The sequence below is a fragment of the Glandiceps talaboti genome, chromosome 6 (assembly GCF_964340395.1).
Source record: "Glandiceps talaboti chromosome 6, keGlaTala1.1, whole genome shotgun sequence".
In the NCBI taxonomy this organism is placed as follows: Eukaryota; Metazoa; Hemichordata; class Enteropneusta; family Spengelidae; genus Glandiceps; species Glandiceps talaboti.
The window spans coordinates 20,136,190-20,208,278 of NC_135554.1; positions in this window are offsets into that span (position 1 = coordinate 20,136,190).

The window sequence follows — 72,089 nt, forward strand, 5'->3', positions numbered from 1 at the left end:
TTCAAATAAAAAAGGCTGGCTTCTTCCCTACATCGTACTCTTCGAGAAAACAGAGCAGGCAACTGATTAAAGGAAAATAAAAAATAAAGGAATAAGTTTGGTGACCTGATGATTACCTGTATACGAAGTGAACGCTCGTCAGAGGTTTTGGGACCTTTAATTTTGAGTGGAGTTTTGTTTAGACTAGATCCATTTTCCATATTTGCAATAAACAGTGCTATGCACAATTTGGTCATTATCACGAATCAGTCCGACAACAGTCATGTAAATCGTACTCAGCTCGAAGATTACTATATATTGCCAACGGGCTTCGTCAAAGGTAAGCACTGTAAAACCCTACGAGTCGTAACCTGTAAAGTGTCTGGGGTCAAATGAGGACAAAGGTCACAGAGGTCATCTCGTCAACTCATACCTCTCACTTATTTCTCGATTGAATTAGCAAGCATCGTCCAATTGCCTAGATTTGTTGCTTTCAAGAGATTATCAACGGAAACTTAATTTACACAGATGAAATGTTTAAGCCAGGCTACCAGTGTTCGGGGCAAGGATGGAGAGAGAAAGTCATTTTTATAGTAAAATTATGAAAACCTCTTAAAGACTCCATTAGTAGGACCATGTTACCACGGTAACTAACATCGTTAATGAAATCGAGCTCACACATTTGGTCACGGAGTCGACAAATTCAAAAGAACTGTGGAGTGGTAAATAATTGGTTTGACAGCTAGAGTGAAATTGTTGTAGCATTGAACACGTGTTATAGGTGCTCAATTGGAGAATAGTAGTCAAGGAACACAGTCTTCAGGAGCAAGTCAACTCTTAAATGAATGAATCTATGAGTGAATAAATGGATGTATGAAATCAAATGGAAACAATGATAAATGAATGAAATGAATGAATGAATGGATGGATGGATGGATGGATGAATGGATGAATGAATGAATGAATGAATGAATGAATGAATGAATAATGAATGAATGAATGAATGAATGAATGAATGAACGAACAAATGAATGAACGGACGAACGGACGGACGAACGAACTTCTGAATTAAAGTGAGAATCTATGGGTGAATGAATGAATGAATGAATGAATGAATGAATGAATGAATGAATGGATGAATGCTGAACTTGTCTCCCAAATCTTACGTCCAATATGTTATGTTGTGATGGTGTTTAAAGTGATAATATGAACTAAACAATAAAGCGAGCGGAAACAAACAAAAGAGTGCGAATTTATTCCGAAACGTATATTACAAGACTCTATTGTCTAACCTTTCTTTCAAAATATTCCTCATAATAATTTAGTAACAATGGCAAGAAATCTCCCCTGTTTATTTTCAAGTGAAATTTATACTGCGATGCACGTACAGCAAATCACGTTATTTCTCTCACTTTTCAACCGAACAATTGCAACAGCATTATGTTTGGAAAACTCAAGGCACTGTTTTATATTACACAATGAGAGCGATCATGAGGAATTTAGTAATTAAAGTCTCAACATGAAGCATATGTTATATGTTACGATGTCTTAATATGTTATATATATATATATATATATATATATATATATATATATATATATATATATATATATATATATATATATATATATATATATATATATATATATATATATACACACACGAAGATAAACACCCCTACCAGTATGGGATATAGCACTGGGTTAAAGGTAAATGCGACTACAGTTAATCGTGTCTTCACGTGTCAAATTTAAAGAAATACTACACAATAACAAAGATGTCAATGCTCCCACTGTTAACGAACTAAGGATTATTATTTTTACTGTCAGTTCTATTTTAGAGGTTCATGGGGATGCCAATTTTCGAGTGAAATATGAATAAATGGTAACAGAAGAATGATCCATTCAAGAGAGTTAATTAGTCGATGTAACTTGTACCGAACAGAAAAAAATGGACTATAATAGTGTTTACCCTACCGGCTAGATGCTATGTAACGATTCAGAAAACGAGCAGACATCAATTTTATTCAACTCTGAATGAAACTGTGGTAATTTTCCGTCAGGAAGGAAGGTCTATTGACATTCATCGCTCAGTATCTATTCAGTTGAAGTTTCTAACTAGTTCATGCAGATGGCACCTTGATCATTAAGTAATTTCACAAAGATGGTTAAAACTAGCCCGTTCTTCAGTGAGTATGAAAACGTTACCATGGTGATAGCAATGGACTGATAGTTGAATCACAAACGCACCGCCAAAGGAGAAACATCATTTTCATCAAACGATATGTTATAACCGGGTTGATACAAGGTTTGCTGTAGGCCAGCAATACAAGAGATTTCAACTGAATTGAACGACTTAGTTTTAAATTCTGTTAAAAAATATTATTAAAACAAGTGTAATTTTAATGCGTACATTTCTAAATACACCCATTACGAGCGACAAAAATGGAGTTGGCGTTGTTTCATTCGTCAATATTATAAAAGCGTTTCGTACTTAGTATCTGCTGGGAATACTAGTTAAGAATGAAAGGAAGCTGACAGTGCCAAATAACATTGCGTCTACCCGAGTCAATCCTAAAAGACACTTAAAAATAATTAATTGCGTTAATATTCAACATAGCCTGTTTGAAATACTGTGGGAATGCCGCCTTCAGTTGTCTTGAATTATTTATAACTTTGGCATCGTTGCATTGAATCATAGTCTCTGAGGAGATTGAAGTGAAGTTTCTTGTAATTCCATGTATAAACACATCGATAAAAAATCACCAAGAAAAAGTCTTAGAATTACTATGAAAGGTCATCTTGGCGTGAACAGGATGAATTAAAAATTGTTATTATAAAGAACGTGGAAAACAACAATGCGGGGGAAAACCAATGATACATCAAAACTGGCTTGCAGACATTTTTAGTCACGATGTTCATCCCCTACTCTTGAAAGGCTTCCTTTTAAATTAGTAAGCAATTGTTATAAGTTTACCTATCCGAGCGGAACTGCTTTAATAAAGAATACGCATTTGGTGCCTGTTTGTGGGCGTGTACGTCGCCAGACTTTGCCCTCGGCTGAAGCATTAACCTAAAAATTAAAGAAAAAACTAAAACAAAGAGGCAGAAAGATAAAACTATTATCAAACTACGCCCTAATGATTATCATGATGATAAACTCCGTTGAAAAGTGTCTAGTCACGTCACCAAGAATCGAACGCGTTGCCCAGCAATCACTGATGTAGACGATAACTCAATTGTTGTGATAAGCCAGGCCATCCGAAAGGTTGATATGACTAATATGTATGCATGGGGGTCACTGAATAGTCGCACCATTTTATTTCTACATGTTGTCAATATTTGAAGACTTTTTTTGAGCGACTTAACGAATACGGTGATTTCTTATTCAGCAGGTGCGTCTATATATTACCACTAGTATAATCGTTGAAACTGTGTCTGTTTTATTGAAGCGAATTTTACATTCGTTTTTGTCTCAGTCAAGATGACCTGAATTAATCCCTGTAAGCCGATGTTTATCTGAAATCACCCTACTCTAAACTGTCATTTTGGTTATCCATTAGCATAATCTTATCTCATCAAACGGGTAGTAAAAGTTAGATAAATGTAATGAATTTGTTTTCTGCACTGCAAATCATCAAGACGTCACAGCAATCAAATTCTTTCATTTCATAGTGGATTCCACAATAATTATGTCCCGCGCTACTTTCATTGAAGATGAAAGGAAGAGGGGGGGGGGGGATAATGCAATAGCAGGAATATTTCATAACTAACTTCCACTTTCAGGTCAATATTTATGCATGTTATGTCATAGTCACCGAGTTATCATATAAGTTTAAAACGAGCAACATCGACTGCAAGAACATATATTACATCCATCCGTTCTTTAACAACACAACACAACACAACACAACACAGCACAACACAACACAACACAACACAACACAGAACAGCATAGCACAACACGTACGTACGTACGTACGTACGTACGTACGTACACACACACACACATACATACATACATACATACATACATACATACATACATACATACATACATACATACATGCATGCATACATGCATACATACATATATACATACATACATACATACATACAGACAGGCAGACAGACAGACAGACAGACAGACAGACAGACAGACAGGCACGCACGCATACAAAGAATGCAGACATGGGAATAAGGCGAGAAAGCAAATGCAGTAAAATATACAAACATATAAAAATTATCAGTCTGTTTGTAGCGCTTGTGAAGACGCACGTAAACATGTCATAAATTATACCTCGGACGTTGTCATTAAGGGAGGCATTATCAGTAATATCCATCTGCTACATGTATACAATAATTAAGAAATAATCAACGATGGACACAATTCCTTTGAGACTCTCAACGTCACTCTTTGCACTTTGGAGTGTTTACTGGTGCTTTTAGGTTCCATGTAGTACGGATATTCTGTTTTCTATGTAAACAGTTGTGTGCCAGTGGCACCTGGGCACGCTAGGGTGTAATGTATTCTAAACACCTCAAAACATCCTTTTCTCTTTGCTATACCCCCTTCGCTAATTACCCACCTGCATACGTTACCTTACCGTTTTGTTATCTTAAGTATAAAATCTTATTCGTTTAGTTTTAACCCTGGTGATTTCTTTGTAAATATGATGTTGCCGTGGGAGGTGGACATTATGAGACCTAATACATTCTAAACACCTAAACACCCCTTCCTGTTTCCCTGACTTCCTTCGCTAATTACCCTTCTAAGTTCTAGATAACACACTTCTTTGTTATCATAGTCTGAAATCGTGTTCGTTAACATGAACTGTGTTGTTGTCGTAGTCATACTGTGTATCTTTAGATTGGCCGTAAGTAATGTACCAATGTCACTGTTCAATGAACAGTATGGTACTTACTTAGAATAGATTAGAAGCCACAACAGTGAGATTATAATACCTTATATGGAAATTGTACAACGTGTAAATGGGAGATCCTCAATCACTTCTACCAATTATCTAAACACCTTCTTAGAACTATAATAAACTATTTTGTTGGAAGTTGAGTTAAAATATCGACTATTGAAACCCATTTAAATATCTCCATGTTGAACAAGTCTTCATACCCCGCAAATAGTGTACTATACTGTGTGGCTAATAGATGAAATTGATTTTTTGGTTCAGTTGTGACTCAAACGGTTAAGGTCAGAGTCAAATATAAAGATAATAACAGCAAGGCCATACTTGATAATATATGAATAGATACTAGTGCATGTGTGCTTTTCTGTTCTTGAACTGCTTGAACTGCTGTAAAACATTTTGCTCCAAATATGGCCATCATTCAGAAGGACGTATTATAAGTAGATGCATGTCTGCATGTTCCTTGTTCTGCATCACCTTGAATTTGGACAAGATTTGAAACAAATTGATCGCACTTATTAAATACCATAAAGTAAGCTTGCCCTTGATAATTTACGAGTAGAGATTTGAATGTAGTGCTTGTAAGTTGTGGAATAAAAAAGTTATCGATTTTTACAGAAAATATGGCTACCATTCACAAAATGTCACTCGAGCACCAAAAGTAATGCATGCTTGTATTTCCCTTGTTTAATATTACCTATGCTCAAGATCTTATAAAATATTGGTCACACTGAGATACAACAAAGTATCAGCAATATGCAAAAATTAGCTATGGGCGTGGTCTTGTTACTAGGCATATTTACATACAATATGTGAACGTTTGTTTAATTGTCTAAGAATCCCTGTTGTTATCTTTGTGAAATACACCAGAGTTTGGCTGTTGCTATGGGTGTGGTCTTGGGATATTTGCATACAATTTTTGAATGTTTACTCACTTGCCTATCAGATGATGTTGTTATTTGACCAAAATATACTGCCATTTGGTTGTTGCCAAGGTCGTGGCCATGGTTGCCAGGGCCAATTGCGTCAAAATGTTAAGAAAATCTGGAGAATAACACTTCTAGAAACATCTCACCAAGTTTCATTCCCATTGACCAAGTACTTTTTGAGATATAAGTTTTTGACCAAAATTCACATGTTTACACCTAATTTGCATATCACTGATACTGATGAGATACTTATATGCTTGATATTTTTGCATTTATACACCCCAAGATGCATCCCCATTAAATTTCAGCCCAATCTGGTTTAGAACGTTTGGAATTAAAGAGTTTTGACCAAAAAGATACATTTTAACCCTAATTTGCATATTACTGATGGAATCATCATGTCACGAACAAATCTTAATTTACACACTCCTAAGGACGTTCCCGCCAAATTTTAAATGTAGCAACAATTTCCTATGGCTGAAAGCCGAGGCAAATAGATGCTACATAACAGCACGATGTTTTGTCAAAAAATATATGTAATAAAACGAAGTGATGTGTATGTACCATATAATGATATATCACCTTTGTTCAAGGTCTGAATGAAGTTGGATATTGCTTGTCAGAAAATGGTGTACTACAGACAGCGGACGCACACGTGCACGGATGCAACCCATTTGTAATAGTCCCCTACTAACAATGAAAAAAACTATCAGCTTCCGTTAGATGGAACTCAATATTTCACATGTTCGATTTTATCAAAAATCTCTATTAGTTCATAATTTTCTAGTACGTGTGTATGGGACCATGGTTGAACTGTTTCACTAAATAGAGCTATGCCCCCTTTCGATTCAAATTGAAGTTAAGAATTGTCACTAATGAGGGTTCTAATGTACTTCTAAATATTGTACTTCTAAATATTGAATATGCAGCTCTCGGAAATATATTATATATATTTGTGCATCAACTTTTTTGAGTTGTAAACCTTGTTTCCCGACTAAAACTGTCATAACAAAGGTAATAAAGGATGCTGTAGCCAATATGACCCGACAATAGTTTTATTATATGTTATAGCAAGACATTATTTCACAACGATTTTATGAGACTTCAGCAGCTAATGTTTAACAACCTTGTCAATACTACAATGACATCACAAATAACCAGATTTCTAACTCAATAAAACTATATATGTTCATATTGTTTGATGAAGCTAATAAAACTGTGATGCAGTTACATCAAAGCGTATATTCGGTTATGTTTAAGAAATGACAAATAAAAACCACTGCACGTACGGTGATGCATATTATATATATATATATATATATATATATATATATATATATATATATATATATATATATATATATATATATATATATATATATATATATATATATATTGTATACGTATACATATACGTATGTTGGTATGTATGTATGTATGTATGTATGTATGTATGTATCTATCTATCTATCTATCTATCTATCTATCTATCTATCTATCTATCAATCTATAGATAGGTAGATAGATAGATAGATAGATAGATAGATAGATAGATAGATACATACATACATACATACATACATACATACATACATACATACATACATACATACATACATACATACATACATACATACATACATACGTATATGCATACGTATACAATATAAATACATTGTATATAAATTATATATGTGTGTTGATGTGGTTGTACGACTATATGCACAATACAAGGTGCTAATTGACGATGTGAGAGTAGTCAAATTAACCTTTAATGTGTTAACGATATTAATACCCTTTCTCCCTCTTGACTGCTGCAGGTACAGTGAGTTTGAACATAACACTGATTCCACGAACGCACCGTCTCCCGGGGCGAGATTGGTAGCATTACGCGTAAAACGTTTTATCGATATAGAAACAATTACAGCCGATATCAACGCTGGTTCGTTAACAAAGATCCCGGGGGGTTAATCTGCACATGCAGCTATCAAATGGTGGTATTTGAATTGATGTCAAGATATAGGTGGATGGATACGTGTTCGTTGCCTAAGATGATTTCTTGTTCCATATCCGATGGTTTGTTAGATACCTACATTGAGAACAGATATATATTGCATCGGCAGACAATCCACGTTTGATATTCAGATGGTTTTCACGTTTATAGGATCTTTAGACATATCAAGCTTGTTTTGCAAATTGAAAAACGACGTGTGAATGATAAAGAAACGGCTACTTAAATTCTTCTTTTTTACGACGTATAGTAGATGAAACGTTCGATTAATGTTATTCACCATGTTCGTCTTTGGGATTTGCTTCTACTTGAGGTGGCCACATGTATGATTAGTAGTTGTTGGATTTATAATTAATTTGAATTAATTAATTAATTAAACAACTTTCTTTTATTTTTCTCCTTAAAGAAAAAATGTGAAAAATTTGTAAAAGTTTGTTATAATTGTACATACAGGAAGTGGTTTGTAAAGTAAAATACAATGGACAAACTCAAGTAATACCACATCGGTACAGTCTAAGCATGCATCTGTCGATTAATATATTGAAACGTCACCATGCATAAATAAGTTGATTTTTTTGTTTACTTCATTACAAGTGGGTACTTGTGTTTAATAAGTTTGTTGACAAATCACATCATGTACGTACAATAACAAACGTTTTACATTACTTTTTTTTGCGATTACTGAATTACGAACAGTCATGTTGTTTCACACCATATTTTTAAACATAATAAAGTTGTTTTAACAATTAAAATCCCATTTCCCATCCATATGGCTATCCTAAAGCTAATGCGATGTAATTCGATAAAAAAAGATTATTTGGTATTAGTTTTATATTTACGAATCCCAATCTATAACATTTCTTCGAGAATAGTACTGCCTGATATCAATCGAAATTGTGACAAACAACATCACTCTCCATGTGAAGATAGTTTTAAAAAGTAACGTTGATAATTTAAGATATTCATTAGCGCTGTTTATATAAGCAATTCTAATTTCAATAATGATGTTTCGATATGGTTTGTAGTCTTTACATATAATAGGTAAAGCGTCATGGTCCAATCTCAGTGTTCTTGCATTAGTACAGTCTTATCAGTAAAGCCAAAGGGATTGGATATGTCCATTCTGATGTTCAATCTTTGCTATGCATGGCTTTGCCAGGCAATGTTCCCTTTCAAAACTGACACATTTTTCACGATTTTTTTTGTATGTTTTCAATTTCAAAAACATATCAACGTTGTGATATAAATTACAAATCCAATATTGACAACCATTTGCCACCCATATGGCCACTCTAATTATCTCAAATGATCATCCTATTCAAATTACTATGAATTTTAATAAACATGGCCAGATGGTCAAATCTAGAAAGAAAGAAGAGTCTTCTCTATGGCTTGTCAAATTGTGTTTCGTCGGCGGATGTTAACAGACGGTAGTATGTTTGGTACTATACTATTTACATATTCCTATCATACACTGCAACCCTTGTTGCCAGCAATGAGACGGTATAATTATATTAAAGTGACACAACGAACTCTTGTAATGATGGGCTGTGACCAATAGTCCTACTATAGATCAAGAGAGAACATAAAGCTGCACTTAGTCGAACATGTAACTTTGTTTGATTAGTCACTCCCACTTAAAAACCTTCTTCCACTTTCTCCTCACAAGTTGAAAAACCAACTGTACTGTGATTGAAATCCGAGTATAGTACTGAAAGACTAATGTTTCCTCGTCAACGTTAAATTGTTTTCGACAAACATAGACGAGTCGATCTGCGTTTCTCTGCGATGAAAAAGAAGAAATTGATCGGAGGCGGCGTCTCTTTGATACCTTATATATGTTCAGAACAGGACAAGTTTCTTTGAAGAGCGATATCTTCTTTGAGGTCGACAAGACATTGAAACGATATCGTGAAATAAAGATGTGGTAGAAGAACACCATCCCAGTTCGAATTACGAGTGATGGCTATTGTCATTAACACAGATGCTTACCTATGTCGAATACATCTATTAAGAGATGAAGGTCAAAGAACATGTTTTACATTACATGCGTTTTTGTGTGAAATTCCATACATGGATTTAGAAACTCCGTCATATAGAGGTTCTCTTATCTCCCTCGGAGCGAGATCCTTATATTCATTCACAGGGGAAATGTATAATTCCTCTCACGATGATAGATTTTACCGTAAACGAATGGATTTGACAAACTAAAGTCCCATTTTACCCTAAGCATCGACTCCGTTACAACATACACCAATACCTTTTGGTTTCCTAGTGGGGGATCTCTTCATTTGAAAAGTTAAGCTTTATGACAAATTTAGAAGGATGGATAAGCACATTATTCGTGGCTAGGATGATATGTGGTATTGTATCATCATAAACAATTATGTAACCCTTTGTGAAATGTTTTCCAAAAAAATCTATTCATGTTCATTCTTTTTCTCTTTTTAGCTTCCTTTTGTGTACTCTTAGCATAGTATTATCAATGACCCAATTCTCTTTTTTTTTAAAGATGGCATATTTCCACTTTATCAATAAAGACTCCAGATAAGATATCGAAATGATGTCAAAGGAAGAAATTGGGTGTCTTCAATTTCTTAGGACATTACAAACATGTCTGACGTAATTCCTACATGTTGACTGTTCAGATTAAACTCCCTTTTCAATGTAATCACACGGTCTGTGTATCACCTATCATTTACTTGTTTATGCTAGATAATGTTTCCAACGTAGTATCATGTACATGGCACATTGCAGAGCGGACCTCAGGGAGGAAGATCTTCGAAATTTAATTAAACCGTTCAAAATTTAATTAAACATTTTATGTCAAGTAATATGAAGAAATGTTACTTGTAAAGTAAACTTATCCTACTGTATTGTATTGCATTGTATTGTATTGTATTGTATTGTATTGTATTGTATTGTATTGTATTGTATTGTATTGTATTGTATTGTATTGTATTGTATTGTATTGTATTGTATTGTATTGCATTGTATTGTATTGCAGTGCATTGTATTGCAGTGCATTGTATTGTATTGCAGTGCATGAATATGTATTGCATTATATGGTATGGTATTGTAACATTTGTAAAGAACAGATGTAGGTACGTTGTAGCGGAAGTTAACTGCATACGAGACGATGTATGGAGTACAATTTGAAGGCAAACTGTATTTCGTGATAGCCTCGAGTTCGGTCTCACGGCCTCACTCAAACCGGAGCCAGGTGTGAGAGATGCGCACAGATCTGAGGTCAAAACCAAGTGTCTTAAATCTTCGACGCTTTGGTCGTCACAATAATTAAATTATAATAAGTTCCACATAGTAAATCATAGACAGTGGAAGGGCCCACTGTCTATGAGTAAATGAACGTCATTAGATAGCAATAGGTCATGCATAATAATGAGCGTCCTTGTATAGGAAACTAAGGGACATTACAACTTGAATGACGTCTCCAGACGGACGAGATAGTATCTATTGTCTTGAAACCGACGTCAGATAGAAGATATTCATTTCTCTAACCAGGTGTTTGGCGACATGTATAAACAGCGTCGCGTTAATTGAATCCAAACACAATAATTTTACATCCATGACAGTATTACACGGTAGGGCAGGTCAGGGCAGGACAGGGCGTGATGGTAGCGATGGCGGTGTGTCTGACAGTACATAGGTATCTTTCAATCAGAGTTGATAAATTGGATCACCGATAATTAGATATGCATGCAAACCTGCAAGTAACGTTCATCTATTCAAATAGCAGATATACAAAAATAGTTCATACCAAAATGCATACCACCTGAAATAAACTGAGTGCTGAAATAGCCAAGGTATACGCAAAGGGAAGGTATATATTGGCAGGGTTATCTACCAACTTGAGTAAAATGAATTACCAGTATCCGAGGAGTAATGATCCTTTTAATCTTTCATAAAAATTGATCCTATTCATCGGACACGTTAAATGCCTGGATCTCGACTCTGTTACCCGATATCACAAATCCGTTCCTAGGAATTAAAATATCTCTCACTGAACACCATCTATACATTTGCCAAATTGAAAATTTCCAAAAACAGCTGCTCTTAAAAATTGACATCTTTGGTTTTTAATGACACTTACAAGACCACACTGCATGGCAGGAAGTCAAACTATCCTGTAAACCGATATCAAGGCGATCCAAATGCGCACATACATTTTGTAGCGCCCCAGGCAAGTTACTACAACTCAGTGATGGCAATTCGTACAAATATTGTCATGTTCTAAGCTAAAGTGTGATATATACTGTGATTTTTGTATCTAATAATCTGTACTGGATGAAAAAAAACACACATTTTTTTTCTTTACACCGAAGTATTGCAACCAGTCAAGACATTATCATCTGTTATTGATGCGTAATGCTCGTACTTCTAAAGTGGTTACAGAGATGGAATCCGATGAAGTGATGAACACGACAATGTCAAATTTAATAGCATTGCGAAAATGAAGTCATGAGATATTAAAACTTTAATATGAATCTGGCAATCATAACCTGGAGTTAACGGCTGTGAAATCCTAACTCGCCAAATTTTACATCTTTATTGGCTTTCCGGGCCATAAATAAGAGTACAGAAAACCAGTCACTTAATATGGTCGCAGCGAACGCGTTGTCATGACTACGTGTTTTATGCCGATGACTTTAGCAACTGCACGCGGAAATGGAGCGTAACCATAAAAAGAGCGCGATGCTATCCCTCAGTTGGCTCGTATATATTTAAAAAGATGATACCAAATTGTATTTAGTCAAATATAACGCATTAAGTAAATTGAAAATTAATCTACTAATCTGAAGATGAAGTTTGTTTATGTTTTCCAACCTATGACCGATGCAATCATAAATATTCCAGTGTTATGGCGTCTTGAGTTTGTTGTCTGCCATACTAGACTACTTGCCCATCGGCATACCGTTTTCTTACTTGCACGCAACTGACAACTGGGGCAATGACTGCCATCTCCAATGCGTTCCTCGCTGAAATCAATATAGCTATATACCGCACGAGCGTCACGTCACTTAATTGCCGATGTTCTATCCGGGAACATATAGGCAATGTTCTACGTCTCCAAATCAACTGTTGAAGGGCTCTACATTGAAAGTGTTACACCGATAGCTCCGTATATTAATAAGTTTACACTTTCCTTGACCCAATTTGAATTATCACTGTATATGCGTACTGTACATCGTAAGCATTTTTATTGGGATGCACATATCATGTATACCTTTTTTGGGGGGTGACAGAGTACATGTAATTGCGCTTGCTTGATCGACCAACATGACGTGTTAACGGCAAAACGTTACCATGTCAACATTTTGATAGGTTGACAGTTGGTGAATCTGTGGACTATGAGATGACAAACAAATACTGAAGTAATACTGTGATATTTACGTATGATGTCATCAAATGCATCATTTAACTTATAGGCATTTTACCTGCGCTATTTCTCCTCACGTGTTCATTGCATGCACTGCGTCAATACCGTGACGAATAAACAACCATATTATGCGCTGAACTAGCCACCTGTTAACGTTTTAATGGGAAGTCAAACGGCCCAATACCCAATGTAAATGACTAACACATTGTGGATAACGCGTTCCTGTGATAAAAGCAAGTGTATACAATAACAAGCAATCAAGTGAAGGTCTTACTAATTTTTGCATCAGCAAACTCTTTACACATTTCGCGTATGTTGTGTAACGTCGTGGAAATTGTATCAATTTACTGTTAAAAACATTGCAACGCCGCTTGTGAGGATCGAATAACCGTGGCCTTATTGTCTGTTTTGCTATTTTGTTAGACTAGCTAGTTCCATTTATTATTTTTCGTTACCGTGGAGTTCGCTACGATACATAAGCTTACAGTCAAAGTCTGTTTGTGAAAAATGAATGGGAAAAACAACCTGTTGTATTGAAACACAATCCATTGAGAGTCGACGGATTCATACGACTTGGTTATCATGATAGCACTTTCGGTTTGTATTGACTTGTAAACCTATCCTATCTGATTCATCTTGTTGAGTAACTTGCAACACACTATAGTAGATCGTGAACATGGCACTCTATTGCCAGAATACTGAGAGTAAACCTGACGCACCCATTTGTGAAAGTAAAAAAAGTATAAACAAGTTTTATTAAATCACATGATTTAAGTCCCATGGTACCTATATGAAATGAGGTGTTATTTAGTATTATCATATATATGATTACATGTACTAGACACAACAACTCTAACTGTCACATGCTCTATAATCTTCAATTTCACGGTAAACATTTTATCCTGTGGCATCCATCTCCTTTATAGGCTGTAAACTGTATGAAGTAGTATATTAAAAATGCAATGTTTACATACATACATACATACATACATACATACATACACACACACACACACACACACATACATACATACATACACACACACACACATACATACATACATACATACATACATACGTACGTACGTACGTACATACATACATACATACATACATACATACATACATACATATATATTAGGACTCCTAAAGAATTATTCAGGTAGATGTTTAAATTTCTTGCTTTGTAAAAGTGATGGTCATTATTGTGCACGTCACTGTAATCTCGAATATATAATTATATATCGATGTTTATATTTGTATTAGACACGGTTATAAACGTCCCCAAGAGTTATTCGTCTGTATCTTGGGTAAACAAAATAAAACATTTGTACAAAAAAATAGATAAATAAAAGTCGATTCTTTTTTCTCTTCATTGTATTCTGGAAGGGTTGAGTGGGTGAACTAGACAGACGCGGGCTATTTACCAAAAGATTTAGTGCGGTGATAATGTTAAGTACATGAGAAGGGTACAAGAGGTGACATCGGGACAATACTTGGGGTGTAGCACATTGTAGCCGTGGGACAAAAGATTTATGTTTGATAGCGTTGTTGTTGTACCGAGCATACCTGTTGGCGTGATGTGTTCGTCATCATAAATGCACCTCCATTTTATGTTTGTGACTACAACTTTTTGACTAAAAGGTATAATTGTTTAATAAAAAAAGGTTAAGTCCGTCCTTAGACTAGCAGCTATAGACTAAGGTACTAGTATTCGATTCCGGGCATTGCATTAGTTTCGCCATGGGAATGGGAGCCGAGTGTCCGTTGTGTTAAACTATGCGTTGAACCACATAATCAGACAGACGTTAATTGTAAGTCATAATAAACGAGTATAAAGTAATACATTATATCACTGTGGTTCTATTGAAACACTCCACATGCCTGATGATACAGGTCGGTGTTGTTATGAAGCCAATCATTCAACGTGACCACTGGGTAGCTTCGATAGACAACCCACATCAATGAACATTGGCCTTCTGCTGCAGTCAATGGCTTCGCCTAGGGATATAGTTCAAGAATCATTATTGCAATGATTCCGAACTAGAGTGTTCAAGACCTGACAGTCAAGCACACGTCACAATTTCCACGTACAGTTCTCATATGATTGAATTTACTTTGCGTATTCCCAAAGGAAACACCTGACTGACAACAATACGGGCATCTTCACGTCAACAAACTGTCAGGGTTGGAGAAATACGAACAGAGGCCAATATCAAACACAGACGTTCTATACGTGTATACTATTGACAGTGCACCCGGATCCGGAGATATACAGAATAAATCACCTTTTATAGGAGTACAGAGTAGCGATGAGCATATAGCATCTATAATCCGACGAGATGATATTTGAACCATTTGGCGAAAACCTATCAAAATAGCGGTAAAATCATACTGTACTAATTCTATAAGATTATCAACTACTATTACTAACCTGTTCGTAGGGTATAAGCAAGGGTCCGATACTAATCCGACGAGATGTTATTTTGATTGTGTGGCGTAGAGGTTGTGGTTCACTTTTACGTCTTGCAAGTTGGTCTGTAGGAACTACATGGTAGCACGAGGGTGGTGACGACATGGTGGTTTATAACACTTACTCGGTGAAAGGTAGAAAATCTCACTCACACAGTCTACCGCTGTACGAAGCACGGGTCACAGCTGGTAAGGTTTGTCTCGCTGCACGACTGCTTGGAGGTCGTAAACCTTTGACTAGCTACGTACTGTTCCTGCAGTACGTACGTTCACCGTTGGTAAAAGTCCAAACTGCAACGACGACGTAGACCGTGTATATGCAAAGACCGTGACGGGAGTGTAGACAGTGATATCATTCAAAGGTAGAGAACTCTAGAGAGACAAGAGCATTCACTTTCTCACGTCATGGAATCAGACCCAATGTACATATAACGTTCCGTTCATTGAGTTGAACTTACACGTCGCTATAGGCTTCGGTTACACGACCATATCCATTGACACTTCGCAAGCTACCGATAGGTGAACACGTTCTCACGCTAGCTCACTGTGACTACTGCATTAACATCGGTGTTGTACCTGGGGTGACGTCATATTATTATTATTATTTAAATGATTGATTTAGGAGGCAACCGCTCGAACAACCTCCGACAAAGCAGACAGATAAACGCAAGTTGGACTTAAATTGTCATTTCTACATACTGCAAAAAAAATCATGTGGCGTGTAAGCTAAGAACTCTTTGTGAAAAACACCTGGTTACGTAAGCAACTATTCAGAAATGCACACCGGGGTTCATGACTGCGTGCCGACTCCACCTCAGACCACTATAATCTGAGACTCCACAAAATGCAACAGCTATTTTGAACTTTGTTGACGTCGCTGTGATGTTAAAATAACAGAAATCTTGTATCGCTGAAAAAACCCTGCTGTTTCCAATAGTCATGGAGCAGAGTGTTGCCAAGCAACGGAACGTATTTAGGAGCTAACATCCAAACCAGTTAATCCGAATAAGGAGATTAAAAATCATTTTCGCTTCATAATTTTGACTACGGACCTTTCCATCGGCCTCTTTCTCGGGGAATTCCATATATCACCCGCGGTGTGTATAAAAGTACAAATAATTCAAGTCATAAATCGTTGAAATTCACTCTTGTATTTTGCCTTGTGTATTTGTGGTAGCTATCGTCACGGTATATTTTTAAAACATGATGACGTATATTTGAGTGTCATTTAATCTTTCGTGAATTATACATTTAATACGTGTATGCATATAAGTGATGTACTCAAACGCAGCATTCTATCGCCATCCTATACCTCCTGGTGTTGTAAGCAGTGATCTTTCTTACCATTTCAGCATTTACACCCATCAAAGCCGCGTTTCCGATTCATCTTGGGCCACCATATGTCTCCCTGAGTAAAGATTGGGGGCGTATTGATAATTGATCCCCAACTATTCTGACATGACCTAATTCATCCAGTAACATTCAAGTACCGAGTAATTTGTCATTTTCCGCGACTTTTTTTTCAAAATTGAATAATTTGTTCTTGTGTAATAATGTGTTGTAAGTCAATTATGCATTTGGGACTGGAATTGCAGAGCTACTGACAGTATTGAGATCAATCGTAGAAAATTATGTCAAAGTGATATTATTTTTAGAACAAAAAATGAAAAATGACAATTTTTGTAACATCTGGCTAGCATCTAAGGGTTTACGGTAATACGAATGTCTGATTTTTTAATGAATCAAATCACTCGAACTTTACCTGATAAATGGAGGTCGCACATATTCGAATCGAATTTTAATTGGCAAGAACGGTTTGACAATTAAAATCGATTCATTCACTTTGTTGATCGACAGTCACGATAATCTAATTATAAGGTGAATATAAATAACAGTTACTCGTGGAATGGGGACGACTGGCATTGCACACCAATTCATTTTCAAGTTCACTAATAATGATGACAGTTTAAATTATGCCCGATGGACCATGACACTAGAAGCAATCGTTCGTATATTGCACGTCGATCGACAAGGGTAAATAGTACCGTAGCACTCAATTTCACTATTGCTATGGTAATGAACGTATAGCAAATTTGGGCTACTCTCGTAAATATCTGCTAACAGGCATACTGTCATTGGTGATGTGGTAACGTGTATAAATGTTCTTAACTGGGAAATACGGGTTTAAATTGTGTATAACTGTAGCGCTGACGTACAACATGTAGGTGGCCGCAGTTTTCATGTTGGATGTTAACCGCTGGAAGTGTACATCTTTTTACGTCAGTGGTAATACCACATCAACAAGCCATTGCCGTGTGTGGTAGTAGTATTTGTGAAGATGATTTAAACATAAGTGAACATTACGTATCAACATTACAGATATTCTAGTTATGGTGTTACATTAACGTGCATATATACATGTAAATCCATTCGGCTGTTGTAAAAATGTGATGTCTTTTATATGATAATTTACAACGTGTTGACTTTTCAAAAACCTTGCAATTGGTTGATGATGATGATGATGATGATGATGATGATGATGATGATGATGATGATGATGATGATGATGACAGTGGTGGTGGTGGTGATGGAGATTACGCCATGCCTTCGACATTGTTACCGTCGAACTGTACCGATCGACACCAGTCCTGTTGGAATACGGATGCTGTACATCCATATAAATTTAAATCTACGCCGTCAACACTTTTCATAGAAATGTCAATACAAGTTTAACATACCTCATTACAAATGTAAACGACTCAGAAAAAATAAACAGATGTTTGATACATGTATTAATACATGTAGAAGTGACTAAAATAAATTAGGACGTCTACTGAAAACTTGACAATATTTACAACGTAATGATCTTTAAGAGTTCCCAGAAATAGTTAACAATCCTCAAGTTGATAATGGTTGCTTGATCGTTTACAAGATTGATATGGCGTGTGGTAACACGGACGTCAATGACAACTTTAAGTGTCACTTGGACTGGAGTATTGCTTCTAATGATGCAAGGATGGTTGTTTCATGACACGAGATCGTCTTTACATAGCATTTTCTGTCACTGGCGTGGTGAATGACTCCGCAAAGTCGCCGTTCTATCGAAAATAGTCTCTTATCTGCCATGCCAATACACATGCTCCAGGGCCCCGTCTAGATCTGTACGAACGCTATATAGCCTGAACAATTGATGTGAAAGTCATTAAAGCCTCGTTGAAAGCTTAAGAGTGAGTAGTTAAAATGCTTAAATAGACGATCATGAAAGTGCTATACTCAAACGTTACTGCATAAGAGGTGACGAGTACGGAAACAAACAGCTTTCTAACAATAAAGCATGTATGTATACGCCAATGTATGGTTATCAACCCTAATGAAATATCGATAAAACCATACAAAGTACGAAGTTGACTTTGCTCTTCAGAGAAATTGAAATAATAGCCATAGTTGTTTTGAATAACAAATTGCTGTCTTTAAGTTTCGCCTCGGATTTACATACTTAACAATAGGTCTAGCCACTTCGCGAGAAGAGACAGACAATTATTGTAATTACGGTAATAAAGTTGACAAAGGCAGCATGAAACGTTGTCTTGCTCATCTCACACGGTCTCCACAATACCAGGGCGAACTTCAATCATGCGTATTTGAAGGCTTGAAGTAATCAATTGATGTATATCATGTCAGACATGACGCCGTATTGTGTATATATATTATGATAAAAGCTTATCTGTGCAAATATATATATATATATATATATATATATATATATATATATATATATATATATATATACAGATGTATGTATAGACAATTTGTTTACAAATAATTTACTTACTTACTTACACTGACTGACTGACTGACTGACTGACTGACTTACTTACTCACTCACTCACTCACTCACACACTTACTTACTCATTCACATACTTACCTACTTACTTACCTACTTACTCACTCACTCACTCACTCACTCACTCACTCACTCACTCACTCACTTACTTTTATTTACTTATACTTACTTACTTACTTACTTACTTACTTATTACTTACTCACTTACTCACTTACTTAATTACTTTACAGTGACTTGAAGTTTAGTGTTCGAACATGGATTTGGGAAATGGTGTTTTTTCAAATAGAAAAGAACGCAGTAAAGGTGTTTTATTATTTATAAATGGGAAGTAAATACCCATCTTTTCATCCATATTACTTTTACCGTTAATGCGCCGATATCCATGGATGTATCTACTTACCAAATGTGACTTTGGATTAGAGAGTGACGGCGTACGTGTAGCAAACAACCTTTTCTGTATTTCAGTGAGCGACGTTAACCGATTTATAAGGTTTTCTAAATACATGCCAATAATAGTACATTCAATCGATTCCATAAAGTGCTATTTCGTGATTTCTGTGTGTTTATTTAAATAAAACTGTTGAATTATTTTGTCAATTTTACAGAAAGCTGTCAGACGTTAGTAAAGTATGTCTGCACCTTTTGACTGCGAAATTACATAGTTCCAGGTGGTTTTATAGTGCAGTGCATATAGACTGTCGGCTGGGGAGTTTTACACAGTTACAATACCGACTGGGGAAATCTTCGTCGACTTATAGCTTAACGCCTTGGAATATTTTTGCTCGATTTTGAAAAAAGGTAAGCCAGGCAATACGACTAATGCCTCCAATCCTCTATCTATCACTGTCTATATCTCTAGCTACAGGGGTAATAGAACGAAAATAGAAGTCACCGTGCCATTTTTTTTTCTATGTATAGCTCAGAATGGAAAAGTACAACAGGTTTCTTCAACACGCATACTCAATCCATGAATAGAGATTAATACTTCACGCTCTTCAGCCACATAAATTGCCTTAAAAGGACTTTGGAGGTAGATAAGTCTAGATACAGGTAGAGACAGAAGTCTTGCGCTTAGTAAACTGAAACAACGAGGTTGTGAACTTTTTAGGTTTAAGAGACACAGACTACAAGCTGTCATCACTGCTGCACAAACACAATATGGTATATCTATTTAAAGAGGCCACATGGGTATTCATTTGGGATTTGTTGTGAATAAAACAACTTTGTCACGTTAAAAACAATGTGAAACACCATGGACCAAGTTTGCCTGAATACTTTGCACAAATCTAAAAATTTTAAAAATGTCAACAGTGTATAAATTGACATGCACTGGGAGGAATTTGTAAACAAAACTGGGTAAACACAAGTAATCACACAAGCACCCCTGTCTGTCTGTCTGTCTGTCTGTCTGTCTGTCTGTCTGTCTGTCTGTCTCTGTCTCTCTCTCTCTCTCTTTCACTCACTCACTCACTCACTCACTCACTCACTCACTCACTCACTCACTCACTCACTCACTCTCTCTCTCTCTCTCTCTCTCTCTCTCTCCTCTCATAATACTCTGTTTGCTCTATAACAGAACGAAAGCTAGTCAGGATTTGTGATTACCATTAGCGTTCAGTTTTGTGTAGACTATCTACTTTATATGTCTCATGTGTATATATCTTTGTGTGTATGCTTCAGTAAATGCAGGCTCTAGGATATATGCATACACCCAAATTACAAACTGTTTGTCGTAATAAATTAAAGAGAATTTCTGAACGATGAAGAAAGAAGTTAATTATTCTATTTCAATATAAAGTAATTGTGGTCAAATTTTAGAATTGTACATGCCCCGTTAATCCTTTGTGTTGTAACCAGATGAATGGGGCAATTATTTTAGTCTGTACGTTAGCAGTCTCAAGCGAACCTATTGAGTATTAGTATTTAATAAAATTTGACAGTCAATGTACATCTTAATACAGTTTGTAGCCCCCAAGCAAACCTAATTTGGGTATCTGAAATTGCCCTATTACGAAAGTGAAAGTAAAACTTACATCTGTTCGGTAATTTCAACGACGGAAATTTGCTTAATTGGTTCTTGACTTGTTCTTTTAGATAGTTTCTATCTTTAATCAGGAACCATCTTTTTCTTTAATCTGAGATTTCTATTTAAATTCAATCAATTTCATAAATGATGCTGGCAACCATTCCGTACAGTGGAACACAAAAGAAAAAAAATGAAATCATAGGAATTCATTATATTTCACTTGGTTTGACTTTTGCAGTGGAACGGTCGAATTCTGATTTAATATACAGAAAAAAACTGATTTCCACGGCCGACAGGGTCATTGAACAACAAATAACAGTTATTTTCATTATCTTACAATATGTACTACTTTCACTTTTTATAACGCAAAGTTTATTAGCTTTTCTGTCTTGGTGAACGATCCTCAAATCTTTGACCTTTGAACTGCATGATCTATTAAGCTGATGAATATTTTGCATCATAATACTTATTAATCACAGACACGTGCTTCAAATTAAGAAATAATGGATATGAATATTGTCACGTCATTACCGTCATATTTCCCAAAACATTAGAATACTGAGCTGGTTTCGGTGTATTTTACAAAAATCAACAATAAACTGTAAACATTCTTCTTTCACCTCCTAATATTCTAGCATTCGTCCACTGTTGCCTAATGGAACTTAGTAAGCGTAAGCACGCACATTTATTAGATGAACAATAAACATTCCTGACTATATTTGGAGGTAATAAGCAGTTAAGATTCATGAATATTCATTCTTCATATAACAAATATGCATGTCCACCAAAAGCACTATTGGACCACGGCTTAGACAATGATGGTGAACTGGAGTTTTAATTTGGTGTTTCTTGGCAATGACTCTCAAGAACCCAAAGTTTCTGACAAAAAATATCTTTATTTCCTGTAGTGCCGGCGCCATTGAGTAAAGCTAGAAATTGAAAACATGCCTGCTAATGTTTGTTTTGATTTCTATGCATTTGACGCCATTATATAGTTGTTTATAAACTAATGATATTGGAGTATTCACACTTTCTTTTAAAGATGTTGCAATCTTTCTAACTGAATGTGTAATCGAGTGTTATTCAATTCTATTCGACCTTTTCCAACATTATTTTGTCTTTTATTTCAGAAATATTGTTCACGTACCTGGCTTGATTACCATGTATGACGATCAAACATTCAAACTCCCATATCGATCGAAAAAGATAACACTGTTCAAACCGTATACAATCATTCGATTTAGTGCAGTAATTGAGAAATATATGAGATGTTTAGAATTTAGACTGATTTACAACTTATTTGTTTCCAGTGTACATGTAGTTTGTTGAAGTATCATAAATATATACCAACAAGTTTTAATTGGTTTCTTGAGCTGAAGAGTATCCGATAATGGCAACTGTTTGTTATTCCAAGGATATATAGTGTCTGAAAATATATGTGTTCGTGAATAGAAATGAGAGAGAGAGAGAGAGAGAGAGAGAGAGAGAGAGAGAGAGAGAGAGAGAGAGAGAGAGAGAGAGAGAGAGAGAGAGAGAGAGAGAGAGAGAGAGAGAGAGAGAGAGAGAGAGAGAGGGGGATGGAGAGAGAGAGGGGGGGGATGGAGAGAGAGTGACAGAGAGGGGGAGAGAGAGAGGGAGGGGGAGAGGGGAGATACGAGACGGGGTGAGTGGGAGCCAGGGAGGGAGAGAGAGATACAATCAGGCAGGCAGACATACATGCATACACACATGTATGTATACATTTTACATAGTTACATACATACATACATACATACATACATACATACATACATACGTACATACATACATTCATACATACATACATACATACATACATACATACATACATACATACGAACGCCACTGCTTTCTTGATTGTTCCTAGTACATATCAACTCACATTATTACTCTTTACCAAATGTTCTCATTATTTGATGCAAGCAGATCAATCAAGTCTCATTAAGACAACCTTAAAGGCTAACTGTTTTAATAATTCTATTTTGTAGCATCAATGACGTCACTAAATCATCTCGTATCAGTCGCACTGGTAGTAATGAAAATAATGATCAAAAATGCTCAGCTGAAGGAGAAACATTTACGTAGTTCTGCAAGGTAATCTATTGCAAGGGTATGAGTAACAGTCTGTTCTGTCGAATATTATTCTTTATATACAAACAGGTATTTGGAGCATTTACATAGTTTTAATGGCCACGTTAGGGAAATAGTAGACTGAATGCTTTATTATACATTATTTCTTGGACAAGAAATTCAAGTAATCGAACTCTTACAAAGGACTGTATGTGTACTATAAGTATCGTTTGGTATTCAAAGCTAACGACCGGTAAATGACAACAAATTATTTACAGTATGGATCGTAAGAAAATTTGTTGATGAACGGAACAAAATTACCAGCCTGAATCATAAAGAGGGGTGAATTCGATAGCTAGTGGAGTTTAACGTAAAGCAGTTTTATTATATAAAATTTTACCATTCTAGTGCATGTCGTACATTTCACATGTCATTTGGTCGATGTAGAGCGTGAAACATTGTCAGTCTTTTGAATAAAATTTATACATCAGAAAAAATTCAAATTACATATGGCGTATCGCAGTCATCGCCCCCTCTAATAGCCTGGCAAGGTTCAATGATCTGTTACAGGACGAACAATTCTGTTTTTAACTCGTCTTTAAGCGATCTTTAAATCGACGAGGGTTGACAAATTGCAACTTAAGAATATTTCAATTCTCTTTTCGATAGTTCACAAGTATAGAAATCGCACCGTCACTATGAAAATGTGATGGTCGACACCACTGAATATTTTGACTCTACCATGTTTTGCAATCCTGGAAAAATCCCTACGCGTACAATATGGAAAATCAGTAAGAATTCACATATGGCTGGCAGTTGAATTAACCCCGGTTGACCTCCTTGTTGCACTTTCCCAACATTATTCAGCATCTGTTTTGCGTAATATTTGCCACAATGTTTTAGTTCTAAGATGGCTAGAATAATACGACCACTAGCATTTTTAACCCTTAACTTATTTCATTCATTCATTCATTCATTCATTCATTCATTCATTCATTCATTCATTCATTCATTCATTCATTCATTCATTCATTCATTCATTCATTCATTCATTTATTTACAAGATCGTGTAAACCACAATTTTTCCCCACAAATATCACGAAGCGAATAATTAATAGAGAAATAAGTATATTTTATTGTGACCTCACATTGCAAATACTTTCTGGAAGTAGATCACCAAAATAGAGTAAACCCCATGAGATCGAAACTCGCGTTATCATTCAACTACGTTCTAATGTAATGCATTCTAGATATTGACGCTATTATGTGGTGTGAGATTTGTAGAAAATATGCTACCCATATATTACTCACTCTGTAGGGAAGCAGACAGTCGCACCAACAATGAAAAGACCATGTTGTACTATTCAAAATAAGATAAGTGGAGTTCTGAGTTGTGACGTGATTACATATATTTCTGTAAATCTCACAAATCTACCTTTACTTTAGCACTCTCGGCTTTCACTCTGCCAACAAATAAAGAGTCTCTGTTGTCACGTTGGATCAGCAAATTCAACACTAACAAGGTTTTAGTCAACACTCTGTCTACCTTTTACCCTTTTAAAACACAGTGACGGGCCAATAAATTAGATATAAAATATTGTAGAGTTAGAAAGAAAAGTATGCCTGTTGATTACTGAACTTATAGAAGTGATGTGAAGACAGGAGAAAGTGAAAGACATGACAAGTTGCTGTACAGTGTTAGCCAGGTCACCACGCCCATACTGTCCAATCTCCATATCTATGAAGCGTGAACAGCATGCTAATAGAAACATTCAATCTTGACATTTACACCTTCCCAAATTCATATATACGTTTTATATACGGAAATTAATATATACAAAATGTATATATATATATATATATATATATATATATATATATATATATATATATATATATATATATAGAGAGAGAGAGAGAGAGAGAGAGAGAGAGAGAGAGAGATGTAAGTCTATAATGCTCTGCTATTAATATTGCATCGAGAACTGTTCTTTCTATATATATATATATATATCTGTGTGTGTGTGTGTGTTCTGTGTGTGTCTATGTGTATGTATGTATGTATGTATGTATGTATGTATGTATGTATGTATGTATGTAATCTACACAGACCCATTTTTAACATCAAACTTCCGAACCATGTTTGCTGTTTTTCTGACCTTATCAAACATTAAGGTGACACAGGCTGAGTTCGTAAGCAATTAACTTGTTTGAAAATATATGCTTAAAAAGTTCAACCAACCCATTTTCTGACTGTTCTAGCACTATTGCAATCATGGAAGGGGTTGGCTTGACATGTTATTATACGCATGATAAATCATTCGTCACCACCCCCCCCCCCCTTAAAAAAAAGACGAAGAAAAATATGTATAACCGTAAATACCACTGCAACTTAATCCATGGACTGTATGTGTGCGTGACATGCATATTGTCGAGTTGACCTTCATTTTACTACAGGAAATATTAGAAAATATATTGCAAATGCGAAACACACTTTATTGTCGTGGTTGACTGTCGACATATGGTATTTTATCAAACGACATTGAAATAAAGGGTCAGCAGCCTCAGACATGATGAGTTACACATCACGTCCTATTTAATCAGCTGTGAGTGCCTGGACGTCTGAAACAGTGTTTGTAAACTAAAGCTTTACGTCCCTAGAGATGATTATTCATCGTTTTGGATAATCCACAGATCGGCAATGTGCAAACAATGATTGATATCGCGCAAGCACCAATATAGCGACAGGGGATCAGCATTTCTACCCTCTATCGCCTTCATAATCTGCTTTGGAGCAATTACCCGTTCTCAATATAAGCATACTGATGTGGCGATCAGAGGGCGTAAGCCAACTAATCGAGACAGCGTGATCATGCATCTGTTATGGTTACCATATGTGTCTTTAGAGGTGCACACAGCTTTGCCAATAGCTTTATATTGTTCCTACGATAAGACTTAATCTCATTTCGTACCACTTTTCCCAGTAATCACGTACGCCATCATTTGCAATTATGCGAGTTGGTAGACGTTTCTATGGTATTACACACGAGGGTGTACCTTTTACGGTAAGGTTATTCCCGTGAATTATTCACGTGAAAGTCCAATACCATTAATAATAAGGGCATCAGAGCGAGGATCTGCAGATTTACATTTCAAAACTGGTTTTACATGACTCAATTATGTAGTGCAGTTAATCCCGAACAAACTGCTTTGACCTTGCAGTTTTTTTGAATTCTGATATAACTGAACGAAAACTTCAGTTAAAGTCTAGCATAATGACGGTCGTCATAAAGTAGAGGGATTGTAGAACAAATAACTGACGTACGCATTTGGCCCCTGTTTATTCAGGATTTCCCACTTATAAATTGTTAGCCATTAATCACAATATATAACTGCGGTTGTGTAATTCGTATCTAGAATACGTCATACATCAATGTCTACAAAATGTATAACGAGGAAAACGCTTACATGAACAGTTGCACTTCGTGTAATAGAGATAAATAGACACTAATAAGACATTTACTTCAAATCAGAGCATTTAGACTTATTAGGGACATTTTCAGTAAATATGTTAAACGTAACTATTAACATCTCGTTATAGTTGTAGGTAAAGTGATCTTTGATAAAAGTCTCGATAGAGTACATTAGTTTGACGACTGCTGTCTATAGCATTTCCTGGGTATATTAAATCATTAATATGTGCACTAAATGTGGCTGTCATTCAGAAAAGGAATGATATGAGCACATGAAATATATGATGCATAGGTAAAATCTTTTTAATAAAAGTCTTTCCGGGCCGCCATCTCTCTATGTACTATATTTCATTCACACAATGCGATGTATACCGAATACTTTAATAGAATGCACCCCGGGGACAAATTTCCTCCGAAATTAAGTTCTTAAAATATCTCCAAACTTTGCCATACGAAAGCTTGCTTCTCATCCTTTTGAAATAATAAAAAGAAATATAAGGGGTTCGCCATCTTGTTTTCAGGGAAATTGACATTTTTTTATATATATTTTCCTATAGAGTTAATACATGCATTCGGAGGCCATATTGAATGCAGCAGCCATATTGGATTCAGCGGCCATATTGGATTCTAAAAATGACTTAATTTTGATATCATTTGGCCTCTATTAAAAAAATCTATATTTTGACCCCTCATTTCTTTCCTTGATTTGAACTAAGACCGGGTTTGAGTTTTACAGAAAAAAAGTTTGAAACAGTTTATTTCGGATGTACATTCTACTGTAAATTATAATGCTAATCAGTGCCACTTTCCTGCTATTAATGACATCCTAGAATTTCAAATTACTAAGTACACAGTAATATTTCACCACGATACGTACACCGAGTACATTCCTTGTCATAAACAATGTTCGCCTGTCTTTAAGTAACTCGACAGTAAACCAACATTATTCTCTTTATTTAGGAGAAAATGACCTTAATCTTGTTAAATTTCCTTTTTATTATAAAATATGATTTAGTAAATATTATATTTCGAAAACATACAATACATTGAGAAGAAATGACACTCTTTGACCTTTTAAAATTGATGAACTTTCGCTAAATGTTTTAGGGTAAAAACATCTTGTAAGGCTGCAACACATTTCCAGTATTCGTATTTCCATCACATTTTATTACAGTCTCCCCGTCCCCCCAACCGTATGATCTTCATTACGAGGCATTTCCCGATCAACCACTGTATTTCACGGGTTAACGACAAGAACGTGATGCCCCTTTTTTATTAGAAAATATGTCCTGTCTCCAGCACTGTTACTATGGAAGACTCATCTGCCAACACATAATCTAATTCAGATGCCCTCGTCAAGGAAAGAGTGCTTTATGGCCGGGCTATTGCTAATAACCGAAAGGCTGGCTTCACTTACAGTTAGTTACATTCGACTGTTGTATATGTGAATTCCACTGAACTGATCATGATATCCCAATGTGTAAGACTTCAAAAAGCGGTATGTGAGTTACCCAAAAGGAAGAGTTTGAAAACGTGACCGTTCGTTCACAATTTTCGAACAAACGATAAGGGTTAGACTATGTTTAGTGATAGTGTTATTCCGCTTGAAGACACGTCATTTCGATGTCAACTGGAGTTAAGAAGATGACCTGTGCAATCTTTTGAATATTCTCTGATATAAGAACTTATCTTGACAGCTGACGTTGTAAAGCAATCTTTCAAATTCACATTGAACAATGGAAAACAAACAACACAAACTACTTGTATGTGATGAGTGTATTTCATTGTTTCATTTTAGAATAGAAAACAACAGTGATTTATTTTCAATGTTTCTTCATAACCCATATTATTATTTGGTATGTCCATTAAAATGCCAAACAATGAACAATCATCAATCAAATACATAACTACTTGTCAAACTTAAATATATAAACAGAAATAATATCAACATAAAAGTTTTCAATTCCGATATGTTATGTAATGACACATGGCTTATGGTCCTGTCCAATACATACGCTTTTGTTCTGAGACTAAGTACATAGATGTAAAGGATGGTACTATTAGATCGTTATATAGCAAGAAAAGTGAATTCATTAAAACTAGTATGATCAGAGTTTAGTGAGGACCATTCCACACAGTAGGCTTCTGACAGAAACAGAGAGACAGAGACAGAGACAGACAGTCAGAGAGACAGACAGACAGTCAGTCAGTCAGTCAGTCAGTCAGTCAGTCAGACAGACAGACAGACAGACAGACAGACAGACAGACAGACAGACAGACAGACAGAAGGGCGGACAGAGGGGCAGATAGACAGGAGGGCAGGTAGACTTACAGACAAACAGACAGACAGGTACAAAGACGCACATAAACACTCGCAAAATAGACATGCAGACATATCCATGACGCGATTTTCAATAACGTATTGAGCTGTTTTCTACAGAGGGCAGAGACGGAAATCTTTCATCATCAACAACAACAACACCAGATGTCAAATTAATACTGTATATACATTTTTGTAATTAGATTTTAATGATACCACATGACTGGGCCCAATGATTGTGCAATTCGTTATTTTACATGTATTAGTATATATAGCTGAGGAATGACTTCTTTAATTTGTATATATAGCTAACGAATGGCTTCAAATCGGTGTATATGTATGAATATATCTTAAAATACAAAACACGTAGAACAAAACTTTGAAGTTTTTTATAAAAGTCTTGGCTTGGCAATTGATATAGCAAAATATGTACATACAAGCAGAGTAGATCGATATTGTTTGGTATTTGCAACTCATGTAAATGACTCATGTAATTGCAAAAAATGATTCTCAAATTCCACTCTGCTTTCTTATCATTCGCTTTAGACTTTTCGAATTTCATAGACAAAGGATTTCCCCAATATGTTCCTTCGTTTAGCAAAGGAAAATACGAGTGACCTAAGGGGCCTTGTCACTACTGGTCGCTAGACTGGTAGTGACCACCCTTAGGTCATGAGTATTTTCCGGATGAATGAAGAAAAATATTGGGGAATAATATAAGTATACCATAGCCAGTAATATAAAAATCGGGGAAAGTAATGTCAATTTTGAGCATTTGGACTCCATTTCAAACACAGCAGAACCAATGACGTAGACATGGGTTGTCATGACGTAGAACTACCAGATTTATTCCATATTTTTTGTTGAACCTAGTTCGTACATGGTATAATACATACATGTATTAAATGTGTACGCATTTGAATGCTTCTGTATATCAAATTTTACGTGAACTGTATATCTTTCTATCAGCCTTCAAATCAGCAACCTATTCATAGATATTGCATTGTAGTGGTATATAATTGTTTCACCCTGAGTCGCCATAGATACCTTCATTCTATTAGACTTCCTTCAATTTGTGTGACTTGACGACATGAAACTGACACTTGAGAAGGCTTACAGCCAATATATCTTGTTACTTTCTACTCCTAATTTGACAATGCCACGAGCTAAAGGGGTTCAACATGAAGTAGATTTCCACTTGATGTTATTACATTTACGCTTTACGACTAGCCTTCTGAAACGATATATTGCTTCTTCTTACACTGTGAGTTGAAATTTGCTCAATAATGGTATCATATCTCCGGAATAATTCGCTTGTGGTAGAATGGACCATCACTGATATGTTATATGCTACAAGCTATGAATTTCCACGCCACCAAATGCTTGTCAGAATGAAATGAACAATTTGATGCCCTTATGAACTGAAATTTTACGTTGTCTCAAAATTAAACATGACATATACATACATACATACATACATACATACATACATACATACATACATACATACATACATACATACATACACACACACACACACACACACATATACACACATACACACATACATACATACATACATACATACATACATACATACATACATACATACATACGGACGGACGGACGGACGGACGGACGGACGGACGGACGGACGGACGGACGGACGGACGGACGGACAGACAGACAGACAGACAGACAGACAGACAGACAGACAGACAGACAGACAGACAGACAGACAGACAGACAGACAGACAGACAGACAGACAGACAGACAGACAGACAGACAGACAGACAGACAGACAGACAGACAGACAGACAGGAAGGCAGACAGAGATGTTATGTACATACTTCAATACCAATTGTCGCAAAAATAAATGTCTTTAATTTTTAAAGTACCAGAAAGTTACAAATGGAACAGATGCAAACAGGTAAATTAGGGATTCTTGTCTGTCGGTCTTCCATGTCATATCATCATATGCTCCTAGCTGCTTGCACTTTGTCAATGTTAATCAAGAACTCTTCAATGTCATTCAATAAGAAAATCTTGCCGCTGGGTTTGAATTATGTAGAGATGTAATAACATGGAGAAGTTTATAAGTTTGATTTAACTATAACCATAGAGGGTATATATAGTGGAAACAACTTCTTGATTTAATGACTGTTATTATCTGAACAAAATATCAGAATCAAGCAAGGTACTGATTACACGCCTGGGGTTAAAACATATATTTAGACCATTGATTAATGTAGTATTTCATGTAAAATAGAAAGCATAATATCTAACGTTTATTTGTCCTGTTTATTGATCAAGTACACCTGAGTGATTTCCACCAAAATTAGGTCTTAGAATAGATTCCTAGTTATTAAGTTTCTTGTGTTTTATTTCCAGAAATTGTGATAGATCAACCGTATAAAAAATATCCACTGTCCATATACAACATATAATAAAGTAGCGCCACTATCACAGACACAAGTGTACAAGTAAACGCTGTATCTGCACATTTGTAAATATCTGTACCTGCAATTCATTAGAATTGATACGACGCCAAGAACTGATCCTGTTGATCAAGGTGAATAATACTCCAGCTGGGCTTTACCCTAAAACGACATTTCAATAAACCTACGTACATCAAAACAACTCTGAATTAGACGCTTTGCATTAATCAACGCATTGTGATTCGTGGGTTGTATTTGGAAACATGGGACAGCATATCTCCGTATTACGTTATCACACAATGGAGTCAAACCCACTAGTCTTAATTAAGTATTCATCTTTTGAGACGATGACACGGTATGCAATGTACCTACTAAATACTTGACTTCCTGGCAACGGTGACACGTTGACATAAGAACACATTCCGTGCAGTGTGACCATCAACTGCTATGGTAAAGGCGACACCTCGTATCAATATATATTATCAACGTACCATTGCACGACGGATTAAACCGACACTTTATTAGTTAAACCAGATTTAAACTGAATGCCCCCCGTAAGGGAATCACTAATTAAGCAAATAACTCATTAAACTAAAAAAAACTATGGTAACAGGCGTTGTTTTTGGACAAGCGTGCTTTCTTAGGTTAATGTATGTAAGAGTGTATGATACTGCTTAATTACTGAATATCGTTCATTATTCAAAATACTCATTAAAGGAAAAAGTTGTAGCAACAAACTTCATAGGACAGGTGCGTATTATTATGGTTGATGTACGTATCATATTATACGAAATTTGAAGCTTGCATTTTTAAGATACAACTTAGTTACCTAAAATAATTAATTATGCAAATTTTTCATTAAAACTAAGCTATATAAAAGATTTTATAGGACATATCCGCTTTGTTATGGTTAATGTATGTACTAAATTGTATTGAAATTGAAGTATGCAGTCTAAAGATATAGCCTAATTACCGAAAATCATTAATTATGCAAATTATTCATTAACACTGTAAGGTACATCAACTAACTTTATAGGACATACACAAATTTGTCATGGTTAATGTATGTACTGAATTGTATTGAAATGAAGTATGCAGTCGTAAGATATAGCCTAATTACCAAGAATAATTAATTATGCAAATGATAACACTGAAAGGTACACCAACAAGCTTTACAGGACATATGTGATTGTTATGGTTAACATGTGTACTGAATTATATTGGAATTGAAGTATGTATTCTTAAGATATACCCTAATTACCGAAAATCATTAATTATGCAAATTATTCATTAACACTGTACGATGCATCAACAAACTTGATAGGACATATGTGTTTTCTTATGGTTAACGTATGTACTAAATTATGTTAAATTTGAAGTATGTATTCTTAAGATATAGCCTAATTACCAAAAATAATTAATTATGCAAATTATTCATTAACGCTGTAAGATACATCAACGAATTTTATGGGACAAATGTATGTTGTTATGTTGAACGAATGTACTAAATTATATTGAAATTGAAGTATGCAGTCTTAAGATATTGCATAATTAGTTGATTTCATTAACATGCAAATTTCTCTAATTAAACATTAACAGATGTGGCTCAAAACCTAATCAGGTCTAGCTATTACCCTAAAAATTATATATCCCAAATTTCATTACAATTGAGCCAGCCGATTTTTAGAAAATGGTGACACAGACAGACAGACAGACAGACAGACAGACAGACAGACAGACACACATTCCCCTTTGAATACCTCCCGTACCCTTACGGGAGGTAAAAAAAAATTGTGAAGAGTAGACTAAGTGATAGTTCGTAACAGCCGTTGCAACGCAAACACATATGTATACGACGGATAGATAGATAGATAGATAGATAGATAGATAGATAGATAGATAGATAGATAGATAGATAGATAGATAGATAGATAGATAGATAGATAGATAGATAGATAGATAGATAGATAGATAGATAGATAGATAGATAGATAGATAGATAGACAGACGGACGGACGGACGGACGGACAGACGGACAGACAGATAGATAGACAAACACACAGATAGACAGACAGACAGGCAGACTGGCAGACAGAGACATAGACGGACAAACTGATAGCTACATTCATTCATTCTTTCGTACGTACGTACGTACATACATACATACATACATACATACATACATACATACATACATACACACATACATACACACACACATACATACATGCATACATACATACATACATACATACATACAGAAATACAGAAATACATACAGAAATACATACATAGAAACGCATATGGAATTTATAAATCAGTCCGTATAGATAGCTGTTAAATCCGACGTTTCGAATAAATATTCTTTTTCAAAGGAAAAATCGGCGAGATACAGAACATTTCTGTATCTCGCCGATTTTTCCTTCGAAAAAGAATATTTATTCGAAACGTCGGATTTAACAGCTATTTATACGGACTGATTTATAAGTTCCATATGTATTTCTTTGTACTACAGTCCTAGCAGCATTATATTTTTTACATACATACATACATACATACATACATACATACATACATACATACATACATACATACACACACACATGCATACATACATACATACATACATACATACATACATACATACATACATACATGCATACATACATACATGCATACATACATACATACATACATACATACATACATACATACATACATACATACACACATACCGTATTTTGACGAAGAAAAACGTTTAAGACAGGTTGAACTCCAAGAAGCGATTTCAAAAGAAACTGATAGAATTCCTCACGGATAATTTCATCGAAGGTTTGAATGAAACATACAAACTAGGATATTCATAATTTGACCGTCTCAGTAATTAAAGGCCAGGGCGATTTACTTTGGAAGCAAATTAACTTGTAAGATGTTGTATGGTTTCTCGGGAAATATAATAATTATGGTTCGACAACCTTACAAATGTCATTTATTCTGAATGCACTCAGTTGAGGTTCTTATAATTTCATCATTGCATGTCTGCACTGGTAAATGTGAAGAATATAACAATTCTCCCGGGAAATGGATAACCATTTGTGAATAAATTTAATATATTATAGATGGTGCCTGAGGTTACAATGACGATAATTGCTAACAAGGTGCAAAGAATTTCTATAATCAGTCCACCTATCTGTCACCTACAATGTTATTAACATTTGATTAATTATGGGCTTTTCATTACTTTATATTATCAATGAAAGTAAAAAGAGACGGAGTGACATGTGAGTAGGGACATGTTCTGCCGTATAATTTACTTCGTGGTTGGTTAGGTATTCCTACATGAATTAATGGTTACCCTGTTCATTCGGGTATAGGTAGATGGCATGACAGATTTGACAGTTTATGTTTGACGTGGTCACGCCAATTACGTTTCTTCAGAATTAATTGGCATCCTGACAACCCAGATCATCAACTCTACTCCCCGATGTCCAATATTCCTGTTTTAATTTGTGTTTAGTTCTCAATAACTAACTACGAACTGCGAAGAGGTCCTAATTATGTGTTGCCTTTGAACAACATAGGTATAGACTATAATGGTGAAACGTTCCTCTCCTTGTTCTATGCACTCATGTGGTATTTTAATAGTATGCGTTAAATGATACCATGCCGTACATATGTATTTTTCCAATACTTTTTCAAGAATTCTTTGAATTTTATTATTTCAGCCCACATCCAGTTTTTAATGACCGGAAATATACTTGGTCACAGGTAAAATGTCTCAAATTGCTGTATGTTCAAAAACAGTGTGCCAACTTTGTTAACTTCTTGAAGGCGCCAAAGATACAATCGCTTCCCTTTGAATCGAGCTTAAGAATCAAACGTACGAAGCGTTTAAAACTCTATATTGAGATCTTTGTAATATATGAGACTAAGATTTTCAACCATAAATGCATTTTGTTGTTGGGAAGGGAAGATGAACTTAATGATTAGACGTTCACAATATAAAACAATAGTAAAGACTCACCAGTTGTCGCCTATCGATTAAATTGTCTTCATTTTGACAAACAAATTGACACAAAATAGAAAAATGGTCAAACGTCCCTTGGTGCCATCTCATATAAATATGAAGGTACAAATATATTAAGTATGATAGCGCGCGAACGATTGTCAATGACCGTTTACAATGGTTTCAGATTTAAGTATCTCCTGTATATGAATGTATGTATGTATGTATGTATGTATGTATGTATGTATGTATGTATGTATGTATGTATGTATGTATGTATGTATGTATGTATGTATGTATTTCTGTATGTATGTATGTATGTATGTATGTATGTATGTATGTGTCTGTGCATGCGTGTGCATGCATGCGTGTGTGTGTGTGTGTGTGTGTGTGTGTGTGTGTGTGTGTGTGTGTGTGCGTGTGTGCGTGTGAATGTACAGTACGTAAATATATGTTTCTCTAAGTCCATCTAAATTGTTACTATGGCTGATTCACTCTGGTTTCAACACATGAACCCAGACAGTCGTCCCATATTGACACTTCATCTTAAACATTACTGGATCAACAAAGGATGAAACCGTGACGCATATGTTTCTTGTTTAATATAGAGAGTAATGAAGAATGATACATCACTTGTGATGTCGAAAATGACATCCTCCAGGCACCACTGAATCTGATAACCTTTGCTTTAAATGATTGAATTCATCGTGTACCATATGAAATATTCCACGTTAAGCTACAAATTAAAACTGGCAGCATCAATATCATGTGGTCTACCTGCTAGAACCTCGGGCAATTGTGCTAACTTTTAAAAGCGACCGTAGGTCACATACCCGATGGTTTTTCTGCGCTCCATAAAAACTGTGGACAGCGGTACCATTCTCCGCCTTTTGTTCGTTAACCTTCAGAGCGAAGATTGAAGGTTGTACTACAACTACAAGACTACTGTATCATGGGGAGTTGAGGAAATCGGAGATTTCTTACAACTTACAACACATTTGACAGTTCCACTAATTTACATTTGACATCGAAATGCATAGAGGGGAAGGATACCTAGTTGGTAACATTGTATGAGACTCATCGTACTATCGTACTGGCCGTACTATGTTTACTTTCCAATTTACTCTCCATCTGCAAAATAATTATGCACAGCTGGTGTTCGCTCAACTCAGAAGCCAAACCAAATGGTTCATGCGCAGAAAAAAAACTAACAAATGCCATTTTGACTGCATTTGTCATCTGTGCTCTGAACGTTTGCTATTTCTAGAAACTTGATTAGGGAAAATGTAAGGTTCCATGAATTGGCTTAGACCCATACAAACGAGATAAGTGATTAGGTCTATGATTGACACCTCGTTTTCAAACTACACAGTTTATGTAAAATCAGTATTCTTTCTCTCAATATGTCTACTAAAGGAAATAATTCATTTGAGGTAATATTTAGGAATTCTAATAAAAGAAGAGATTAGATAGAAATATATTAAGATTAAAGAGATTTATGAGGCATTGGGAGAAGAATAGAAGAATACAGTTATGTACTAATAATTGGATTTTACTCTTTCAACCTTTGTAACCAATTACAGACGACACATTGGAGTCAGCTGAACATAAAAAAAACTAAGCGTGGCAAACGTTGTAATTGGGCATGCAAAAGGAAGTTTATTTCCCGAAGGTTGTATAACTTGTTCAGGTAGTAGAAGAAAGTTCAAAGGTTCACTGCTGAAGTCTAGATAACTTTTAAAAAATGCTAGGATTCATATCAAAGTTAAGTCAGTATGAAAAACGTTACTTGTTGAAATAATACATACAGTAAGTGTCATCTCTACAAAGCATCACAATTCCTCCAACCAACCACTATCTAACAGAGATAAGATTCCATACGTATTTTAAAAGGGGTTGTGGCTTAACGTCAAGTGAAGCCGGGAGTATTTCGATGGATTTCCATGAAACACAGGAAAACAATTGTTCCTCTTGACGAAACTCAGGATATTATTCCCACAAGCTGACATAATCTCGCGGTCTAAGTTTGTATGATTTCCTGACTTACAATAGCATAAATTGCTAAACGCCGAAAAAAGTGAGGTAGAAATGAATTGTCTAATCAACCGAAAATCTTATCATAGAAAGTAGTAGACCATTACATCCAAAGCTTGCTCATTTGACTCGTAAGACATGTAAGATCAATGCAGTCATGCCACAATGTTTTCAAAAGGGGATCGACGTTTTCTAAACCCCTGTCTACACACGTATGTTAGCGTTAATGCAACTGTGATTAGCTAAATAGAATTGTATTGCATTCAAAATGACAAAAGTGAACACACGGTCAAAATACTCATTACACGCGAGTTTAGGAAAATTGTGTCTTGATTTTGTATTGGGTGCAGTTAATCACAAGGTTACCAACATTAGCTATTTCCTAGTGTACATGTTTTATGTGTGGCTGAATTGACCTTTATGAACATAACCTCGGGCCATTGCTCGGAGTAATGGACAATGTTCTGTACACTCGATGTATCTCATGAAATGGTGTTCTATGGAACTGAATGCGATGAATCGTTTTGCAATTTCTTTACCTACAATATATGAATTCACAATCAGTCACGTATGTACATGTGTCATCTGTAAAATTGCTTTCTTTCGTAATGAGATGTAGCACATATTGCGTTCAAGGTCTTTTGCTAGGAGGAAGTCTTTTTCCCCAGCTCTAGTAAACATGTTGCATACTATCGAGACCTTGCCATAAAACACGGGCACGCCTCTTTCTACCTGAATGTCTTTTAATATTAGTGTCACGTCCAATCCTTTAATAGCGCTGAAAATATTGAGGTCACTGGCCCCTAAACCTTTACACGTTTAGGAGCTATTTCGTCATGAATTAAAGGGCACGGTTGTTTGTCCAAGAAACCCTAGTTGCCTATCTAGCCAATGTAGCTAAATTAGTTTTTAAACCATTAACAGGTGCCGCTCCTATTTACATCACTGACATGCTCACACCTTGAGCTACTACTCATAATTTAAGGGGGGATAACATATTGAAAATTCCAAGAGTTCATACCACCAAATACGGCTTGCACTCTTTTTCGTATCAGGCACCAGTAATTTGGAACAAACTGAGTAATGATTTAAGGATGGCTGATAATCTAACGCATTTTAAACGTACAATTAAGCAAGGCAATGTCTGTCAACCCCTATTTTACTTGTAATGTAGTGTTGTTGGACGACTTAATACTCCTTCGCAATGTGATTTCCATCATTTATTTATCAGCTGTAGATTTTAATGTTGATTGAGTCTTTGTTGTTGGTTTGTTTTGTTTGGTATATAAGTTTTTATTGTGATGTGTTTTTTTTATCTTCCTGACGGTTTTACTGTAGTATTTATTTATATTTTACATCTCGGATGTATTAGCACGTCTGTGCTACTTTTAAAACCGAGTATAAATAAAATAATAAATAAAATAAATAAAAATAAATCTATAACTGACGGCAAAACTATCTTTTTTTAAACACTGTGTCATTACCCTCGTTTTACAATGAACATATTATACAGACTCCTTTGGCCTAAAAATATAAACCCTAAACGTTTTGTTACGTATTCGAGAAAAAAATTATAAAATCGCAAAAATTGTGTGAAGTCTCACAAGAAATAGTGGATGCGGAAACTGGCACCAACAAAGACAAAATAAAACTGTTCTTCCAATCAGTAATGGCTGTACATCTGATAGGAAGAAATAAGCAACACAGAGACCATTTGGAAAACAATGGATAACCTGAACTAGACACTCACACAGAAAAAATATATGATAAAGTAAAATAAAAAATCTACCTCCCCACCTATTCTAAAATTGAACGTAATCGGAATCACGCCATTTTTTATTAGGCCTTAGTATAAAAGGTATACGCCATTTGAATTTAGTAAAACATGCGTTCGAAGTGTTTAGGAATATTATTAATTAGTATTTTGTATGGCTTACGTACATATATGGCGACTATATATATATATATATATATATATATATATATAAGAATCGCCTTACTACATTGTAATTTCGAAAAATGTGAACATTGAAGTATTTGGTTGCTTCTAACAATTACATGTTCCTGGTAAATGATCGGTAAAATCTGTACTCATCATATGGTGTTCTGTCAGTTTTGTTATGGTTGACAATCGTATGTGTACGGATTTTACAGCTACTGATCAATAATAAGATGATGGTTTTATAACTCGGGAGATTTTCATTTATTTGATCTCCATGTAACAGAGTTGCTATGATCATGCGACGACAGGCAATAATTTTGATGCCCATTTTTATTTGTATAATAGATGTGAATAGCAGTGACGTAAGTCGAGAAAAGTATGTGATGTCTTTCGCAAATGACTGTGAAAACCTTCAAATGATGTGCTGAAGCCTGTTTCCATACCAGTTAAAAATTTTGTTTTTTTAATGATGTAAGCATTAAGCGGCACAACAGGTTAATAACTTATCGTGTTTTCAAAATGGTTGCCATGTGAACGTTCTCACTACAAGAGCAACGATTTTGTAAAGCCTGACATGTACATTGATACACAGTCAAATTTTCCAAGATTTACAATTTGCTGAAACGTAAATATATGTGGTTACCAACACTTAAAGCACATTATTAGTCCACCGATTCACGTACGCGCGCCTCTGAGTCCCACGCTATGGAAACCTGATCAGTTACTAAGGACGCTCAAACAAACCTTGTTTTTGATCATAAATCTGCATGGTTTACAAAGAATTCCGCCTAAGTAAAGTCACTCTGGCGCCATGCAAATGAGCCAATGTAATATGGTTGTCGGACTTAGGGATGTAACACCATGCATATCACGACACCATGCACCGTCTTTGTCAAAGAACAAAAATGCACATCATTCGGACATGCATCTTTAACGAACACTGTAATTGTTAAGATAATATTGTACAGGAAATATATATAGTGGGAGCTAATGATAGCGACTTGTCTTAAATCCAGGCACACACAACAAGAACATTTAAATATAACTCTTCCTTTTTTTACCCAAATAACAAAAATAGATAAATTGGATTACTTTACAATATGCAATCATAAACAGCAACGATTTTGCAGTGCAGGCTAATTGAGGCAGAAAAATAGCTCGAAACTGTTTCCTAGTATAGGTTCTTTGCAGCATTAGAGAATTGAAAATGACACAATTTGAGGACATTAATAGATAGCTAAATACAAACTAAGTTGAAAACGGTTACAATCCTATTTTATTTTATATTATATTTCTGGTTTCTATATTTGCATATTCAGATTAGATTAGTTTAGAATGATGTAATGAAATCTTTAAATTTGCTTTCACTTTGAATGAAAACGTACATTTGGCCTAAGTTGTGCTCTTTGACCGAAAGACTATTAATTTTGAAATATGAATTGTGGATCATATGCAAGCATCAAGTAAGTTTAACCTTTTGACGATAAACAATTTGATTCAAAAGACGGCAGTGAATATTACCATGCATACATTAAGATCTGCAAGAATAAATTCCCCTCTAAAAGATCACCTACTCTACGATGGTACTCTATTCATATGAGCAAAATAAAGCATTGATTTTATTCATAGCACGATCCCAGACTTTCTTTGGACTCTTATGTTCAACTCGAAGCAAAGATCTGACTCTATTACACTTATTTTGAGAAACGTCTAGAAAAAGCCTCCAGCACACTGTGACTTCCATTTAATGCAATGCAGATTAATCTGAACTGCCCCTGGCTCTTTTTTTGATGTCATGAGCATAAAGAGGTGTCTCACTTGTAATTTGCAAGTATATTCAAAGGAGCTGAAAATAGAAGCTGGAAGCTAACTGTTAACCGTATAGGTGATACATCGTGCAAAGGACACATGTAAAGAAGCCTCCTTTGATATTAAGGTTCATGAGATTCATATTTTTTTCTATTTTGAGTCAGAAATATTAATACTAATCTTAACTGGACGCTATGTTGTTTACAATAATACCAGTGTTTTAATGACTATGCACTTGTAATTTTCAAGCAAGGCGTACAGAAATATAGAAACTGGTTATAACAAATGGGCAAACTTGATATAACTGTTGTCTTTGCCTTTGACGATTGTTGCTTTAAAAATTTGCAAATTTATTATCATATGACATAATCATGACGAAAATCGAAGTATAATATTGCAGGGAGAAATCGCTAATTCCACCAATATTAAGTTTAAAACTAAGTACACTTATCCAAAAATAGTCGTAAAAGTGTTGTATATTTTTCTGACATTTTAACGTTTAAATAATTCACAAATTTCCCTTTTTATTCACTAGCAATGTTTAATATAATGTGCATATTAAAGACGATAATGATTTCATTAGACAGTCAGTTAATTCGGTATATTTCACAAGTTACACAATATCCTTATGCAAGCATCATAAGTTACCAAGGTGATAACGCACAAGCAGCTTGAGCGTTATAACGTTTGTAAAGCATTTGATCTACAAAGCTGATGAACATTTTTGTTCAAGCATCATAATGCTTTGCTACGGTAGGATTGGAAAACATATTAAACTAAGGTGTTTACATGAATATCGCAAATCTTCGAAAGTAGAAATGACATGTAGCTGGCACATGACAATTTACCACTTAGTAACACACTATTACCAATGTCTAGGGTTAGAGTTTTCAAAATTATAACACATTCCTTACTAATGACAGTCATTTTCACATTACAAGCGGTTTTAGGCTTGTCAATATTGTTAGGATAAGCAAACGAAGTATTATGTAAGTAATTACAGGAAGAGGGGAATATTTACCGTAGTGCCATGGAACTTATCATGACAGAGATTTTCATATTTCACGTCACACATCCTCACTCGTACTAATATATCCCATTCGTTATTTCTTTATGTTGAAAATATACCGATTTCTTTCATTACGAAATACAGCATCGCTATCAGACATTACATATACAGAGCTAGGGAATCACACAGTCACATGAGTAGGCAAGCACATGGCAACCATATGGAATACCTACCTACTTACCCATCCACCCCGTCATTCAGCCATCCACCCACCCACCCACCTACCTAACTAGAAATGAGTAACAGTGTGGTTTCTTGACAAGTTCTTTAACACATCCTTAGGCCTCTTGGCACGTCGGCGTCAGCTTGCTTACATCTTGCCGGTTGACCGAATGTCAGAAGAGTACTTTTTTCCTCAAGAAATGTCAAAGGGATATCACTTACGCATAGAATTAAAGGTATGCCACAAAACTGTCAGGTTTCATATTTGTCAAGTTATTCAACGTGCAGTAAACGTACTTATAAAGCTAATTCTAGACAACCTTATAATTTATCATTGCAATATGTCTTGTCATAAACCATATCGGATAATTACATTTGACACATATCTGTAAAGCTCAGATAAAAGGTTACAAAACCTGTCCAAGCAGATAGATAACAGAAAATATATTGAACTAATTAATTTGTACGTGATAAAAAAAGCTATCTCGTGATAAATATATCATTTGTAAGCTGTGCAATGGCAAATAGCCAATGAAATGATTTCAACTTTGTATCTGAAACTTTAATTCATACATTGTGATACTTATATTGTTACTGCCTGCTTTTGTTAGTTTTGCAATTCAGTGCATTGCAATGTTAAGTATCTTTTTTATGTTCTGTGACGTACGTATTTTCTTGAAAATTGCCTAAAACCAATGATCTCAGATAAAACGTTACAAAACTTCTCGATAACCAGGTTGTGTGTATTCTATGTCTCCCTAAAGATTGATAATACTCGGTTCTGACCAGGTTATGGAACTAGATATGGATGTGTTTTGATCCCAGTGTTGTTAGAGAATGTATGATGGTATCAGTACACACTTCAGACCTGAAAAGAAAATGAAAATAGCAACCGCCTATTCCCCATTGACTATGAGATACTAGCTGTAATCTTTGACTTAAGATTACACAGACCTTGGAGAAAATAGCTTGGTATGAGTAAGATATAGATTCTATCCTTGCCGCAATAGTAATTACACAGATTAAGCAATTTATTTGCAAAATCCCAGCTTTTACGTCAAAGAGCTTGATTATGATTCAGACTAATATAAAATAAAATAAAGTAGAGTTTTAATGAATCCTTGCATCACCAGGGATATTGAAGATGAAACAATTGGCGTCGAGTTACAGATTAGGAGGTTCTTTGAAGCCACTTTGGTGATGCCATTTCCGCCTAACCATATATTATAACAAGGGGTGTCCTTTGGTCTCGAAATAAAACACTGAATATACTGTTTTACCTGCTAGAATATCTATTTTTCCTTCGTTTTTAGAAGATTAAACTTAAAAGATTTTTTTTGGAGAGAATATCTTGGATTATTCATTGGTAAAAGGGTTTCGATCGTACACCACATGGTAACGTATAGTTTGCAAAAAAATCCATTAGATTAGATTAGATTAGATTAGATTAGATTAGATTAGATTAGATTAGATTAGATTAGATTAGAGACGGCATAATTATTCCTTTGTACATATTTGTGTTATTTAAGTAATCCACCGAAGTAGCTATAGGTGCATAAACACAGCATTGAATTTTGTTTGCCGACACCTACTTTGTGTTAATGAAATACATTACATTTGACAGGGCACATTCAAACAATATATCAATATTTTGTCTATATTTTAGCAAATTGAATATAACATTTCACTTTGATTTGCTTTGCTTTGCTTTGCTTTGATTTGATTTGATTTGAGAGAGAAAAAGAGCGTGCTATTTTTAAATCGAAGTCTTCCAATATGCTTGTCAAATGAATGGACTTTACAAATAGTAATGAAGCATAATGTATAGATGTTATGTCGTGTAAACAAAGATAACAGTTGTATCAGTTCTTCCAAAAAGACATTAGGCGACTTAGCAGTCGTATATTTATTAATTGGAATGATGAACAACAGCCGTGACCAAGTTTTTATTTTTACCAGGCGGATTTAATACTCCGCGATAAGCGATTTTGCACTACAGATAATGATACAAGGTTTATTGAAGATAACTCTAAGTAGAAATGTTGGAAGGTAATTCTGCATTGTCAGATATCTCTTCTTCAGGAAAGTGGAAATAGTTAGTTGTCCCCGGGCCAATTTGTTTGATAGATTACCTCTCTATAATAAACCCACGTTCCATTGTGAAAAAGATGACTCTATCGCATGCTTGTAATTGAATCTCATTTTCCCAACACACAAATTTGTTATTTGACTTGTATGTCCAAGGTTATGGAAGGAATGGAAATAATAAGACGTTAACACCTGGGACTATTCACACAACACACAGATCATCCGCTGGATAAATCCTATCCTAATACTTGACAAGATGAAAGGCATATGCCATGCTTATATATGAAAATGTCACCACGACTAAATATTAGATGAAACTCCACGACAATTGGAAGATATAATAGTCTATGCACATTACTATTTGATAGCTTTGTTGAAAGTGATATCTTGTCTAATCTTGAAATACAATGTCTCGTTGGGACGTTGAGTAGCAATGAATAGGATGCATTGCAAAGGAGGGAAACGTAAAAGATCAAACAGAGTGTCTTTCTAAGCAACATTCAAAGGGAATTCTATAATTGGTACTTACGCTTGAGTGAAAAGTGGAATTTGCCAAGTGTAAGTGTACGTATTGGCGTTGAGTACTAAGAACAATAACAAAGGACGATACGGTCTTTTCAAAACTAGTTTCAAGCCATTGCAGATTAGCAATTCACTTTTATATAACATATCGTTGTGTATTTGATGTTCCCATCCTGAGCTCCATAATAGGTGCACCAGACATGAAAAATGCAACGGTGTTTTTGTAAATATGTTAACAATACGTGTCCACAAAATAGGTTTTTTTTTGTTTGTTTTTTTAAAACATGCTATGTAGAAGTACTGGGTTTACTTTATATTTTGGGATAGTGATAAAATTGTTGTTTCAGCTTTTTCCGGAAATAATTGTTTTCGTTCAGAGTTCTGGACAAAGTTTCTGGGAGTTGTTCTATGATGCGATCGTGATTCGGGATATTGACTAAAATCCATTATTATCATCCCCAAGCGATATTTGATGTGAGCTCAATAATGCAAATGACCTGTGTGGTCGAAATTACACGACAGTGAACCTGATAGGAAATAACACACTTGAATCAAAAGATATCTCATAGGACATTTCAATCACTTTTACAGACAAGACCTATTTAGCGGTAACATTTCAAGCAGACCTCTCTGATATTACTACCTTGCAACTTCATTATGACCTTCATTATGACAAGTGAAATATAAATGAAACCTTGGAGGTAATGAGAGACCCACGGCAATAATAATCGGAATTACATCGATTATAAAGTCTTTGAAAAATAAAGGCAGGATAGGTGAAAAGAGTACACTTAAAACTTTGTGTAGTTAGATGTTCAAACACATAGTAGCAATATAACTTTTCAAAACATTTTGCTGCATAATTGAATATTATTCCCCAATATTTTTCTTTATTCAACCCATGAAATACGAGTGACTTAAGGGGCCTTCTCGCTCTAATTCGACAAGTGGCAACCCTTAGGTCAGTTTTCTTTGCCGGTTGAATTTAGAAAGACATTTGGGATAATATAATTTATGAAAAATCAGGAAAAATAATGGTGAATTTGGAACATGTTTACTCATATTTCAAGCACTGCAAAATCTGTGACATAGACACAGGGTATATAATCCATATTTCTATTCAAAGACATAATCTCGGCTTGTGCACGGTATAAAAATTTGTGTTCTAACTTGCTACGTTGTGTTTACGGTGCGGGTAGCAGCATGATAAACGATCGCCAACAATTCAGATCACAATGAAAGCGTAGTGGAAACAATTTGCTACGTATCCATCGACTATTGATAGCATTCAATTAAAATTACATACAAATTTGATTAATCGCCTTCGGTATAATTCAAATTAGTCGAACATTTAATGGTGCACATAAATTAATTGTATCAACTATATTTTTTGCTATAAATAATGGCATGTTATATGAAATGGAGACAAAAACAAGCAACTGATACTTGTAATGTTTAGTTTAAATTAATAGCCATTGAAAGAAAGCAAATGTCACATGCGCTACGTTACGTGTATTAAATGGATAATCAAAAGTCATAAAACCAATATTCTATTAAAATGAATTGTCACAGGGGGTAATCTGATCCATTGGTACTGCTAATACGTAGTACATGTATAAGATATTTGACACAATAACTTTTTTGTTATCATATTCCATGACATCAGTAGACAGTTTTCTAATTACAAATGTACAAATACACAGGGTGTAAATTACAAATAATTAAATATATACACTACTCCTTTGACAGATATGCAACTGTTTTGAAAAAATCTGTCTGTCTTTCACGTCATGAATGCTATTTCAAAATTTACAGTATGTCTGGCATTTTACCTGCGGACTGAACTCGATATGTAAGCTTACCATTTAAATATTTTAAACTCTAAGTTTGAAGATAGCAATGTCATATATTTTGTATATAAGACGAGCCAGAGGGTGTAATTATTTGTCTTCTTATGCTTGTCAAACAAGAATATACTGTCCGGAGGCAAACAATAAAGCTTTCAACAATCTATTCATAATTTAAGTACAATGTGATATTGTTCTGTTCTGGACATGAATGTAAGCAGCATATATCTATTTCAATTTCAACCAGTTGCAGAAGGTAAACCAGTCGTTTGGTAACTTTTCATGAAGTGTTCATACTTTTCAAGCTCGTGAACGGAAAGGATGCCTTGTAAATTCGCTATGTTCAGTAAAATCTTGCATATTAAAGGAGATAAAACGAGATAAAACGAGATAAAACGCGTGGGTTTCATTCACTTTCACTTATCGGTACTGAGTTGGCTTCGATCCGAACTTAGGTGGAAGTAACGAATAAGAACTTGCATTAAATCATAGACAATGGTCCATTGTCTAATGATTAAACGTATTGTTGACAGCTTGTATTATTATACGATTACAATAACAACAGAAACAGTCAACAACGCCAAGCAAGGTCGTTACGTCACTTCCGCCTAAGTTTGGATAAATGTCAGTTGTATAATGAAACACAAACACCATAGTATATAGTATTCTATTCTGTGTAGTATAGCATTAACCATCGTCCAAGACATCCATACATTCAAAATAAGTAATATGTCGTAGGTGGCTTATCCTGCCCAGTTGGCAACGATAAGCCATTCAGCAAAACTAACGTTTTTACTTAGAGTTTAAATATAACTCTATAGTATCAAGACGTTAATCTAAGATATATCTATTAACCAGTGACATAGACGTAAGTACATCATTGGACTGTAATCTTAACAAATCTTTGTTCTAATAACTTTTCAAGGGAATGTTCGTGTAATGTTTAGTATGGGCAAATATTTGCATAAAAGGGCTACCAACTTGTAAGACCAAATAAATAATACCTATAAACTATAAAACCGCATAACCAAGACACTGCCATTGTTATAAAATATTGCAAAGCACGTAAATGCATGCACAGTTTCCAAAAGTTTACAACTTTACCTGGATGGGGATACACTATACCGACTTTGTGTGAATTTTACATGATGTGTTCTTTAAACTATTCTTGATAATCATAGTGTTACTAATGTCATAATAAAGATGAAAAAGTTCTGACCATAATGCCACTGTTTCCATGCGTATTTGAAACAAACTATAATTTCTAGTCGACTAGTCACATATATTATTCATGTTATATAACACACACCACTCCTTTGTCAAATGTCGTTTTTGCTTTGATATTATGTTTATATTCTCTTTAGAGGGTTTCTTTCCTTTTCACTATTTATTGTTTTACGGAATTTCTTACATTGTGATATTTTTCGTTAATGTTTCCCTAATGGACACTCAGGATAAAAACTGAAATGTTCATGTTATAGTAAAATGATCCAGTATTATGCCACAAAACAGACCACATGTTATTATTTAGCATAATGAATAAGTTCTAATTACATTATCCGTGTAATCAGATGGCTTTGTGTGGCATACAATATAGCCCAATCGTTCGTGATGAGAATCAATTACTTCATTAAATACAAACATCCAAGATTCGTCCCTTGACAAATGTGCAAACTGTCGGTCATATGGTCCGATGGCTTGTAAATGTTACTGGTCCTTCTTGTAACCTGTTGGTCATATGTTACGCATAGTAAACGACGTACATGTATAATACAAGCTGACAATTTCATAATTGTGCCAGTAATCACTGAGTGCAACCCCCCCCCCCCCCCCCCCCCATCCATGATCGTATGGAGAGACTCTGCACAGAAGTCAAAACGCCAACGTTTTGTCATTCTGCCACTACCTTTTTCTGAAAAAAGGAGACCCACTTCCATACCATTTCCTAATGTCTGGCATATTCTGATATGGTTAGGAATTTGTGCTTCCATTGTTTGTGGCATGGTTTTGGCACCCTGCCTAACATAATACGCAAATATGGTTATAGTTTTTTCTAATCATAGAGAACCCAGATTTGAGCCTTAACAAAACTATAGGAAAATTTTGTTTTACAATATGAAAAGTAAACCTTTTTTCAAACACGTGTGGGCAGAACTTTGTTTTAAAGTTTTTATGAAAAGGATACCATTTCTCAAACCTGGAGGCAATAAAATAGAAAATCTCAGACTTTCTCCACATTGCCATCTATGCCAGGTGCCTCCACCTAACTGGCATTACCTGAATGTATTTACAAGTCAGATTTGTGAGTTGCTGAATCCTATATTTACATAACAATCTGAAAGGTTAACATGGACAGTCGTGTGAAAATCGTCACAAGGTCTTCCAGATTTAAAGCTACTTATCAAAGAAAGATTACGACTCCTCGAAGCTATCTATGATGTTACATGGATTTGTGGGTGTTTGTCAGCATCATATGGACTTATCATGAGAATCGTTATCAACATGAGTCAACTAGGGAAATGACAAGTAATGTTCTTATGTTTTTTACTGATTAAAGTAGCAGTTTACTTGCTTAGACAACAGTTTCTTTCATAGAATAGTCACTCATGTGAGGATGTATGTATGTATGTATGTATGTATGTATGTATGTATGTATGTGTATGTATGTGTGTATGTATGTATGTATGTATGTATGTATGTATGTATGTATGTATGTATGTATGTATGAGTGTGTATGTATGTATGTGTGTATGTATGTATGTATGTATGTATATATGTATGTATGTATGTATGTATGTATGTATGTATGTATGTATGTGTGTATGTGTGTGTGTATGTATGTATGTATGTATGTATGTATGTGTGTGTGTGTGTATGTATGTATGTATGTATGTATGTATGTATGTATGTGTGTGTGTGTGTGTGTGTATGTATGTATGTATGTATGTATGTATGTATGTATGTATGTATGTATGTATGTATGTATGTACATTCTCTGTGTGTCTTGCCTTTCCTTTTAATATTTTGCTTTTATATGTAACGTTTGAAGCTAAGGCCGGAGATTGACCTACATTAAATGTATTGATTGGTAAATCATATATTTTCTAGACAGCAATGTTGCAACTCCTAGTGTGCTTCTTTCTAATATAAACGTAAATCAGTAGGGGGCATATGAGATGCCGATACTTCGATAATGAAAACGTCTTTTATTATATTCCTGGTGACACAAGTCAAAATGTTGAATTTCCTCTATTTCCATATCAATATGATTTTGTCGCTAGACCGATGCATAGAGGCGGGCAGGGAGTCAGAGATGTAACGAGACGAGGGACAGAGCAACAAACATAACGGTGCAAAGAAAAGATATAGATAGACGTAAATTATGCCCTATTATACATGGAATGATTTTGGTATGAAATACATACTAAGCCGTCAAAGAATAAGTTGTTCTAGACTCTTACAGTATATTTATATTCATTGGTTTATTGAGAAGGCCTCTTTTCACAATTACCGACTTCAAGTGAAAGCTGCACGTACGTATGTGTAATGACTTTATCGTGTTTTACCACGTAACACGATGGCCAATGAATAATTTCCCATGACGACAGGTCTCAGAAGACTCGTGATTTAGCCTGAATATATCTTCACGAACAGTTATTGTGTCAAGCAATACGCCATCTGATTTATCTCTGGTTTTGCTCATGTTAGTACAAAATCGTTGAATTATTTTTGCTTAAAAATCAATTTTACAAGTAAATCGAGTAGAAAACGTTGCATTAGCATTTTAATGATGTGAATACTGAGTTTTACTTCATTCCCCAATATGGATAACGACATAGTGATTCCAAATTTAAATGAGCAACACACAACATTGATGAGCAGGTGCTGGCAATGCTACTTTTGTCGTTCACTAAAAGTGTATCAATAACTTCTTCGATATTGTGTGGATACTCCTGGTTAAAATTCAATTTCGACTTCTGCTTTCTGTTTAATGCACCATGTAACTCTTACCTCATCATGATTCAAAGGGAACTGTGTACGTATACGCTCGTACGTTAAATGCGACCACCGGAAAAAAAACTTTTTAATATAATTATTCAAATAAACCACAGAATGATATCCAAAGTATTAGTGTAAAAAAGTAAACAGAATAAAAACGTGTATTTTGGGCCCAAACAAGTTCAAGAATTAGTTGGGATCATCACGTTGCGGGTAATCTTACAATTCAACTGAGAAGCAAGGCGTACATATTGTTATTGACATTCACTATTTTAGACAATCTCATTAGAAACTTGTTCATCAGTGTGTGACAATCACACATTAAATGAGTTTGTACGTTCTCACCAAACTGATCGATTCAGGACACAATGGTATCAGTCTGTTTTTGTCCAATTAACAGACTTAATTACCTGTGGTATCAATCGTTAGATGAGAACAAAGCTGACTCTGGATACAATGTAATTATAGGGTCAAGGGGATTAAGGCATGATTATGTTCAGACAATGACACCACATCGTTGATGAGACCCTCTTACAATCTAAGGTTATCTTTACAGTTTCAAACGAAACAAACACCACCGGTAAGCGATGGTACACCAACAAAAAAACTACATAATAACATGTAATTATCCCGCGTTCAATCGTTCAATACTGAACCTAAAACTATTATACTGGTTTTCCCATGAAAACAATTTTTTTGTGCGTAAACCCATCTTTACAAATCTCAAGACGGACTTTCACATAACCGGAGAATTGGGAATTACACGCCATGTCATCAGTCATGCAGGGACTGTCATGGCTTGTATTATCTTAGTCTTGAACCCATCATACATACACAAATTATAATAACATTGATATAATACATTACATTAAATAATACCAACATTTTGACGTCATTTCATACTACCCGAACTTCATACACAAATCCCAACCTTCCTGGTAAAAAAATACACAAATACACACATACTTACACAGGATTGTTTACGCCAACTATTTGTTCTGAAGTGAAACAATGTTAATTATAAATTTGATTAATCATGTAAATTAAAAGACACTGTGTCTCCAGGTTATTGATTTGGCTTAACTTAAGTACTGAACAGTAACAAACCACATGTTTGATTCTCTTTCTAAATATCTGTGTCAAGGACTTCAATTCCAAAGTTTGTTTTGTCATACTTTTGCTTTACACATAGCAACTTCACTTAAGACTGGAATGGTTTGCTTATGTGTTTTGAAATCAACTTAAATTTTAAAATGGATAGAATATGTAATCGATAGTCTTTTCGTTTTTTAGAAACATTTCAACTCGGACAGTTTCATTGAGTTCAAACACAAGGGTGTGATAATAAATTACACTAGGTGGCGCCCTTTCGTATACAATGTTCACGTCTCTTTGTTTTGATGGTTACGCCAGCAAGCTAGCCTCGGAGATAGTGTTGCTACTGACCAAATTTTTAACTTTCTTTAATTTGCTACTCTTCAAAGCCATGTTTCAAACCAAGATTGTAGTATTTTGCGAAAACAATCCAGCAGAACTATATATATACTATAACGTTCAAAATGTTTTCAAAATGTTGTTGTTATTATAAGCTGAACGTAGACGGCGCTGTTTATGAACAGCGGCTTGGTAAGTTTCCTTTCAACTTCGAAATTGAAAATCATGTACGTGATTCGAGTTCTTTCTTTACACCTTGGTCTATAACAAGTTGGAAGGACGAGAATCGTGATATTGGAGATTTGGACCATATACATAAGTGGGGGCCTAGACAGTGTTTGTGCGGAGGTTATGAATATCAATCGAGTGAAACCTTTAACATATAAAACTAATCTAACACCTGTGCCAGCTGTGACCAATATTCTGCCCAGAGTACTTCATTTTGTACATATACATAACATTTTTAGTATCAAATATATAACCCCCAAAATGTTCATAATGGGTTGAACATGTTTGTCTCTTTATTTCATCTTATTTCAATTTTTATTTATAGTTGTCACAACTGGCAGATGTACAGTAATTGGTTGCATATATAAAAGCATGTGGGTGAACCTACTTCTTTTTTCTGTATCTCATAACCAGACCGACTAAAATTTTCAGCTCCGACATTAAAATAAAAAGAAATTATTTTCATCCGCCCTTAATACTTTGCAAAACAGTGCCCTCTATGGCAAGAATAAACAAGTGTGTGGGCTGCCTACGTCATCTACAGTCATGGCGGCGGCGACGACACTTATTCACGAACTGAGCATTTCTTTCAAAACGGAGGTTATATAAGTAGGAGGGGGCTGAGAGCATGCTAATTGTGTAGAGAAGAGGCAGAGAAAGATGAGGATGATTTTTTAAATACATTTTTTTTAAAGAGACTGGCCCATAGTTGCTATGAAAAGTAAACAAAATAGGGTCACCCTACGCATATGTTATTCTATAGTGCCGTTGTCCATAACTTTCAGTACAACATGGTAATATGCTAATGATTATTACATAACAACACGCCTGTCAACCAACCTATTGTTTTAAGCAGGGATTTCTGCTTTACTGCCTTTGTCTTGTAATTAGTGCGGTATTGTGTCGCCAAAATATGTATACAATCAGGTGCTCTACCATCGGACTAAATCTCTGAATCTCGTTGTTTTGATTTAGAAACTGGACACAAAAGAAAATAACCCATACATCGCTCGACTGTATTGATTATCAATTATAAATAATCAAGACAAGGTCACAATGAGTCTGATCTGATGACAATTTGTCATACTCTGTACAATTCGGAGTGAGGAGATCATTCTTGTGGTGAAATGACAAGAAGCATGTGTGTATTACAGACAACACTAAACACAACCCCCCCCCCTCTCCTGAAAAATATTTCAAATATGAAGTGTAACAAAGTTATGTTTGTTGTATTCAGCCATTGTTGAGAAAAAGATGTACAGTAACCCACTGCACAAATCCTGCTCGTGGAATGATAAATATCCTTTTTAAGATGGTGCTTCATGTGTACATTGCTTGTAAGCATAATAAAGGTTAACATGAATGACAATAAAAGTTACATGTTGTTGCGAAACAGTTGTAGAAACCTTAGACTGTGAAGGGGAAACACACTGCCTGTCAAGGTCGCCATGACAAGGTATTTGCATATTACGGTGTGAGTTTGTTGTCTGTTCAAGACATCAGTTTACGATTTCCAGATCGATATACCCCATAACATTAATCATTTTAACGCCATCCATTGTGTATAAACGTCATAAAACGCTAATACACGAAAAAGGAATGTCCACTTACCGTTGTGTCGTCTGCTTCGATTGGTTGAAATTGGCACTGCTGTCCAGTGTATGCAGTACTTCCGTCACTTGAAGCACCGAATGAGACGTTACAGCAGTACTGCTCTGATAACGAAACCCCGGTGTTAGCAGAGAAAACTCGTCGTTTCATTTTTCACTGTCCACTGAGAAACACAAAAATGATAAATTCTATACCTTCGCAAAAATCCCCTCTTCGAGCCTGTTTATGAGACCGTTCGTATCTAAACTGACACGCGCGACAGACTCTTCGTCTTCGTGGATACACTCTCCCCAGTTGAAAGCAAAATCGTCACTGTATAGAGTGATCACCTGCTCGCGTGATCCCTTAGGTCAGACGAACCAAATGGTCACCGTAAAGACAAGATACATGTGTTATTAGTGTCAACAAATCCGGTCGTATCTCTCCTTAACAGACTACGACAAACCGTAAACGGGGAAATTCTAATGACTCTGTTTTTGTAGCGTGTAAATAAACCATTATATAAGCGGATTATAGTTCAATTTGCTATCATTGACACGCGTGAGTCCAACAAGGTACGGTACCTTAGACCTAACCCTACGCCTCGGGCTAGTGTTACATTGTAGAGAGGGGGTCAATGACGTAATGCCTGTATTGTATATACATCCTTTGAAAACAGACCATTGCTATTCATTGTCTATGTATGTATGTATGTATGTATGTATGTATGTATGTATGTATGTATGTATGTATGTATGTATGTATGTATGTATATATGCATGCATGCATGCATGCATGCATGTATGTATGTATGTATGTATGTATGTATGTATGTATGTATGTATGTATGTATGTATGTATGTATGCATGTATATGTATGTATGTATGTATGTATGTATGTATGTATGTATGTATGTAGGTACCCTTTGATGCACATATTTCATTGTGTTTTCAGAAAAAGTTCGACAAATATTTTCCACTCTCAATAGAAATAAACACCACAGGCTTTCGTTCACAAATAGTAGTTATTGTCATAGGAAGTCTCGCAAACGTACATCATAAACTCACAAGCGGAGTTATCAAAGCTGGTTTAAATAGAAGTAATTCCAAACTCATCACCGAATACGGTAGTGTGAGCTCGATAATAGGTACTTTCAATATATGGAGAATGAGATGTAGGTACCATAACGACTAGATATTACGTGAACGTTTGTAATAGGTGACCAAGAGAAAGTCGTTCACTATACTAGTAACTAGTCACTATGATTTCCTGCAAGGTATTGTGTGTGTATTCTTTTGAAGAATTATGTAAATACTTTACCAGTACATGCTATTTTCATGTAAATTGGAAATAAAGGAATTCGATAGGTGTGCATGTGTGTGTATGTATGTATGTATGTATGTGTGTGTATGTATGTATGTATGTATGTATGTATGTATGTATGTATGTAGTAAAGGTTGTTTATTATAGTGACATGTGATATACATTTTACAAATTGGCAATAACAATATCAGAAAGCAAACACAACACCCAGCCCACCGGGCTTATTAGTCACTACAAAACTGAATTGCTCGTATGTATGTATGTATGTATGTATGTATGTATGTATGTATGTATGTATGTATGTATGTATGTATGTATGTATGTATGTATGTATGTATGTATGTATGTATGTATGTATGTGTATGAGTGTGTGCGTGCGTGCGTGCGTGCGTGTCTGTCTGTGTCTGTCTGTCTGTCTGTCTGTCTGTCTGTCTGTCTGTCTGTATGTATGTATGTATGTATGTATGTATGTATGTATGTATGTATGTATGTCTACATTCATTCATTCATTCATTCGATCATTCACTCATTCATTCATTCATTCATTCAGTCGTTGTCAATCAAGCCTGTGTTATTTCAAATGTGTTGCGATCCTTTTTGAATTCACACAGTTCGCCCTCTGGTGTTCGGATTTGTCATTCCTAGATATGATTGTTTTGCAGGCACTGGGGCGCGTTCGATTTGCACAATCATAATCATGATTTATCAATCACAATTATGATTTTGGGTTTGATAAATACCAATCACAATCATGATTGGTAATCATAGTAATTATTCCCCGAACCATGATTGACGTGATTACAAGATGGTGGACAACGGTAATCATAGGGGGATCGCGCGCCCATGGCTAACGGCAAGTTAGAAATGACGGAAAAAATTATGTAAATAAATTGTGTTCGGTCAGATTGGTAATTTGTTATCATTGTAATCATTTTGACGATGTAAAATAATTTAATTTATCGGAAATGTGGGAAACTTTAAAAAAAATGTTTACATGACTGTAAGTAATCATGATCGTGATTGAGCGTTTTGTTTACAACCTCTAGTCAAGAAATGACGTCAGATTAATCACAATCATGTTTGGGCAAATCGAATGCGCCCCCAGTATTAAACAGTGTTCGATTTTGTTAAGTCATGATCATGCATGCATCTTTATAGCTTTCAAGTTTGATGCATTCCTTTATGTACAGATCAAGTCTATACTGCGCTGATCTGACTTGTTCCTCGGAAAGGCAAACAATCATATGTCTCGGTCGGTGCCTGACGACTGCAGTTATATGTTTTGATTCAGTTTGATATATTATTATGGACTGAAGCACTCCTATCTCACCTTAGTCTATATCATAATGTCATCTTTTGCAATTAAGGTATTTGTATTGTCAACTCTCTTAATCGAATGATTCACATAATGGTAGCGGATGTTGATCCTAAAATTGTCATAAACTGTCAGTGTTTAACTTTAAGCACCTCAACCGGTTCTCCATTAAGTCTATTCAGCTGCTACTCCACACATTTCACTTGGCCAAAACATATACAAACCTAAGATCACCAAGCTGATCACAATTCTTGTTGATCCCTTTCCTCGAGGTTAGGCTTGCAAACAACCGCCCAGTGCTACTATGAAAATCGCCAATGATAATTATCATTCGAGCCAGCTCCTCCGAACCTTTCTATTTTATTCTAACATATATCCAGACATCATTATCAATATGTGTTAAAGCTAAATCATTTTAAATGGGAACATCTCGTTCAATGATCTACATTTCACTCATTCCCATTCATGCGTCAACCATGTGTATGAGGTCTACAATTCTATGACCAACCTCGGCAAAAGTTCAACTATCCCTCATTAGTTAGTCTATGAGTCGATTTAATGTATACTGGAGATGAACCTGCATTTTAGAAACCACTTACTCCGCAGGCAGGATTTAGGGTTGGATTTTGTTAATTCTAGATGATGTCTTTGAATATTTCATAAGACTAGTATATGAGAGTAAAACATTAAAAAGACAGCATTTCTTTTTATGGTTATTCTATCATCTTGCTTTCCATGTAAGTGAAACCAGATTTGTGTCTCGTTTGGATCCGCTTCTCTCAGATCCTAAAAAACTCACAACTATAAAATGTAGACAACTGCAATATGACGAATACGCATTGAAGAATTGCTGCTAATATAATATGTAGTGTATAACTCTTTGCACACATTTTTTTATACAGTGCTTAATAAATGGATATATTGCTTTTTAATCAATTCTTAAATGTAGAATAAAGTATTAATGTTCAAGGAAACTTTCATGAAATAAGATTTTCAGAGAATTTTCAGCACTGGGAAATGTAATGGTACTGATTATATGTGTATGATGTTATAAGATTTCGTCAAACGGCATGTTAAATCATTCTACGTGCATTCGTCACGTCAAATTGCAACCCCTACTTCACTAGTACGTTATGTATTAGACGTTCCCGTCAACCACGTTTTTTTCTGAATGTATAGCGTTTCTTTTGTATGTTTTCAATCCCCTTCTATCAGCTAACATTTTCAGACGTAAGCGTACTCTTTAGTACGTCGAAAATATTGGTGGCGCCCGCTATATTTACGTAGCGATTCTAAACAGACAAACAGAAAGGGGAAAATGGCAACATTAGCAATCGAAATGTTTGAAGTATTTAGCCCGAAACACAGAGAAATCAATCGATAACATTTCGCGCGTTTCATCATTGAAGACTGTCGCTCACAAAAGTTGGCCTATTTGCTCTTGATAGCATTCTTGTTTGCAATTGTATCTATCTATCTATTTATTTTAGACAGCTGCGCACCAGTTGCTATGTTCGTACATTAGCATGCGCAATATTTGGAACACGCACATATTGGAAATCTTGTTACAGATGTCATATTCGAAATCATAGTAAGTTTCCTACTTGGCCATATTATGCCCTACTTTGATAAAGAGGTCAGTAAACTGTACTCGGGGTCATGAAAAGACCATGCGCCCTTAAAATTAGACTGGGTACACATTTCTCACATATAGAATTTATATCGGTTATTTATCAATGTTGTTTGGGATGGTCAAAGGATATGGTCACTATACGTTTAATGATTCTTAAATGGTTTACATTAAATATTTTAACCATTCGCATTCGACATGTAAATGGGAAGACACACGTAGAGGGCAGGCGGCTTGACACATCCAGTAGAGACGAGGGGAGAGAGCTAGATATACTGCCAGGTGTTATGCTGTCCTTATTGTGTTTACCTTGGCTTTGAACATAAGTAATTGTGTAGCGTCGACTAAGCTAATTTCATAAATTTCAAATAATCCCGTTTACAATATTAATATGGAGATGGTGACATTGGAGATCTATGTACCAGGTGTGGAGATTTGTACCCTATTATTTCGTCTAAGTGTCATAGTGGAAAGTGTGGACAGAGGGAGATGGACGTTGTGGTGTGATTCTTAAACAAGCTCGGACGAATTGTTTGTTAACCTTTCATCATTTGGCTTTTCACTGAATTACCCCAATTAAAAACAACCTTCACAGAGTTGTTGTCGACTCGGAGCAATAACTAGTTCCCAAGGAAATGTATTGGCACTAAAAATGTTCGCGTATCATATGCATTTAGCCCAACTTCGTATTCCATGACACTCGTGTGTACAATTTTGGTTTCATCACCATCACCACGCTAAGCTATACAAATTGAAATACGCAATATCCACACTAATCATGTCATAGCGAGTAAGCTAAAGATCAAATACTTACAAAATCACGAAACAGACGATGATGACTGCAAAACACAGACACACAGACACACAGACACACACATACATACATACATACATACATACATACATACATACATACATACATACACACACACACACACACAGCTAGTATTGCAATGTGTATCTAGTTTCTTTCGGGGAGTCCTTCTAGTGGGTAGAATTCATCTGGAGAAGAGGAGCCTTATGCAATGATTCATTTTTCATTGACAAGTAACTCTACTTCTTGCTCTGTTAAATCGACCCCGTTGTTGCTTTGAGCGCAATGTAGACGTACTGTTGAATAATCTGTTGACTTGGGTACTCATAGGAGCAATACCAGTACAATTCACAGAAGGCTAGATAACACAATTGTACTGTAACCATGGCAATTGCATTTGGATAAGGTGTTAAAACTTGTTGCTATGCTACTTAGTCCTTCAGCGATATTTACTGTTTAATCCTGCATGTGTTAAACGCTGCCTTAAAAGAGCAGTACTGGGTCCATTAGGACAGTTTAGTCGTGGAAGATTGTCATTCGCTCTATTTAATCGTACTATAGTACAATATCTCCTCATTCAGTTAAACCAACTATAATCACGTGAATGGCCATCCCGTAAAAATGCAATGGTTAGTCTTTTGCAAGTGTATTTATGTCGAATGATACAGTAAAACGGCAAATCAACCATTATTTGTACGACTGTTTCATTCGTGAAATCCATTTACAGCTACTTACCTAGAATCATATCGCTCACAATCGAAAGTAACGTTCTCTCATGTGATATTTCAACTGCTCTTTCCTCAACAGATTTACCAACCATACACAGTTTTCACCCTCTTTTAGGGATAACTTACATAATTTACATATTCATTTTCAGCACTTGAACGTTGGATCAAATTGATCACGTACAATTAACCAAAACTTACGGATTAGATGGCGCCACGTTTACAGTCATGTGTCTAAGTATACATCTCAATCTGATTTTCGATTGAGCCATTATATCAGGTATATCAGCTCAGGCTGTATCACAAAGACTGCTTACAGAAGTGACACTTTAATTTGTATCTCAAAAAGACCTTCACAGAGTTGTTGTCGACTCGGAGCAATAACTAGTTCCCAAGGAAATGTATTGGCACTAAAAATGTTCGCGTATCATATGCATTTAGCCCAACTTCGTATTCCATGACACTCGTGTGTACAATTTTGGTTTCATCACCATCACCACGCTAAGCTATAAAAATTGAAATACGCAATATCCACACTAATCATGTCATAGCGAGTAAGCTTAAGAACAAATACTGACAAAATCACGAAACAGACGATGATGACTGCAAAACACAGACACACAGACACACAGACACACACAGACATACATACATACACATACACATACATACATACATACATACATACATACATACATACATACATACATACACACACACACACACACACACAGCTAGTATTGCAATGTGTATCTAGTTTCTTTCGGGGAGTCCTTCTAGTGGGTAGAATTCATCTGGAGAAGAGGAGCCTTATGCAATGATTCATTTTTCATTGACAAGTAACTCTACTTCTTGCTCTGTTCAATCGACCCCGTTGTTGCTTTGAGCGCAATGTAGACGTACTGTTGAATAATCTGTTGACTTGGGTACTCATAGGAGCAATACCAGTACAATTCACAGAAGGCTAGATAACACAATTGTACTGTAACCATGGCAATTGCATTTGGATAAGGTGTTAAAACTTGTTGCTATGCTACTTAGTCCTTCAGCGATATTTACTGTTTAATCCTGAATGTGTTAAACGCTGCCTTAAAAGAGCAGTACTGGGTCCATTAGGACAGTTTAGTCGTGGAAGATTGTCATTCGCTCTATTTAATCGTACTATAGTACAATGTCTCCTCATTCAGTTAAACCAACTATCATCACGTGAATGGCCATCCCGTAAAAATGCAATGGTTAGTCTTTTGAAAGTGTATTTATGTCGAATGATACAGTAAAATGGCAAATCAACCATTATTTGTACGACTGTTTCATTCGTGAAATCCATTTACAGCTACTTACCTAGAATCATATAGCTCACAATCGAAAGTAACGTTCTCTCATGTGATATTTCAACTGCTCTTTCCTCAACAGATTTACCAACCATACACAGTTTTCATCCTCTTTTAGGGATAACATACATAATTTACATATTCATTTCAGCACTTGAACGTTGGATCAAATTGATCACGTACAATTAACCACAACTTACGGATGAGATGGCGTCACGTTTACAGTCATGTGTCTAAGTATACATCTCAATCTGATTTTCGATTGAGCCATTATATCAGATATATCAGGCTGTCTCACAAAGACTGCTTACAGAAGTGACACTTTAATTTGTATCTCAAAAAGACCAAAATTTCAAACAGGTTCAATATCCTAATTCCCCTTAAACTTTATGTGATGGAACTGATAAATATCACCCTGCCCTTTCCATCGTGATAGATACATCCTGTCATGAATCTTTCCCATCTTGGAGATTATCTTCTACATTATATTTCCAATTAAATAAAAACTGGCAGCTGAATGAACTACTGCGTAATCTAAGATTGGTCTCAAAATGCCCTAAGATAACACATTCCATCTATCATCTATGGTCTACGGCAGGTAGTTTAGACTAGAAGCGACATATGGTTGGAACTGTTGTTAAAATCACGGCCCATGGGATCTACAAATAATGTATAAAAGGCGTGTAAGACATCTCTTTCTCTTCCTCTCTCTCTCTCTCTCTCTCTCTCTCTCTCTCTCTCTCTCTCTCTCTCTCTCTCTCTCTCTCTCTCTCTCTCTCTCTCTCAGTAATAAGTAATAGCTAGAACCGATTAGGTTTTGGTAAACATCCACGAACATGAAGTAGCACAAGCTGAGTTTATAGTGAAATATAACTTAAATAAACCCACATTCTAGTATAATGTTAATGTCAGTGCATGCCTTCTATGACATAACGATTGTCTTCTGGCATTGTTAGAACAGTTGACTGCATAGTAGGAATTTCCTGGACATTTTTGTGATACGTATTATAAATTACGTCATCGGATCTTTTATGACATATCTAAATACCGGGTTTTGAGGTCAGTCAATTGCAAATGGTTGTTTAGTGTGTTTCAGTAAGTACAATCCTGTGGGTAGCTTTTCAATATGCAGCTAAACCTATACCTAAATGTGTATAAATTATATGAAATTTGAAGGATGCATACTTCAAATTTCATATAATTTATAATTTGATGATAACAAAACGCACGTGTCCTATAAAGCTTGTTGATGTAGCTATTATTTTGTCAAGACTAATTTTCACATAATTAATAATCTTTAGTCATTGGGCTATATCTAAAGTGGACAAGCTTCAAATTTCTAATAATTTGGCACATACATAACAAACGGCACATTGTTGAAGTAGCTCTAACTGTAATGAGTAATTTGCATACTAAATTACTTTTGGTGATTAGGTAATCGCCTAAAAAAAAGAAGCTTCAAATGTCATGTGAAAAAAGCATTTGTCGTACGAAAGCTTGTTGATGTAGTTCATAATTTTAACGAGTAATTCGCATAATCAAAGAAATTTACCAATATAAGAGATATACCATTTATGGTAGATCAGAGCTTTACATTCTGATAAAGCAACTATCAGAAAGGTTTGCGTTTTGTCTCTACGGAAGGCACTCAGTTACATCTGCTCAGCTTATCTTTCCATATCGAGGTTCATTCGAAACATATTAAGGGAACAAAATCCTTTCTCAACGTATATTGGAATCAACCTCACTGACCCCATATCTGATATATCACATAGAAATCAACTCCATTGCCGTCTCAGTCATTTTTAATTTAGTTAAAATCTGTCTCAACTGACCTTTACCACCAGCTAAGATTAAAAGCTGATTTTTACCTGACAGGCTTAACCTACTCTACCTGCGGTGAGAACTGACCGACGATATTTTTTTTTCGACATTTATAAACTCAAGATTATTTAAGGCGCAATGGAAAACGAAATTCTTTTATCGTGCGATTTTTATGTTATATATCATGAGATGATAATACTTAGATAAACTTACTTTTGAAGCTTTAACAATTTTACTAAAATGTTTAGGATTGGTATTAAGTGGGAAAAGTAATCAGATAGCTGAATCCTTACTTTGTTATTATATAAATCCAGAATGAAGCAATAAATTGAACTGAACTCAATCTGCCATTTGCACCAATAGTATACACTCGTCCTTTCAAAATTCGTTAGATGACGTACAAGTTATAGATTTCCATAACAAAAATGGTTGCCATTTGATCAAACGCCAGTAGATCACAATATAAAGGTGTTATAATCAAGGCATGGGTCCGCCGTAACTTATACTATTTTTAAGAAGTCTGAAGAAAGTGGCTAAGCTGCTGTGTGCCTTCGGGTAGTATAATGCAGAAAGCTCCTTTAATTATTGTTGACTCGGAAGGTCAATGTCAAGTCCAAATATATATATGATCCATTATTATAGCATATCCTGGCATTCGCAGAAGACATTGGGATAGCAATATAGAGAGATGACGAAGAATATCTTGACAATATGATAACAAATAAAGTTGTTGACGTGTACCTACATTTCCCTGTGTGCTCCATTGTAAAAACTGTATAGTATAATCTGTTTGAATTATACATATAGCCCTCAGAAACCCTCAGGTGCACAAACAGTCTCTATCGCATTTAATATTTTGGGGGGAAACTGAGGATCTCACTCTCATATATTTTGACAATTCTTTTTTGATTTGGTATCGCAAGAAGATAAAGAACGCGACAAAGATTTATAGCAGATAGGGAAGACAATGCTTCTACGTCTACATCTTAAAGAAATAATCCTCTACGCTTAAGACATTAATCTTGTCCTAACATTTAATCGATGTTCAAAGATATGTCTTGTGGCACGTTCACGCTCTGCTTCATTTTATAATGTCATTTATCATTCCTTGTGTTACGGTTATGTGGATTAGTCTTGAGAAGATGTGTCTAGAGCAATTATTCTGACTCTGTACATACAGGGATTTATTACTCTTTATGTTGTACATTCTGATGTGTATTGAATGACCTTTACAGTAAACTTGCATTAAAACCATATACATTAATTAATGGCAAGAAAAATAATGTAGACTATTGACGTTACACCTTTTATCATACTTATGCAGTGTGTAGAATGTGTATAACTTTATTGTGTAGGCGAATCAAAATACTTTGCTATGCACGGTATCAAGAGCAGAGTAAGTCGACGTGAACTAATAGAGGTCATGCAACTGAATGTCTACAAATGTCCACCAGTTACATGTATTGGAGCTATGGGTTATGACTGATTGAAAAGAAAAGGTCAAGGGTTTAATTTTCTATCTACTGTATGGGGAGTTATGCACTTTGATAGTAATCAAAGTAAGAAGTCGAAAAAGTGACACACCAAGATTGCCATGCTTTTAGAGATTATTTTGTTGAAACCAGGTGTTGTTGGCAACCGTTCTACAACATTCTTTGTGTAAATTGATTTTAGAGTTTATAAATGTTTCTTATTTTCGCACTGTTATCAGGAATGTGTCACAATACTTTTTTCAAAAAAGGAACCAAGTGATAAGGGAATTGATAGGATGCATAGACATTTTTAAAGGACGATATTGATAATATAACACGTTTATGGAGTCATTTGTAATCATTTTTTGACTCTCGTGAAGAGATAGGTGATACGGTGGGTTGGGATTCTGTGTGTCTGTCATGTCAATCAGTCCAGCCGTCCATCCATCCATGTCTACTCGATATCTCCAAAAACCACTAAGATGATTATGATGAAATATGGTATACACATTAGTTAAAGTTACCGCCAGAGCTGATTAGATTTTCAACAAGATCCATGCACCAATTAGCTAAATTTTGCATTTTAAAAATTATGTGTGTCTAAATTATATCCACTTAGCACTACACTATTGTTTGCTCTTCCTAATTGTCATTACATTTCCATAATTGACTGCGAGGGTGCTGTTCTTACGTCTGTGTGTCCCATGGGGGTATTACCTTCACTGTTACTAATAATCCATTCAAACATGAAGCACTGCTGTATATCCTACACTAGAAATAATGGGGATCGCAGAGGTCTTGCAAGGGACATACAGTGTTTGGTATGCCGTAGTGTATGGTATCCCGCCCCACATCAATAGAGGGCTCTATATTCTTCACATCCGTTTTGAATTGTACAAAGGGCAATTTTATTTTGTGAGTAAACGACTTGATGTGTTAATAAAGTCAGTTGGAAGGTTAAGGTGTGTGACATTTTTGGCATTTTGGCTGTCAATTATTCTCAACGGGAGAGATCACAATTATGGTTCAAGACCTAACCCATCTGATCAATATTTTTATTATATCTCTTTTTCAGCACAATACTTTCTCAAATTCTCAGGCCTCACTTTGTTTATTTTACCTTGAGTGGAAAACACATCAGCTACAGCATTGATTTTTATTGGCATGCTTTGCTAACTTTCAAGGTTATGGCGGTATCAACAGACAAGGAGATTGTCATAGCGTTTGAAGTTATAAAAACCATCATAGCCAACGTTGTTTGCTATAATTGTTTTATCCATCTTGGTTACTACATCATAATTAAACGAAACTAGGTACATCAAGGCATTTCTTCATTAATCAACCAGTCAATACCTATGAGAGAAAAATTTGTCTAGTAACAAAAATTAATAGCCACTACAGGAATACTGGTTTTCAACAAAGTCAACAAGACTTAGAACTCACAATAGATATTCAGTTTGTATTTGGGTGTTTATGCATTATTAGATAATATATGACAGTCACTGTGTAAGGTATTCTGAATACCCAATCTTTTGTAGCATATCATGTTGAAATATAAATTTGTTTCGTCTCACATTTCTCTGTATTTTTCAAGTCATGGATACATGGATCTGTGATTCTATAGAAGCCGTAGATAAAGTAAGGCTTAGCTCTTGAATTACCATTGACTGTAAAGGTCAATTGCTCTGGAGAGTGTTTTTGATCTTGTTTCCTTGGCATCCATTTGGGGAACTCGTGTTCGTGTGAAATCGTCGCATGGTAGTCAACACAGCAGGTACAATTACATGGTATAAGGAATGAAATTACACATGCCTAGCCTACAGGGATTCAGCTAGTCTAGTCAATACAAGCTCAAAGATGATTGGGAATTGAAACGATCGGTGCAAAACCTTCAAGCACTGTGGTGATAGCGAAATGTGATGGAATAATTGCGTTATATGTTACATGAATGTTACATGTTCAAATTACAACGTGTGTATAGAAAGACAAAACTCAAGCTTATGTAAAACAAATCTAACCTCGGACCAAAGTTAACATTAATTTTGAGAGTACTGTCTTTGATAATATTCTAGAATTGTTGCCAGTAACGCCACTATTCTTCTCAGGGAGCATCTATTGCAAAGTTAGAATTGGGATCATTATTCAATAACGCATTTGACAGTGATTGGTAGTTTTTATTTCCAATTATTCGTGCAGTTTTTGGTGGGGTTTATTGTGGAATTAATAGTAATGGTACTGCATAAGTTATTATATAGCGTCATCTATCCAATTAGTGTTTATAGGCGCTTAACTCAAGCTATAGTAAACAAAACTAAAATTTCAGAGAAGTGGAGCTTAAAACTTAAAAACACTCAAAAACATGCAAAATAGCTACTAGTGTCAAAGAAACAACTATTCGGAAAGTTTAATGGCTGGAAAATAGTAAGAATGGCCCAATGAAAATACGGGTAAAAAACAATGTCCATATCATATGCTTGTTTAAAAAGGTGAGTTTTACGTTGGTCTTACAATAAGTCGCTGGACACGTTACACGTCCGATCCGTGTATCAACGGGCAAAGTATTCCACACTTTCGGGGAGACATGAAAGAAAACTGCGATCTTTAAATTATTTCAGGCTGGTATTTCCATAAAAGGTCCTTCACCGGAACGAAGGTTACAAATGCAGCCAGGTGCGATACCACGAATTGCTCAAAGGGTCAGGAGAAGACTCTTAATTTCAATTCTGTGTTGTGTTGTGTTGTGTTGTGTTGTGTTGTGTTGTGTTAACTAGGGACTCAACCATACTCTTTAGTTTACATCTTTAATACATGTATTAACATCTTTATTATGTTTTGATTAACGGAACAAAACACATTTGCACAGTACCGAAAGATACTTGTTTTTCGAAATGTTGTATGCTTATTTCATATTAATATTATTTATGGTAGTCTGTTGTTACTTCCTGACGAAATTATTTCCACTCTTCAAGGCTTGCTTTATGGTTACTTCAAGGTTGACTCAGTAAAGTTCATCCTGCTGCACTATTTGGTCCCCTAATAACGTCTACTCATAATAAATAACCAAGACGGTGATACGAGTAGGATGTTTCTTGTATTGAATCACGAGCTTCTTACAACACTTTAGCTGCCAGGAAATGACGAACATGTTGAAGGACCTATAATTAAACATGATTTTACACAAACGACTCTTTGACACATGGTTATTGGTTTGTTTCGATATATTAAGATATTTAAAAAGCTACGAACCCTCCGGCATTTCATTTTCTCGTAGCTCGTTGGCTTCAGGCGTGTTTAATGACTTGCTTTTTTATACAGAGAGATAAAACTGATTAGTCAACTTGTAGTCGGCTCTGTCATGCATGCTAAAATTAAAAATTAATGACCACTTTTAAGAATAATTTTTTTTGGGGGGGAGGGGTCTTTTTACCCCTATAACTTGAAGAAATATTTTTTATGAATTTTGCTCCACTTGATTATCAGTAATATGCCAATACATAAGTACTATGATTTCTGAGTCATATATGCTTTTATACACAAATGTTTATGCGTTTATCTTTTGAAGACATGTAATACGTAATTTTTTAAGAACAAAAAATTGATTATTGTTTTTGATTCAAAAAATGTATGGCGTGCAAAACGTTACATTCACGTTACGTTCTTGAAAGAAAGTTGTGTGTCGTTAAGAGTGTCTCTGTTCACATTATGTCGTGCGTGTTATAGAGTCAATGGATGAGTCGATACTGTTCATACATACATACATACATCACCCTGTTGGTGATTTTGTGTGCATTGACTATAAAAAATGAAATGACATACAAGCTTGCTCTGCCATTATCAATGTAAAGATGTCGGACAGTGATACATGTAATGGATTATGTAAACACCAATGTATTGATTTAGTACCCATTACGAATAAAGCCAATATTATGAGCTTTTCCAATGATATATGCCTTGTATTTATGTCTTATGGCAGCCTTAATAAGTAATTTGTCTGTAAAAGTACAATTAAGTCCAGAATAAGCTATTTATAAGAAGAATGCAGGAATCGCAGTTGTATAATAAATCCTCTCCTGATATATGATAATGACCGTCTACAAGCATGAAATGTCAGTTCACATGCAGTATGATGTATGTATGTATGTATGTATGTATGTATGTATGTATGTATGTATGTATGTAGGTATGTGCACACGCATATATATATATATATATATATATATATATATATATATATATATATATATATATATATATATATATATATAGTTTTGGTATTACGTATTACTACCAAAACTATTGCGCTCTGCCACTGCGGTATAGAGCACTGTCTTAGCAGATTGATACTCACCGAGTTGTATATATATATATATATATACATATATGAGTGTGTGTGTGTGTGCGTGGGCGTGCGTGTGTGTCAGGAAGACCTATATTTTGTCCTAATCCATGTTCATTTCAGAGAGAAATACAAAGTTATTAAAAAATTACAAGGAAATTGTTGAATGTTTCATGTTGTTACCATCGGCTTTGTTTGCGCATAATTAAGAGGGGTTCATGAGACGATCAATTATATGCTTTCAGGAATTCCTTGCCATCGGTTAGTGCATGTGTAATACCGATATGGTTATTATGTATTCAGATATGCAAAAGGTTGGGGGTGTCATGTCTAATATGTAAATGAAGGAAACACAAAATAAGATGTCATGGTATTTAGACTGCAGTGCAATACCGAAAACTATTGAATACATGTATGCAAATAAGATGCAAATAAAGGCGCGAGCATTCCTTGTACACAAAATCGCATGATCTAACGTTGTGTATTGCACAATTTTTCGATGTTTCGGATAAGCATACGTAATAATCACAGAAGTTTCATGTAATGTAAGTGCCAATGAGGGTACTCAAGTGTATTTGCATCCGTGCTGGAGAGGTTTTCTGCTATACCTTCACTCGTTACGCTCATGAAAATACGGCTATAGATAACACCCCAATCACAAGTACCTTCCGTACACCACACTCACGCGTCATGGGGTGCTGTGCCATAGTATTACATTTCGTCTGGTTGCAGTTTGTGGGATCATAGAGCCGTCCATTTATCCTGAAATAAAAGTTCATTATCGTCATATATTTAGGCCTAAGCACATCTACTTATCATACCGAAAAGTACCTCCGGAAAAAAACTGGAAAGAAGTGGTTCAGATGATACTTTAATCAAGAAGGAGATAGACGTTTAAAATTGGTCTATTGTCAGTTGCAAATGGCTCGTTCAAGTTAATTGGTCAATTACCCCCTTATCACTACTGGAAGACAATGGGTGTAAACCTATGTCGCTTTCTTTAATATTGTAGTAGCCAGGTTTAAGCGACCTTTACCGTACCTTCCACCCGTCTTGTATCTATCTATCTATCTATCTATCTATCTATCTATCTATCTATCTATCTATCTATCTATCTATCTATCTATCTATCTATCTATCTATCTATCTATCTATCTATCTATCTATCTATCGATCGATCGATCGAACGATCGGTCGGTCGGTTTCACGGTCTGTCTGTCTGTCTGTCTGTCTGTCTGTCTGCCTGCCCGCCTGCCTGCCTGCCTGCCTGGCTGGCTGGCTGTCTCTGTCTCTCCATCTATTTATCAATTTATCAATTCGCTTCCTGTCTTATATGCCCACTATCCTTCTACCTACTCGCTCGCCAACCACATTCATGTGTATTCTTGTGGTTTACAGAATACGTTTGTTAGACTGCAAGAGTTATTTTGAATACTAATTATTTTTGTTCAGTTCATTTTTGTGTGACCTTTTGCGTTTTGTATTGTAGAGTAGTCGATAACCAGTGAGCAGGAAGACATCTGGTTACTACTACAAGATAGGAGCACAGCTATCAGCACTACAAGTCATACCATATCAAGTTCAACATCACGTATTTATCCATCCTTAACTAACCTTGACAACGCCTGTGACCCCACCTGCCCAAGAGTAGCACGAGACAAAATTCTAATTGTTGAGTTTCTACAGCTCCTCTCTCTCTCTCTCTCTCTCTCTCTCTCTCTCTCTCTCTCTCTCTCTCTCTCTCTCTCTCTCTCTCTCTCTCTCTCTCTCTCTCTCTCTCTCTCTCTCTCCTCATCCGAAGACGTCATAGTTGGCAAATTTGATTCAAGACGACACTGTATCTTATATATTCACCATGATATTCAAATATATCACATGCATTAGCTTTACCTGGGTGAGAAGATATGGTCTTTGTGGAATGTGATTCTTTCGTACAGTGATAATAATGCCATTTTATTTCTCCAAATTTGTAGTGCTCAAATGTGTAGTTTCAAATGCTCTCCCTGCATTGTCTTTGTCGAATGATAGTATCGTGATACCTATAATTCTATTGACGTTTAGACAGATTTGTACCGTTTTGAAGAAATCAAGAGCTTGTGATTAAAGTTAATGTCGTTTTTTTGGTTTATATTGTACGAAGACTGGAAACACAACAATACACGATATGATTAAGGAGACAAATTTAGAAGAAGACGAAAAAGATGCGAGGACGAGAAATAAAGTTAATTTGACGCTAAAGGGATGGGGCAGACAAATGGAGGAAGAAAATAAATACAATGTATGAAGAGTTATTACTCTGATGCACTGAACATAGGCCGCTAGGTAAACAAAAACATGCTGTTATCGCCATTAGCTACATATACTTATTTAAAGTAATTACACGTCTAATTCTGAGTTAAAAGTCTTGCTTGCCTAAATGGTGATGATATTTTGTCTCAAGTAAATCTTCTGGGACATCCTAATAGAGTTTCGAGAAAAAAATTGCCCAATGTCTTTCTGGAATGAAATGTCCGTTCCCAGGGTATGATGTACATGCAAATAGATATCTGGTTCTCCCCGTAGTATGCGTGGTGACGGCTAGGCGAGACTAATGCACTTTTATATAGCGCTTGTAAAATGACACATATCAAAATACAAATATCTGATGAAAAGATTTGATTTTCGACATTTGTGCCGTTTTAC